Genomic DNA, 72089 nt, shown 5'->3' on the forward strand with positions numbered 1-72089 from the left:
GTGTATGTATTTGCTTACTGTGATTTTGTTGTGTGTCTTGTGTTGGCTATTGCCTTGTAAAAAAAAAAAAAAAAAATATATATATATATATATAATTGGAAAAAAATGGTTTCTGTAATCTGCCGCAAAAGAAAAGAAGAAGATGAAGAAATTGTTTCCCAGCAATCTGTTGCAATTCGTCGTTTGGCCTCTAGATGACCAACAAGACAAGCTTGCCAGCTGACTAGAGGCAGCAAGTGCAGATAGCTCTAAGCTAAGATTAGCTAGCAAAACATTAACCCCCAACTTGGGGCTTTGATCAGTCAGTAGTTTGCTAGCTAGATTGAGGCTGGCGTTACTGGCCAAACATGCAGAAATATGAAAAGCTTGAAAAAATCGGAGAGGGTAAGTTGCATTATGCTTTTTTAGCAAAGTTGATGTTAGCCTAGCTTGCTACTAGTTAGCATTCGTGTACTTGCAGGGTTAATTAACGTTAGATTGTGAGCCTGGTGCTTGCGTTAACTAATTTTGTAGTTAACCCTATATGGTGTAATATGTACAGGTAACACACATACTGATATATGTCGTTGATAACATGTGTCAGACGATTTCTGTCTGTGAGCTTTGACGATACTTGCTAGTTTACAGCCATTAGCGTTGCCATGCCATTCATCACTAACGTTAACTGTGATTTCTCTATTCCGAAGGTACTTATGGAACTGTTTTCAAGGCTAAAAACAGAGAAACCCACGAAATTGTGGCTTTGAAAAGGGTTAGGTTGGACGACGACGACGAGGTATGTGGTAACAACAAAATAAGAGAGCTAACGTTAAGTGTATTTCAGCTAACAGTGTTTGCTAGCTGGTGATGTTAGCAGGCTAGTGCTAATCACAGAGTGTCAATATGATTCTTTCAGGGGGTGCCAAGTTCTGCCCTGAGAGAAATATGTCTCCTGAAAGAACTGAAGCATAAAAACATTGTCAGGTCAGTCTTTTTTTTTTTTTACCCAAACTGAATATAGCTTGCATGTTGGTTCGGTTGTTCACGTTAACGTACTCATGTGCTAATGCCAACGATAGTTTAACTGTTGATCAAATATATTAAAATGCCAAGCTGCCTCGATCTAAGCTAACAGCGATCAGCTAACGTTTGGCTGTTTTGTTTTCCCCAGGCTACATGATGTTTTGCACAGTGACAAGAAGTTAACCTTGGTTTTTGAATATTGTGACCAGGTGAGATAAACTGATGCTTACAGATGTACTATAAGTGGACGTAGATGCTGATAATTATTTCCCCCTTCTTTAATTGATGAGGAATATGTTATTTGTCTGAATGAGGCTAACTTGTGTGTCTTATCAACTACAGGATTTGAAGAAGTATTTTGACAGTTGCAATGGGGATCTAGATCCTGAAACTGTGAAGGTGAGAGATTGGCATCCTGGACAATCCATATCCAGAGGTTAACCAATCCAGAGGTTAATCAAGACCTACATGCTTGCTAAATGGCCATAAACTGCTTGTTTTTTACAAAGAGAAAGTTGTAGCCTCCCATTGTCAACAATATTTCAACGATATTCATCGAAATGTGGAATGAATTGCTTAATTATTATTTTTTGTCTCTAAACTTGGTCTTCCACTCTCATGTGCAGTCATTCATGTACCAGCTGTTGAAGGGCCTTGCTTTCTGTCACAGTCGAAATGTTCTTCATAGAGACCTGAAGCCACAGAATCTCCTCATCAACAGAGTGAGTATATTTCATTTGGACCATAGAATTTGAATTGATAGAACTATCATTCCCATTCAAATCTACACTCTTAGATGGCCATTTAGCTGGTACACTTACTTACTTAATGGTTGCTGTAGAATGTCTGATAGTGTTGCCATGGAAATTGGTGCTGATTTGGTGCATGAGATTCAGAAAGCTGATGTGTTACCATGGCAACCTCATCATTAGGATGCACGAACATTTCTGAGTCTCATGTACAGTATGGAAGCCATGTTGGGTGTACCAATGGAAATTACCACGATACACCAGGAAGTGCCCTTTCTATACATTCAAGTACTGTGCTTTGGACTTTGACAGTTAGGCTAGTACGCTAGTAAGCAGATCATTTATCTTAACAAGCTATTGTTGAGCAGCAGGGCAATCTTCATTCTTTCTATGTGGCTCATGTCTTGTCAATTCACAACTTGAATTCAGTAACAGATTGTGTGAAACGTATTGTTGAATCTGATGCACTGAAGAGGCTATAGTTTATTAGTGTGTGTTAATATGTTGGAAGATTTGATCACTGATGTCTGTATCTACAGAATGGGGAGTTGAAGCTGGCTGACTTCGGGTTGGCTCGAGCCTTTGGGATTCCAGTGAGGTGTTACTCAGCAGAGGTAGGTTACACATTGTTAATACAGCAGGTGCTAACATGTAATTCCTCACAACTAAAAACTTCTTACTTCTGTTAAATTATTCTGATTATATTTGCTCAGTTTCTGGTGCGTGATGGATCCAATGAAAAATCGAGCCAGATTGATTTCTGTAGTTGAGGTTGTAGTTTTCAGTAGGTTCAACTAGAGCCTGATGATGAAGGATTTTGGATCTGGGTCTGTCAGGGGCCCTGTCACTACAACCCCAGCACTAGAAAAAAAAGTTATAAATATATATTGTTATAAAGTGGTCAAATTAATATTTCAGCATCAAAAACAAATGGACCCGCAAACTTGATCTAAGGGCTGTCATAAAAACATTTGCAGAGGCAAATGCAACGCTACACTGTCATATGGGCTATTAGGTTCAGGCAGTAGGTTGTAAAGGAAAACAAGACTAAAAGCGGATTTCAGTCCATTTGTTTTCAATTAGACAAGTTTTACTGCAGCTCATTTGTGTGCAAAAATCTGCCTGGGTAAAAATGACTGTTATGACATGTGGCATGCTACAGTAGCCTATTGTTTTGTTACTAGGCTGTCTTTGATGTACAGTATAGGCTAATTTGAATTATTTTTTTGTATTTTTGAAAAACCACCAATGTTGATCAAACGTGTTATTATTGGCAATAAATAAGTTGTTATAAGCTGCTGTATCTACATGATCAACTGTTGTCAGTGTTCATGTATTCACATTGAGACTGAAAAGAAATGGAACCCAGACCGATATATTGGCTCTGACTGAAAAGAGCAGGTAAATGTCATATTCAGACGAAAATAGACTAGATGAGACGTAACTTTATTGGCATTGGGCTGGGTGACACTTGCCAGCATACTCTAGAGCCAGGCTATTGTAGTAGAGTGAATGGCCTTGCATTATGATAGGCTGCTGTCCTGCCATAATGCACTAATTGCTTTGGCTCACTCAGTGCTCCTGTGGTTTCCTTTTTAAGTAAGACTAGGATAAGGATATTTAACTATTCCAGCAAGGAACACCATACCCAGAAAAACCTCCATTCAGATAGGCTATTAAATGACACACGTTTTATTTGGGGGATTATAGTTTGATTGAGTAATCAATGGCGCCAAATAGACTGTGTCTATGACTTTCATTGCATTCAGCTTGTTTATTTCTTTTGGCTTTATAGCTGAATTATCATTAAGCTACTCAATTAATGATGGAAGGGAATAGAGCGAACGCCACTGTGTAGTTGAAGTGGTGTTTCATTTTATTGTCGCTGTGTGCCAATGGAGGAGTGGCAGGCAAGTCTCTGATAGGTTCAGCAGGTTTGGTTGGCTGACCCAAGGGCCCTGCCTGTCAATCTCACGAGGGGGCCACATGACCCGCCGTTACACCAGTGGTTTGAAAATGTAATAAACACAAAGCTAGAGGGAAGGCAGAGTTTGAAGCATTAATAATTTGAAATAAGGTCATTTAAAAGGTCATTTCAGAAGATGTTTTATCCTGGGACATGACATTTGCACTATTTCAGCAAGAAGAAATGAATGATTCTTCAGAGTTACTTGGATACGTCCAGCAAACACGTGCACAATGATTGAAGTTGTTTGCTTCAATTTGAAATGATTTAGCCATCAGTTAACAGCTTGTTCTGATGACAACACAGGGATTTTAAACAAGCAGTCAGAGTCATTGTTTGACAAACCTGTAATGTTAAAGGATAATTCCAGTTATTATGAACCTGGGCCTTATTTTCCTAGTTTTTGCCATTATGACTATTGATTGTGTTCAAAAGTTTGTCAGTTACTTCACTGGAGAGCTTTACATTCCTCCACTTTGCCAGTAGCGCTGCTGTCCAATACACACTCAAGGGCCAAAGCAAGCACCAACAGCTGAACCCAAAAAGCGATTAATACATGTCTTTTCAACACAATAGCACTCACACTGCAGTAGAACCTGCCTACAGCCAATTTTCCATGGCCTGAAATGTGCTTACATTGCGGCATTAGATATGTTATTTTAGTTACTTAGCAAGAATAAGAATATTGCACAAAACCGTCAGCCAGCAAAGTAAACAAGGAAGTGTGTTGGCAACGTTAAAATGTATCAATAAACTATTATAACTGAAATGTTGTGATAATTGTTCAATCACAATTATTTAAAGATGTGTAGTGTGGGTGTTGTTGTATTAAAAGCACGTAACATGTTCTTTTAATGCATAAGTGTCATCAATTACATCACTGTAGAGCTTTATGTATCTTCAGTTCACTTTTGAACACAATCAATTGTCATGATGACAAAAGCTAGGAAAATAACACCCAGATTGAAAATAACCAGAATTGTCATTTAAACTCATTCAAATCCATAGGAATTCATCCTCTAGGACATGTTTTAAAACCTCAGAATGTATCATGTAAAAGGCCATTTAGTTGTATTCTACATTTGTGTCACAAAACTAGTGATACACCTGGTGCAACAACAACTGAAATCAACTTGAAACTGAACTTGAAATGCTGGGTGCAAGTTGCTCTGTAGGTTGAGCCAGACGGACCTCAAGTCCTTTCAGGCCTTTGACATTCTTTACACTCATTAGCCATGTAATCAGATTAGGAGCAGGTTACTATAGAAAGTAGGCTAATGGTAGCCTCAATAGCGAATGAGGGAGGGAAACATAGACTCAAGACTACTACTTTAAAGTGACATAAGAAACACAAACGTGTCATAAAACACACACACCCATATTACTGTACTACATACAATGTGATTAGAGTAATAAATTGGTAAAGCAAGTGACGGCACTCATCTCTTTTGGACCTTGTAAATTAAAACAATTGACATTGACAATGGTCATGCTCATGCTCAGTATTGGTGTACCATCACTGGTATGCTTCTTTGAAGGATGTGTAACACTGACATTTTCAAGTTAGTACACACATTAGTATTCACATGTGTGCTATTCCCTGTAGTGGAAATAGCACACGTGTGCGATGTGCAAATGCAACTTTCTTAATTTTTTTAGTTTTTTTTTCTGTAGAAATAAATGGTGAAGAGTGAATAGTCGTATTACTCTCTTGAACTTTTTCTAATGAATTCAGCTTTTTAACTTTTCAGGCTGAACCAAAAGCACTTCCAGCTGCTTTCAGCTAGCCCACACATTCTCTCTGGGAGATGTTCTTTTTTTTTTTTTTAGTTAGGTCTGGCATTTCACTTCACCAGGCATATTTATCATATAACCCAGAAAAAGTTCTGTGTTCCACTGACAAAGTTCCACTGACAAAGAAACAGTTTGTTAAAATTGTGAGTCATGATGGAAACCAGATGGTAGATTGAAGTTTATTAATGGTGACAATGCTACCAACCTGTTTCTTCATGAAATCGGTGTCAGTTCAAAAAGTTTTTCACACTATAAGACAAGTGTCTGTTAAAATAAGACTAAGATCAAAAAAGCCACCCCTAGAGTGTCTATGTAATAGTAAAAGCCTGAAGGATTGGTAACACCACCAAGTTCGCTGTGACATTTGGTGTGGTTAGATCTAATTTCTCCACTGTATCTCTGTGCTCTTATGATCTGTGTCTAGGTGGTGACATTGTGGTACAGGCCTCCAGATGTGCTCTTTGGTGCTAAACTTTACTCTACCTCAATTGACATGTGGTCCGCTGGATGCATATTTGCAGGTTTGTCTTTGACTGTCGACACAAATGGGGATACATGTTAGTCTATAGGTTTTCTTACTTTGTTCTGTTATCTAATATGACTTTGGTTAAAACTAGTACTAATTTTAAAAAATGGCTGATTATACATTTACAGTTCTAAAAATATCTAAGGTGTGAATCATTTATCATTTTGATCACATGTACTGTTCAGAGCTGGCTAATGCTGGAAGGCCCTTATTCCCTGGGAATGATGTGGATGACCAGTTGAAGAGAATCTTCAGATATCCTTTTGTCATCACTTGTATGTTTTGGCAAGATGAGTCTCCTGCTTATCTGGTATGTGACATCTAATTCAGATCATAGAGGTAGGTTGAGGCTAAATTATAAGAGTTGTAAACACTGTTCAGTTACAAAAGTTTTTCTTTAACTGTGTGGTACATTGTTGGGTACTCCAACTGAAGAACAGTGGCAAACAATGACAAAACTTCCAGATTACAAGGTAAACCATTCATGTCATTTATTTTCTAAAGCCTACAGTGGGGGAAGGGTCTTGGGTAAGCAGTTTGCAATCTATTTAAACCAGTTCTTTAACCGAACTACTGTTCTCTGTCCCTTTCCTCTCTGCCTGCAGCCATATCCCATGTATCCAGCCACCACCTCACTGGTGAATGTGGTCCCCAAACTAAGTAGCACAGGACGGGATCTACTGCAGGTAATTTGGCTTTGAGCTTGCCTACCTTTTTAATTTTTCAGAAAGTTGGGTCTGCAGTACTATAACAGTGTGTGTGTGTAATTGTGTTTGTGCACAAGATAGCTATAGCTCGATAACTACAGCAGCAGTAGCTCAACAATAGTTGCCAGCAGACAGGTTTTCCTGCAAAACATCTCTGTACACTAAAAGGTTTCCTTTGTTCTTACCCAGAACCTGTTGAAATGTAATCCTGTCCAGAGGATCTCTGCAGAGGAGGCCTTGCAGCACCCCTACTTTGCCGATTTCTGCCCACCATAGATGCTAAATTTCCTCTCACTGAACCTCAGCCGCCAGAATCAATCATCCTTCACTCTGTTGGGTCATTAGGACCAGTCCCTACAAGGCAAATCCCTTACTGGTTTTAAAATACTTCCCTGCATTTCATCTTGTTGTGCCTCCTTGTGGAACAAAGTCCTAGTGGCTCTGCAAGATTTTAGGTTCTTTTTGGTTGCAAGCCTGTCTGTCTGTTCTTGGTCTATTTTGATTTATATATTTTTGATCTTCCTATTTGATAGCACTAATGTGGGAGCATGCAATATGTTGCATTAAATACATTTATACCTGTGGAAATTCTCACCCAACAGCCCCTCTGTTTCATAAGAATGAATTTCACTTTGATAAAAAAAAATCAGATTTTAATAGGGCTGCAACTAACGATTATTTTCATTGTCGATTAATCTGTCGATTATTTTCTCGATTAATCGATTAGTAGTTTGGTCTATAAAATGTCAGAAAATGGTGAAAAATGTTGATCAGTGTTTCCCAAAGCCCAAGATGACGTCCTCAAATGTCTTGTTTTGTCCACAACCCAAAGATATTCAGTTTACTGTCATAGAGGAGTAAAGAAACCAGAAAATATTCACATTTAAGAAGCTGGAATCAGAGAAATTTTACTTATTTTTCTTAAAACGTTACTCAAACCGATTAATCGATTATCAAAATAGTTGCCGATTAATTTAATAGTTGACAACTAATTGATTAATCGTTGCAGCTCTAGATTTTAACATTGATACCCTCATTTATAAACGGTCGATCTGGAATCTGTAGGGATGTCACTTAGTTGAATTCATTTGAAAGCCTTGTCTACTAACAAACTGCTAGCACATATGTTTTACAGTGATACAACCTTGATAATGGATGTTTTTGTCCCCATGGTCACATTTTTTGCAAAGTAGTTTTGCCAATTTGCTGTCATCTATAAAAGTCTGTGTTTGTGATGACTGCAGATTCTTGGGCAGGTAATGTTAGGGGAAATGCTGTACCAAAGTGTTATGTCACTTTAAGTAACACAAGCAATTGTGTCAGTTGAAAATTGTGAAAAAGCTTATTTGGTTTATTACTGAACCCTTCTAGACTTCAGAAAAGGCTACAGACAGACTTGTATTTCTCATGTTTTGCATACATACAGCTCTTTCCCACTACCTAATATAAGATTGTATAATAGCATGGGAAGCTAATTTATATATTTTTTTTGTTATTTCTCAGGCTTTTTTTTCCCATTTTGTATTTTGTGCACTTTGTAACTGACAGTTTTATTTTACATAATTTAGTTATCCATTATATCAGATATGTTGAACACAAAGCCAGGTTATAGCCAGGTTATCAATGAATGGGCCAATATAGATGTAATGACCAGTGGACCATTAGTGACAGAATGCATTTTTTTTTTCATTGTTTTTTTGACACAATCTTTTATCATTATGTCTTTTAGCTTTTCTAAGATGCTTATTAGCTTTTGTAATAGTTAATTGAAAAAATCCACTGATGACCTGTATTATGTAATGATTGTTTTGCACCACTGGCTGTGTCCATTTTGGTTACTTATTTTAACATGATAAACGGCTTGCAATTTCTGCAGTGTTACTTTACTCCAGATTGTTACAGTACTACTTATCCCATAAAAGCCTACATAATGAGTTGTCTTTGAAGTAGTTATCTAAATAGGGAAAGGATTTATTTTCATTTTGCTGATGTAAGACAAGATAATGGAATGCATGTATTTATTAATAATTGAATGTCTGCTTATTTTTGCATTTAGTCTTTTTTAAATACAGCACAACTTTTCATTTGGTACAGAAGCTCTCCTTTGAATGATGAAATTTGACACTCGGCTCTATGGCATTTACAAGGCTATTTTTAGTATTCATAATGCTTGAAGGTTGTGTGTGGATGAAGCTTTGATTTTATTGGAAACAACAAACCATAGGGGCATTTGCTCTTAGTATTTCGTTATCATTGTGGAGACAAAATATTTCAGCGCTCATTTCAGACAAACTGCTGTAGAGTTACTTTATACAACTTCAATTTTAATTTTGAATGAAGAGTGGATTTTGCACTTTGCTAGTATCTTTGGTTTCATTGTTAGAACTTGGGTCATGTATTTAGACTGTCAGTGGTCTTTGTGTAAATTTCAGCCATTATGGCTCAGTATTCAATAAAGTAGACATAAATATACTGGTTTACTTTTCTCTGAAAATAATTTACAGTTTGCTCATGCATAGTCACTTAGACCATTTCAACATTTTGGAAGTAGACTCTCTGCCGACTCATGAATTTCATTATCAATTCAACACTGAAGTCAGGACCGTGTGGCCATTATGTATTAAATACTGACCAATGAATCCAATAGACTGGATCTCGCCCTGTTCTTGACTTTGTTCATTCTTATTCAGCTGTAGTTCACACCAGAGTCTGTCAGGTTTGATTTACTAACTGGGTGTCGTCCGTACTTGGCTGGCCTGCAGTTTGGTCTGTCAGTGATTTGTTTTGAAAAGCTCATGATTTAAGACTGAGTACGTTACACATAGTTAAGAGTGTATTAACTATTTAATGTACACTTCAGAGTTGAAATCACAAATCTACAATATAATGCACACATAGTATGTAGAGCCAGATGAAGCAAGTCCAGTTCCCCAGATGTTTGTGCATGCAGTCTTTTCATGAAATATACATAACATGTTACCTGTAAGAACCAGTCTTACAGGCGTAATGCATTTGTTTCAGTTCAAGCCACATTATGCTTATTTTATCCATAAAAAAATGTTAGAAACATATTGCAGTTCTTCACACCCACATAATAGCTTTCCATTATTGAGTATTGCACAATCCCAAGCCTGGTTTGAGGATTTTCTTGGTTATTAAGATATAATACATTATACCACAGGGCATGTCAGGGCGTGTCATTTTGATTCATCTGGCTCCAAACTACATTTGGACAATACAAAGTGAATAACATGGCTAATAATACATTAAGAGACCAGAGATACTAGGAATACACAATGGTCATGCAAGGAAGAAAACGGGTGATGTGCCGGACATTATTATGCATCAAGCTGTCAGAATAAAATAGTTAAAATCTATTGGTTGACAGAAATATATAGAATACCGTCATCTACTTGGCCGTAACTATGGAGTAAAATATCAATTTAAAACTACTTAATAAGCACAAACAGTTCAGTATTTGATGTTGCCAGTTCAGATACACTCTGCTGTTCTTTGACTGGTAGTAAGGCAGGGGGTGGGGAGGGAGAGGTAAAGGCCCGGGGCGTTTCATAGATCCTACAGTCACAGTTGTAAATGCTAGGTCAGCAGGTTTCATGACCAGCAGTTTTTATGCTTTTTAACCGACAATAAGACACACTATCAAAATCATGGAAATGCAACATCATTAGTATAGCATCACTGCGTAACATGAATTGGCGCCCATGTCTTTATGTATTTATTTATTTTGCTGATGAACAATTAATTTTGTGATAATATTGTACAACTATAATAATATCATACATCTATGTTGTAATTTGCAGCTGTTCAGTCTACATCCATTCCAGCTGTTGGATAAGCCATGAATTGAAAAAGGGAATCCCAAATCAAATTGTTATAGATGTCAGTCAAATTGGTAACAGTAGTATCTGAATCAATGCATTTATTGCTCATGACACAACACCAATTCACCTTTTTTTTTTTTTTTTTTTTTCAAATACCCCTGAAAGGTTAAAAAAAAAAAAATCCATTTGGATAAAGTCTCTTCGTGAGGTGGTATCTGGCTCCTCATGGAGTATGTTCTTATTCCTGATAATGCTGGAACAGTGCACAGTGTGTACACCGTGTGCAGTTAAACTACAGCCAATAAGGTAGTCACAATCATAGACATCCAGTCATTGGCTTTGGAGTGATGGCTGATCTCCAAGGGTTTGTGCTTCACATCAACAGTCATCTAATACACAGACAACAGAGTAATAAAGCTACAGTGTTACGAACACCACTTACGTGATTGGCATTATATTGGAAAGTTTCACATAAAAAACCTCTGCAGACTGTTCTCTGAATTGTACTCTCAACAAATTATTATAGTGAAGATATGTAAGATGTACCTACGAGTACATAACTGTAGTGTCAAGGAATTAAATAACACATATTACGGAACGAGTGAACATTAACCAGAGAGGAAGTAGACTGACACGAAGATAAGAAGAAAAGTTGTGTACGTGAGGAAGATGGTTAAATATAGAGTTTATTATACTTGATCATTTATACATCACAAACTGTGTTATTTGTGGCTGATTACATGTACTGGAATAACAATAGGATACAATGATGCAATTGTACAATGCATTTCTGTTATAAATCAACTGAATCGAATGGGGCTGGGGGTTTAGTTTTGAGGCAATTCTCCTGTATCGGACAAATTCTATTCAATTGTCGGTCATGTAAATCACTGGAAACTGGAAGACACTTATGGTCCACTCAGATAGAAACACATTCAAGGCCTAAACTTGGACTTGTTCAAGTGTCATTGGTAAATTAACGGTCCCTTTCCACATTCAATGTCCAAGTGCCCTCTGGTGCAAGAACAGACATGAAGAAACACCTTTTGTATATCTATATATATATTTGACAAATGTCTCACATGAGCAATATAGAATTTCTTCATGGCATTTGATCGCGGGTATTTACAAATTTCTGTCAAGTTTAGGAATGTCACCAACAAACTTTTATACTCCACTAATGTTCAATAGAGAATAGATTACTATCACAGGGGATTGTGCTGATGAACACCTTTAAGACATGGTCATGGAAAAACCATAGCGGAGCATCATTAAGAAAGGCAAAAGGAAGCCTGATTATTTCTGTTCTAATGAATTCACCCATTAAACAGAATAAAGGGCCAACTTTTACAGCAGGCTAAATGCTCTTCTTTTTTGTGACAGTCAGTATGTCTAATATAGCAACACCATCCCAGAAAATGGGAAACATTAATGAAAATCGAAATGTCAGCTATATAAAGATATAAAGATACAATCAACTGTTTTTTTTGCCCCTTGACTCTCTTTTTGAACCTAATGTAAAAATTGGTTATTAAGTAAAGAAAAACATCCAATGAAGCACTTTCTGTTTTTCCCGATATCCACGGGGAAATCAAAATTAATTTCTTGCACATATACAAACAATCTCAATTTCCTCTTTTATCTCAATATATAAACTGACTTTCCAGCATCTCTCATTGAAAGACATATTCAAAAGGTCTTAGCGACTGGATGTGTACAGTCTTCGAATTAATGAGACAATTAAAAGCCTCACAGTAGCAAAGGCAGCGATGAAAGCTAGTCTTATCACTCATCAAGTGTTTTGACTCAGGTACAGTGAGCAAGTCTTTTGACCAGTGATCAACTTATAGGAACTGAGCAGATTTCACAAACGCTCTCCAAGTCTAACACAACACTGTTTAGATGCCTGGAGACAACTTCCCCATTTACACTGATAATAGACCGCAATGCTACACATGCCAGTCCACAGCTATTGTTTTTGATTGATATACAGCATAACTATTACAACAATATTATGTAACTGATCTTAGCAGAGTTCAGAATCCCTTTTTTTTTTGGACACATTTATCTTTACTGATTTTAAAATACTCTAAAGTCATTGGATTGAACAAAAAAAAAAAAAAAGAAAAATCCACAAAATGAGACATGAAAAAATTAAAGTTGATGCCTTGACATGGCAGTTAAACCTGAGTTCTGTTTTGGAAGTGGTCTTTTTCTGATGATAGTATTCTATTTCTATTCAGGCATTGATAAAGTCTACTATACGTTTGAGTATACACTCACCTTTTTCTGTAATACATAAATTATTTCACAGTTTGCTGTCAATCCCCAGATGTCCCACCCACCCCACCCCTACTTTATGTTGTCAACAAGCAAATTCCTCAAAGTTGCCTAGAGTCGGGTGACGAGGTAACATGTTCGGCGTGAATCCGAGACTGTCCGAGTGACTCCGGAGGGTGTCACAGGTGCTCTGCAAAACAAGGGAAGGGAAGGAGGGAAGACGAGTTCAACCATATTAAGGGAGGTGTGATGAGGGAGGCGATGATGAAGGAGAGGCATGAACCACAGGTAAAATGAGAGGGACAATCATAGAGGGACATGGGAAAAATATATATATATGGCCAAGACAGGATGAGAACAGAATACAAAACATAAAAGTAATTTAATTATGAGGTTGAGCATTTTTAACGTGTAAGACACATGGTTAGAGCATATCATCATTGAGGACAATGGATGACAGAGAAATATATGTGATACCAGTGGGCAAATGATGAGGTAATGGTTACAATGGGTTTGGGTGTTCAAAGGGCAGCCACATCAGATACGTTTCACAGGTAGTGAAGAGAGAGTGTAAAGAAAATAGGGGAAAGATGGGGTAAGATGAATGAAAGGAGGGAGAACAAGAGAAAGAAAACATCGTTTTAGTCCTGTTTTATACTCGTATGTTAAAGTTTGAGTTATGGAAGTTGAAACATCCACATATATCATATCTGTGTGTGTGCACAGGTGGTTGCTCAGTTGATATTGCTGATAGGTGGATAAAAAAAAGTGGTGCAACCACAGGTAGTCACATTGGTGTAATGGTTATTCCAGCAGACAAAGAACCATTTATATCTTGTGCAAACTCATTGCATGCAGACCTGTGATAACATCACAAAGTAATGCATCTAGTGATGTTATTTGGCACAGCCTCTAATGCAATGCCTCTAAATGGACCTCTGTGCTGCAGGAAAACAAATAGATCTTATGTGGTTCAGCTTTTTGTTCAACAATTCAATAAATATAAAATCTGTTTTCACAGGAGTACTGAGCTTTACCCTATGGGAGAGAAAGCATCATTATTCGATGAAAAGATGGAAGCAAGTTTTGTGTAGTGCTGACAGTCAAATCTTTATGCACTTGGAGAATCCAACCAACTCAATTCTGCTGTTAAGCCAATAAACACAGAAACACACCACCCTAACCTATCCTGGGATGGTGGTAGACGCTGACTTTAAAATGCTCGCTACATTTGGCTAAGAATTCTTTAAATCACCCCACTTTTAGTTGCTTGCGTGTCGTCTACAAAAGCCAACGAAATCAGCTTAGAGCATGTGTAACCATTGAGGAAATGATGTATGAGATGGTCTCCAGAATGTATGAAAAAGAGGGACAGCATGGGAGGGAGCATCTATTATCAATGGGGTTTGCTACCTGGGGGCATGATTAGGCGTGACACCAGGGCTGGTTGGGTTCTCTGGAAACTCCTGGAATAGACATGATGAAAAGAAAGATGGGTGAGGGTGACTGAAATGAAAATAAAACACAATGCAATGCTATTAGTTCACCTTATAAGGGAATAATGTAAGTGCCTCTGAGATAGTTTGTTTTCCCCAAAAGCATAAAAAATACTGAAGGATGTTGAATGTTGAATATTAGATTTGAGGGTTGTTTTTGCTTGTTTTTTTTATAAGCAGGGATTGTGAAAGACAATGCTTATTCGTATTACTGTCATCCGAAAATGTTGACAATCACGGAAGAGAATTAAAGTGAAGCTTCTGTAATGATAAAGACATATTGTCAAAAAAAAAAAATCTCTAACACATTACTGTGCATTAGTTAATTGTTGGGTTGTTTGAGTGGAGATGTGAATGGACCAGTTGGAAAAGAGTTACTGAATATGAGAGTAAGAAGGGAGTATAGAAGATGGTTCATTGTAAGCAGGTGATCATATGACATGAATGGAGAATCATTCATACTGTATCACACTACATAAGCTCTCTGCCCCTTGGAAAAGCATGGCACAAAACTTCAGGCCACTCAATATATGCTTCATCTACTGTCAATATCTTCACCTCTGTGCTCAATTTGTACATGCTGATCCTCACAAAACCCAGAGTGACTGAAACATTTCCTTCTGAACTGCAAACCAATTGATATGTTGGCTCAGGTTTACATATCTTCACTTCTACGAGGGAAAATAAACAGCTTCTTTCAACCTTTTCTTCCACATCAGCTCATAAACAAAATTCTGAACCTGAAGCAACCATGCATGCGAGTATACAATCCTCATGCAGAGACAAACCCATGGCTTTTTCAGTGACTTGAAAGAAACACCACTTTGTACGCTCTCTTGTTGTTAGCAATGAAAAAGACTTGGGCTTGTTTGACACATAACAAAGGAATGGAGCTTGCAATTCCAAGATTTTGTTGAGAAGGCCGGATGCAAACTAGTTCATGTACTCAGGGACAAAAGGAATGTCTGCACTTTTCAAGAATCTGCTTAAATGCTTTTGATTACATAACAGCACCAGCCAGAAGGAAACAAATGTGTTTTAACAGTCTTGGCTTTTGTTAGGGCTTCCACCCCCTGCAGTGATGCAGGAAGAGGGATTGGAGGTTTTAGATTATTACTTGGACTGGAGAAAGGACCAGCGGTCCCCATGTGCCACTGATGGAATTGGCTTAAGTGGCCATTACTATTTCCGTTTTGAACATAAGTTGTATTTGCAGTGAAAGGAAGCTTCATGGGCATCCAATTTTCTTATTTATTGTTAGAGAAATTAGATTAGATGTTCAGTATGTTTTCAGTGAAACCATTTTTACTTTATTTTAAGCGTTAGCAACATTTGTTGATTACTGATACTTTTAAGTAGATGAATTTATGCTCTAGATAATTTCTAAACTGTGCTGTATCGAGCTTACATAACAGCCTGTTGGGCATCAGAGTTGCCGCTGGATATAGTGTATAAAACTGATGGACTAGAATATATTATGTGCTTCAGGGCAAACAGAAACTTCTTACATTACTCTAATCTCCAAGTAAAAAAAAAAAGTGTTATATTGCCCTGAAAGCTGTGGAAACATGTTGATGTTGATGATGAAATGTTCATAAAGACAAGTCTCTGCATCTCTCAATTCCTTTCTGCTTATGGTCTATTTTGGTGCCCATTTATTCTCCCAATTTCAATCTATCAACCAGGAAGTAGCTCTCGCATATAGTGTACTATCAAATAATTAAGGATTGGGCCAGGCTTTGCAAAACCCATTCGTAGTTTCCACTAATCACACTGCAAGGCATAAAGTGGCAAAACCCAATTCTTGTGTACAATAACAGCTTTTCCTGTTCGGAGTGAACTGTAATTACACGATAAAGGGAGACTTTCTTCTTACAACACCAAGAAAAAAGGATCACGGATCAATCATCTTTTGCAAAACTACAAGTATGTTGTGTGTATATTGAAATGTCCATGGGTATTCTATTGTGTGGGGTAAATAAAGACAGAGATAATGGTCATAGCCTCTGAACATAAGAGATGATCAAAGGTTAACAGAGAACAGATCAATTCAATTCTACTGGTCCATACACGGAGGTTTCAAGTGCAGTCAGGCAGTAAACCCCTTGCTAAACTACAAGAAAAAAGACAATTTAGCTTTGCAAAGACAGGCTTGTTGGGAAAGCCATTTACAAAGCGAGTTTTCCTGAGACCTGAAGAGCTGTCGTAGGGTCGTTCCTTGGAAATACTTATCTGCATTCCATATGTGAAATTAACGAATTTTGTAAACATAGGGAATATTTTGTGCTACTGTCATTTAATATATAAATGCCATATGTAAATATAGAGCACTAACTGCCACTGAACATGCTATATGTAAATATAGAGTATGTGCATGGTATTGAATGTATTGATTATGTATTCATGTGAATTGAGTAATGCTTATTTATTATTATTGATTATGTTATCTAGAACAATTTATCATTTCTGCATGGGGGATGGAAACTAATCAAGGCGTGTGGATGCATGTTGGATTCCTTCTGTCTAGTGCTGTACAGTAAAAGCATTTCAACTCAAACTGAGAGCAGACATTTTTTTGTTGTTGCTGTTCTCGATTCATCTGATACATCACAGTCACTTCAACCCAAAGCATTCTGAGAGACTAAAATTACCAGATTGTCGCTCTGACAACGCCGTGGCCGCTTCTTGCGTATGAAGTAACCCAAAACCTTATCCTTAAACACCTAAATGTAAAAACATCAGATTAACATTACTTACAGATGTAATACATATTGGTGAATTACATTAAGGTCAGACATACAGTACAAAAGTATTCAAGTGCTGTCTGTGATACAATTCACTTGGCATATCCAAACAAATCAATTATCTGTAAAGCCTTAGACTTAACCTTTTGCTACAAAGGGACAAGAATAAATACACTCAATTAGTGCTTAGTAGGTTAAATTTTAATTAGTTGAGAGCCACTACTTTACCTCATACAGGTAGTCGAATATTTCCAGTATTGTTAAAACACTGGCTCCAATAAACAGCCCCATCTGACCTCCAATGTCACCTAGAAAAGGAGAGATTAACAGATATGGGCAGGTACAGTAATAGAACAATGGTGCATGAAACATTCCTCACACTGTCACTTTCACTTCAGCATTTTTTGGAGTAATCTTTGACAAAAGCTGTCCGTCCAGGCCCAGCGTTTCGTCAGACTCAACCAAGTGCCCTTGCAAGTGCATCAGATTATGAAAATGCATTCAGCCTGTTTCACAGGTTCAAAGAGGTAACCTCAAAAAATATTATCAGCAGGCATGAGCGCACAATGTGAGGTGTGCAGTAAATCCTGCTGAGAGTGTTGGTACTGAGGTCAACCGCATTTTTCTATAATGAACCTTACACTTCGTGAGTCTTACCGAGAAGCCCTGCAATTTCATATGCCTTCTTCTGCTCAATCTTCTCATAATTCAAAGCCTCAAAGAAGATGTCCAAGACCAATATATTTTCTCTGGGGAGAACACAGACAAGAGCGCACCCAACAGAATTTATTGCTCATTACATGATATAATATGAAATGATACCACACAACATTTCGTATGTAACTGTCTCTCATTATTGTTACATTGAAGGTGAACGATGGAGACCAAGGTCCTGCTATGCTACATCCATCCGTCAAAAGAAAACGAAAAAGATTGTGAGCCCATTATCTGAGTCACTGACTGCTACCGAATAATACTCACCCGATATATTGCTCAGTTTTGTTGAATTTCTTAGCCAGATATTTAGCAGATGCCTTACTGGGGATCCTAACCATGGACAGCTCCTTGCCATAGCGGGTCATGTTGCAGGGGGTCTCACAGACACAGTAATCGTTGTCTTTCTCTACCAAAAAGTCTGTGGATGATCAGAGTCATTCAAATGTTGTGATCACTGACAGAAAACAAACAAACCTGCATACAGAGGCTCCCAGTGTTTGCAAAATAAATAAATAAATAAATGAAAGCAAATATATGTGCACACAACAGAAAACTACATTTGCTGCCATCGTTCACTTTCTATGAAAGCAAATAATGACTGAAGCTATAACGCAGAGGGAAAGAGGTCTATGGGATTCATTTGATATCAATGAGGCATAGAAATATCACAAATCCTCCTGATGGAATTTTTAAACAATAATAATTTTACTTTATTATTTTTTCTCCGCACTGTCTGAGAGATTACACCAATTTCAAGTTAAGCATTATGAAAGTATTATGAAAAGGATGAAACTTATTAGTCCCAAGGCACTGACTGCCACTGAACACTTTTGGTTGACTGTAATTCAAACCAGAATTTAAAGCAGTTCCTTAATTCCATATCTTATACTCTGAATAATGTGTGTGCTGATTATTGAGGACATCAATTTTCTTTAGTCAGTGTGCAGTACAATGCAGTGGCTCACCTAAAGCTGGGTCAGCACAGTCTTTGTACTGCTCAGGTGTGCAAACTGTTGAGGTCCCTGTTCCATATAACACAGAAGAGAAGATAATCACAAATCAACAACATCTGAACAAAAGTCTTTGCTGTTTTCCTTCATCTCATGTGACGACACTATACAGTGGTCAAGTCAGCCTGAATTTATACCGGGCATGTGAACCATCCTGCAGTTGCAGTTCTCCACCAGGTAACGTGTCTCACAGTCAATGCGGCAGGCTGTGATGCTGTATGTGGAGAAGAATTCAGAGTCTATGGGAGTAGACTTGCAATCTCCCCAAGGCGGAGGGAGGTACTGAAGCTGAAAAAGAAAACACATGTTTTCCCTGAGTATCAGCACGTAGGATTACGGTCAATAACACACAATTCAAGCCCAAGCCCAGCATAGTACAGCAGAAGTACGTCAAAGAGGACCACAAGCAGACAAAACCCAACATAAATGTGTCCAACACAATAAAATACAAAAACAATTAAATGAAAATGTGTTTCGAGACACTATTGGCACAAAATGTCCAAACAGATTAACAATATTGCTTGTAAACGTGGCTCATGTATAGCAGCAAGCACACATCATGCAGAACATTACTGATGCAGGTCTAGTCCTGAGGAGGAAGCAGAGTACCATGGGAAATGGAGACAGGCTTAATAGAATCTGTAAAATATGTAGATTCAGACAGGACACCACAATCAATGGACAAATTTTCAAAAGCGGCCCTGAGAATGGAACTCAGAACAGTACATAGTTTATAGTTTTCAGATGAATGAATTCATTAACTGTGTTGCCTTTAACAGACATTATACAGAGCATAACATCCTATTTTAAGGTAAAAAATACTAGTGATCTCATTTACAAACAATTCTGTAGAAGCTTACTGAAGCGTTTTTTGATGGGTTTATTGTTAACTATTTTGATTTTCTAAGTTTATTGTAAAACCACCCTGACTGCATAGCACTATTAATTTAACAGAATGAAGTGAAGATATAGTCTATGGTCTGTTTCCAGTCTCATTAGAGATAAACTCTCATTAAAAGGTGAAGTGCAGGTCATTACTTTTATGCGTATCTCAGGGAATTCTAAATGAATCCACTAATGAGGAATATTTAATGCCTGCATTTTAAACTTTACATTCATACTTAGCATTCTTAGACCCATGGTGCTCTTCTTAAAACTGCACTTTCAAGCAATGTGCCCAATGCATGTGCCGTCTTTTTAGAGTTCTCTTTAAGACTTTAAAGGAACTTCTATGTTGGTTCATTGGTCACATTGACTTCTAACCACCAACAAGACTTTCAGTCCCCTTTGAAAGCCTTGTTTACAGCAATTTATGGTAATGAATGCTTACTATTCATGACAAAAACAAACCAATTATTTATGAAGGCCACCATTGCTTGGGCATTTGAGCATATAGTTAATAACTGTTGAGGGAGCTACCCCACAATCAATGCCAAAGGCCTGTGCACAACAAACTTCACAAACGAATGTGCTGCTATTGTCACATGGAGGTTCACTGTAATTCCCAATCATCTCCACCAACTCTATGCAGGCTGACTCTAACAATCTAATGAGCATTTAGCCAATATAAAGTGACAGAGATAGAGCGCAATTCAGTGAAGCAGTGGACTTAAAATGGCAAACATGATTAAGCCTTTATTGAACTCCATTGTCAGCCCACAGACTCTCATAACTAGAGTTACGTTGGAGATAAAACCCTAGTGTAATAAATGCTATACTTCAAACTGATGCCAGAGGCCTCATGGGTAATAAAACCTAATGAATCACATAGTCTGGTCCCACTAGATGACATTAACCAGCGGTCCAGTAGATCGTTGTAACGGTATGGAACATGAAAAACCAAAACAAACAAAAAAACGTTAAAAGAACTGCATGGCAGTGAAAGGGTAAAGCCAAACCACAGCTTTGATGAAGAGACAGACTTAGCTGAATGGGTTAGCTGGAATGAAACGCATCGGCTGCTCTTCCATGGCAACTATTAGACAGTGAGGACAATGATGACTAGGAAGGGATATCAGTTGAGAAATGTAGTTGCTTCAGCCACACGGAGGGGACAGATGGATCCATTCCTAGGGGACCAGGGGATGGAAGTGTGGAATTTGAAGGAGGGTGTGTGGCTATTTAACAATACAGTATCTTGTGGCATGCAGCAAGCCCAGACAGATATATATACGCTACCCTCTGCTCTTGGGTGGAAACGAACGTTTGGAAGCCGGGGGCGACCCCGAAGCCCAGCTCATGGAGGAAAGGAGGCTCTGACTGAGAATGAAGCTGTACCTTTATTCCGGCCTCATAGGACGTTTCATCTAGGTGAGGGGTGAGGGAACACAGCCCACATTGTTATCAATAAAGAGTGGCAACAGCAAGGCAAGGGATACATCTGTCACAGTGGTCAACCCCTCTGAGCAGACAGACAACCTGTTTTCATTATAACAAAACCCACAACAGCTAGGACTCCCAGTGGCATGAGGGACTGACGACTCATATGCAACACTGGTTCACCGGTGGGTCGTCATTCAGCCGATCCCCTATTACTTCTATTCAAGCTTGAGTGAGATGCTGATGAAGATACAGTACAGTTCCAGCCAACACACAATTCTAGTCCGGAGTTTGGTGGTGAAGCCCCGGTGTCGTCCCTCTGGGTTTATAAGTCATTACAACTGTAGGGGATTGAGAACTGTATCACTGTATTCATTTGAGATTGACTAAAATTAATGGTTGCCAGACTTAAGTGACAGTCTAATTAATTCAGCTCATCTTTTAGGTCGTAAACATGTCTTTTAGCTGTCACTGATGTGGGTCCTCATGTCTGGATTATAAATGACAATCAATGCACTTTGCTTCCTAGAAGTAACTTCATGATAATGATTAATAGACCAACTTCACTTCCTCGCAAATGGCTGAAGTAATGATACACTTGGAACGTTTTACTACATTCACAGTCAGAGAGAGAGAACATTGCATATTTCAAAAGTGCTTCACAAAATAAAAAAAATGTCATCTTTGTGGTGTCCAATTGTCTGTTTTAAGAGGTCAGTGCTCTGCCTCCATCATCCCATGTTAGTCTGCTGAATCGAGAGTGAAAGATTGTTTTTCTCATGCTGAAGAATTGGCGAAGACTGTTAATTTTGGGGAGCAAAATCATTTAAATGTATTAGGCGAGGCTATAATTACTAAGGTAATGAATTTGATTAACTGTAGGAATGCACATTCAATGATTACGGATACGATTCAACTTCACAAGGACTGATTAGGTGGTAGAAATGATAATGAGCCTGCAGCTCAGCAATACACTACAAGGATCTCTGAGAGGTAATCATTTCATAAAACTTATTCCTTTGTCACACCAGCAGCTGTTTTCTTGGGTTTCTTAATGATGGTCTGTTCATCAAAGGATGTTTCCCCATTCTGTCATTGTTTCCACTTGGATATCAAAGTCTGCTGGCTGCTGTTTAGTTTGTATGCTATTCTAGTGTATATTGTAAACATACAACACAAGCATACAAGTTGAAGAATTAGTTGTCTTGGCAACAACACATCACAGATTTATGGTTCCATTAGATTTGGATAGAAAATCAATGTAAGCTCAATGTTATGACCTTGCACACTGCCTTTTCAATGAATTCAGGCTTAACTGTAGTTATTATGTGTTTCTCCTTCACTGATTACAGTGAAAGGACAAATTAGGACTAAGAGATCTATCCACAGCTAATTCTCTACATTCAACAAGACAGACACCGGCCTGTCTAGTCCCGCGCTAAAAAGATTATTTCAAGTTGTCCCATAATCATAGTGCATTAGTGCATTTTCAAATATGTTTTCAAAAAGCCGGTGCTTTACTCCAAATGGCTGTGGATACTGCATCTAATCTAATGATGCATACTAGAAGTGTTATTAGGGAAACAGAAGGCTATTATGATGACAGATAGGCCAGACTTCTGTGAATGGTTCAGCCTGACATCAAAAACATCCATCTTAATGCATGATGGCCATTTCAATACTTTCCCACAACATCTCCTGATAAATCCAGGGGAAGTATTCAGTTCAGTGTACCATATTTGTGCAAGTATCTATAGTTTGTTATTTATAGTGAGACAAATTAGACTTTAAAGCAGTGTAATTTTGGCTAAATGCCGCTACCAGTAGACCATTTTAGCAATACCTCAGTGAGGAAGATAATTCACAAAGCTTAATGGTCTTTTAATTATTTCCTACACAGTCTTAATTATGGGACTTAGAATTCTCTTTTCAAATAACTTTTAATGAGAGGTTTATTTTTTTTTTTTATCGCTCAGAATGAATGGTTTTACATCTCCAGTGATAAGACTGTTGACCAAGGCTGGGCTGTGTGAATTCTGTGAGTCCTCCTAATGATATTCCTCTGCCTACTGTTAGCATGCACCACTAGAGACAATTTTCACGGCATTCAAAGTGACAGTATGCTAATTTTCCGCCGGCTAAAAGTAGTGATGGCTCAAAATGAGAAGGAAACACACTCTGAGCTGCCAGATATATTCTGCATGCTGTCTAGTCTTAGGTTGCTTTGGCTCTGATAAGCATAAGTCTTAGAAAATGCATACTTTGTACTTCCAATCATTTTTTGGCCTTCCTCTATCAATATGCTCAGTCTACCTTAAATCCACTGTTTCATTCAAGGTACCCAGAATCATTGGATGTTTCTGTTCAGATTTAACACCCTGATTGCACATTTCATGCACAAGGCAGATCACCAGGACTGATTTTGCTCCAGTGTCTGAGACACAGGGGTAATGGGCGCTGGGAGGGATTTGGGGATAAACACAGAATGAAGCAGAGCAAAACGTCGAGGTTGGAGGGAGGAGGCTGAACGTTAGGTACCAGTTGCTGCTGACATGACACAAAAGTTTGAAAACCAGGGGCCACACCAAATCCCAGTTGGTCAATGAAGGGCGGCTCGTCCTGGCTGTGGATCTGAACCTTGATGCCTGCTTCATAGGAGGTCTCATCTGTGGATACAGCACGCCACACAATGTAACAACAGGTACGGTCGCCTACAGAAACCCGCTTTTTTTGCTCTTTATCCTTCCAGAGGCAGTGTTGCTAAGTTGTATTGTGATGCAGTGTGCTCCTAAGCCCCATGCTGAAAGACAATATTGGAGAAGTGCTCAAACGTTAGTGTTTTGGAGCGATATTAAACAGCTTTACAACCAAAGATTTATTACATATACTTTATGAATTCATTGTTGTCATTGTATTGTTGTCCACAATAAATTGGAGACAGTATATCAATGAATGCAATCATTGAATGCGATTTATTAGACCTGACGTTATTTATCAACCTAGGGAGACAAACAAAGATAATATGATATTAAACATACTTTAGTATTTCTGTGTGTCTTTTCGAATAAACTGGTGTACTTGCTGCAGAGATGAAGCATTACAGCGAATGATACAACCTGGGAAACCTTGAGGCTTTGTCATCTTTATGAAAGTGATACATCCACATGTTATAGTTGGCCAAGGACTAGAAGTTATAATATTAGACCATAAATATGGGAATGATGCTAAAATATGCACTGACCTGTCTCTCCCCAAACGGGCAGGTATTCGTCCTGCTGAATATCCAACATGATCTCCAAGCCGTTCCCTGTGCCACCTTTCAATGTGGTCAACAATGGGTTGCCATCTAATCCCGAGTTGAAGGTGTAGCATTTCCCGTAGCGAGTGTAAATCTGCAAAAGAGCACAGAGAAAATGTTTTAAATGAAAAGTCAAGTACATTTGTTGCGATGTGATAAATAATGGATCACTACAAGATGTATTGCTTCCCAGCTTGTAATTGTACTGGACAGGTATTCATTGTAGAGTTTTTGTGATTATTTGAGAAATGCAGTACTGGTTTAAAAAAGAACCTGGCTCTGATTTGGGGAATTAATGAGCATTCCTCAGCAGCAACTATCAATCTTCACCCAATTTCACTCAGAATCTCTCTTGAGTAATTAAGTGTGAATGTACAATTTTGCCAACATTAAATACATCTGAGGTTGAAGCTCCCTGGACACGGAAACAAACTCTAAATTGGGTTTGTAAAAGACAATTATGTGTCTTGATTTACATACAGTACTTCTTAAGAGAACAAACCTGTGACAGTAAAGCTCAGTGGTACTTAACTTTTGATGTGCAATAGCTACAGTATAGCTACAGTACAGTTTTCTCGCACCATATATCTAGCTGGTTTAACTAATCCAATTGGCTAGAGTTATTTATTTTCCGCTCATGCTTCAGTTCTCACGGGTTACAGATTGATGCTTCATACATTTTTCAATTTTCTGGATTTTCTCTATAATTGGAATGTTTTCCATCCTCCTTGCCAAAAGAGTAGAAATGAGGGTCTATCTGATTAGAAACGTTGACATTTTAAGCCCCAACTCAGGCTACAATTTGGAGAAAGGCTAAGAAAGCTTTAAATTGTGAATGCAGCTTGAAGGGTTGGGTAAATTCAAGATAAGTCTGTCAATTCAAGATAAGACTATCAGACTGTGGAATTGATTGGTTATGCAATACTCTGAGGAACTAGGCTATCTATATTCTTCTGCAATTCACCAATACATAAAAAGCTGCAGTGGCAAGTATCATTAGACACAGCTGCCATATTATTTTAAAACAATTGCAAAGTGTGCTAACACACACACACACACACACACACACACACGCACACACAAATGAGCTCAGCATATTACACACAGTACATACATACAGTAAGATCTGCTTGTCTTAGTAAACAACTAGACTTTCTAAATGTGGTGAGTCACCACTGTACAGGAAAATCATGTCATCACATTACTGCTGTAAAATGCAGAAACTGATTTGCTACCTTGAGCCACACCTCAAGCTATTAAAGATCATCGTTGTCCAAAAAGCCTTACTTGGCAATTTTCGATAACTGCTCATATAGCACATTGACACAAATTTGTGGCTGCTGAAATGAGGTTTTCGCCGGCTTACATTATTATAAACTAGCTCAATAATCTGTCTTTGCTGCTTAACACATTTTTACAACTTAGTAACACCAGAAAGGAAAGGAATTTCATCTCATGGTAAATTTTCAGTGTGTAATGTTGTGAGGTTTGTGGTAATGTTGTGATGGCTGATGGAAAAACCTCCATCGTGTGTAAAAGCCGATCTCCAGAGATCAGAGTCAGTGTTCCACGTCCAGACTCGGACAGACTTACATGCAGCTCAGACAGACATGACAGAGCTTCACTTCCCTCCTCCTGCTGGCTATAATGAGGTCTGAAGTGAGGCACCACCTAACTGGTAACTGCTTCTTAAAGTTTTAAATTAGAGTATTGAAAATAAGACAGCTTAATTCAATCTTTTGGAAACCACACCATGAGTTATTTTCAGTGCCACCGAAATAATGTACTCAGTCTGCACGGGTACTTGATTTATTTTGTCAGGGCATCAAATGGCTGCTTCTCAATGCAAATGTTCCCCATTTAGCCTGAATATTTCAGATGAAAGTAAAAAATTCTGTTTTGTATTAAAACTATCAATTTTATAGATGGATTACCATCTTGCATTGTGGGGCTATGATTTATGTTGACTTGGTATTTCATTCATGCAAACAATGTTATCCACTTTTTCCATGCAATATTCAGCAGCTACTTACTCAATGATGAATGGGCTTAATAGACTAATATATGATTTTGTTTAAATGGGAAAGTCAACCACATTTTTGGAGAGTGAAAATAAGAAATAGATGAGATATCTATACTCTATATAGCCTCCAGATGTTTAATTAGGGATGCTAAAATTTTAATTTGCACTGATTTACGATGTCTGAATTATTAATGCTCTATTTTTCTCTTCTCTGATGTTGTCACAGGTTAGAGAGAGAAAAAAGACACAGCAACTGGCAACTTTGAATAAGGAAAACTTGACAGGGTGAATAGAGGTGAATGAGAAACCACTCAAAAGCTGTATAGTAGTCATTGAAGTCATTGAAGATGACATGACAATGATTTTACACCACATCATGAGAGCAACTAACAATTTATTTGTTTCCTTGAGTGACTTGTGCAAGACATCAAGATTAATAAGGGAAAACCTGTCATGTTGGAGAAGCACAAAAACAAGACAGGCTTGTTTGCAGCTTTGAAACATCAGCACCTTAAAACTTGTTCAGAAAATGCCTGCTAGAAGGAGCATCGTCAAATCCTTACATGAATTATTAATATACCTTGTAAACAACATTCATATCAACACCTCACCAAGCACCATCTTTCTTTCTGTACATACTGTGCTGAAGTTTTTGTAGGTGCAGTTTTCCCCGCGGAACCTGCACTCCAGCAGCATGTCCTCCAGCTGGTGCCCCAGCCGGCCCATCATCTCTGTGGTGTTGACACGGTAATCAGGGGGCAGGGCATAGTTGTTGAAGTCCAGCAGATTTAGGAGACCCTGCTTGTGACTGTCCTTCAGGATGGCCAGGCTCCTCTCCATCACTGTGTGATTAGGATACATCAGGTCCATCCAGTAGCCGCTGTGATACAGGTCGTCTTTGGTCAGAGTCGAGACACGAAACACGTTTTTGTTGCAGAAAGTAACGGCCGGGAACGACATGTTGTGAGCCCAGACCATGTAGATCTTGGTGACGGCCGGGAAGGACATCAGGTACAGGATGCGGTTCCAGGACCAAGTGACCAGCAGACCGACACAAATGAAGAAGGCCAGGATCCAGATGAGTCTCTGGGGTCTGGTCTTGTCCGGAGAGAAGACAAACTTCAAACCATGGATCTTTGTCTTCCTCATGAAAGCCACTGTGATCTCCTTCCATGACGGCTTGAGCGTGCTGGACTCGGTGCTTTGGAGAGTCGTCTCCTGGGCATCGTTCTGTTTCTGTGGCCCAAGGGTGATGGATTCGGATGTGGGTGCAGTTACCATAATTACTTTTGTCCAGACAGGTGCTTCTTACCAAATGCAGTCTCTTAGCAGTCAATCCTTGACTTCTTTACATACAGTGGCTTCCTCTGAATGCATGCTTTCAGGTTTTTCAGTATTACAAATTCCAGGAAACAGCGCTTCAAGTCCTAATGTACAGCTGTCCCACTGTTCAGGCTTGGAAAAGCTTTGCCGTGAAGATATAAACAAAGGAACTGTGCTCCTTGGGGAGGTAAAACTGATTTACATAATGATTCCTTTATGAGGAAAAAAGCTGAATCACTCCATTAACAAAAACCATCAAGCGTAACCATCGCCAGTCCTTCATCAATAGATAAATGGACGTGATAATTGCAGATGTAAGCGACGGCTTCAGTCCCTGAGGCAATCAGTTACTTTGAAAATCCGGAGAGGCTTACCCCTGTTGCTCAGATCTTTCACTCTTCCATCTTCCTCCCCAGTGCCAGACAATACTTGCAGATTTCGGTGGTTTCTCTTTTTCTGCAGTAGCTGCCCAGAACCCAACTCCTCCCTTTCTCACAGATTGAAGAGATGCTTTTTAGTCTGTTGACTTGCAGGCTGCAGAAAGGAATATAAAGCTAGTTGCCCCCCACTCTCTCTCTACAGTCGAATGGAGAATGAGGTGGAGCCAGTGGATGAAATTGTTTTCCTCCGGTGATGGAGTAGACCTCCAATGGTACAGATGAGAGGCGGGGAGATGGTTATTCCCACCTCATTCACCAAAATATCAATCAAAGTGGAAACAATGCTCATAAAGGAATGCTGCCACAAAAAATGACAAAGCCTTGTTAATACTGTGCTGATAAATCTGCAGCTTGCTCAGGGATCAATATAACTAGATAATTGATAACCGAGTGGAGCCAGCTACCTGCGGTGAAATACAGCAAGGGAAATTTCCCTTCAAAAATTTCAATAAACATCTGTTATAGCACATTTTGTAGCTCTTCTTTTGTGGCAGTTTCGAATGTAATTTCACAAATGCAGTACAATAAGGACTGACATGTTGCTGCATGCGGTAGATGTGTAACTAACTGACATGATGGTGAGGTGCTTTGCTCTATTTATTTGATCACACAAAGACTTTGATCATACAGAAAGCTTCCTCTTTGACATTTCATACTGAGACTATTTTTCATTATCTTACTTGGAATCGGCTCAGTCTTTTACATGGGTATTGGGTCGGTAACTTAATCACAGCTGTGGTAATATATGGTTGCAAATAACAGATTTCGAAAAGTGAAAAATGGCAAAAATATTACATTCCTGTGTGTACTTGGAGGAGAGGGTATACTTTGCTAGACTAGATGACATGAATTGGTCTAAAATAAAATGATTCTACCTAGCTCAAGTATAACAGAAATGGGTAAAGATGCCTCATGGGTGATGCTGGATCTCACCGACACAAGTGATCCAGAAATGTCAAAAGATGTGCCCAAGATGCCATCGCTGATATCTGTAACAGCCAAGACTAATTCTTTAATCCATGTATTTCAGTGCCCCCCATCTCATCCAAAAAAAGCTATAGTCATGAATATTAAGCAGACGTGATAAAAATCTCTTCTTTAGAAGTGAGAGAGTGGGTGGAAAGTAGGTTTATAATAAATATTTGCAAGCTATAACTGCATAAATTATTTGAGCCATCAGTTAAATCATCAGTTTCAATAAGTTTTGTGGTGCACTTTGATGCTGTTCTTAATTACAATCATATGTTGTCCAGTTGTGGAAAGCATACTTTGTCTTTCCTCAGACGTCTGCTGTTGTCAGACAGCCGTCAAGCCTGCTTTAAAAGTGTCAAAAAGTCACCATGGATTTGTCTATGGTACAACTGTGCTATTACAATACCACTATACTTAAATACTTTTACTTACTTACCTAGGCCTATGTAAGATGGATTTTTCTTCGGCTGTAGGTGTTGTTTTTGTCACACCACTATTTGCCTAATAGGTTTTCCCTTCACCAAAACCATTTCATGGAAGTTTAATGGAAAAAATGTGTGTATACAAGGACAGTTACTCTAATAATCTAATATATTGTCATTATTACCAAGACAGTACAATCAGTATGAAACAGTAATATTTTGGTAATTACATGGTAACTCTGTCAGGACCAGGATACGCCATTTAGCACCAGAAGATAACTGTATAAAATTGTTGGATGTTGCTTCACTAAACAGGCATAATGGTCAAATTGTAGACTTATAGTGGCCATGGACTGTCAGCTGATGCACTTGTCCAGTAAACGAACATACTGTTGGCTATCCAACTAAGGCATAAATCTAATTAAATAAAGCATTATTTTGAAACACTTTACTTTATCTCCACCTAACTGAATTATGGCCAAAATTACTCGTCATTTCACAACAAAGAGAGAGTGGCACTATATAGTTTAAAGCTGTGTTAATAACATTCTGATAACATTAATGAATATTTGAATACTGGAAACTAAAGAGAGCAGCTCCAACATTATGGTAATAGTTATTTCCCCTTTGTGTGCTTTCAGCGTTTTATAGCAACAAAACAACTAAATTAATTGCCTGGATCCAGCCCCTTGTATAGCTACTGTATGTCATGTCTGCACCGCACCTATTTTATTCAGGCTTCTAGGCACTACAGGGGTCTGGCATTGCTTTCCTCTGAAGTTCATGTTCAAACCATTTCATTGGTGCGCTTAGAAACAACGGGATATTGTTCAACAGCAAAGATTTTCTTATTCTTTAGGAAAATATCCAGCCACATTGAACAATACCCTCCATTTTGGCATCGCTAAAACCTGCACCAGGGAAAACTACTTCCGTTTCAGACACAATAACAAAACAAAGCAAAGCAAAACACTAATGCTGGATGAGCACCAGGCAACTAAATTACTTCAGCAATACCACCTTATAAGAGTTACAGCTGACTGCCAGGTTCTCCACTTATTGATCATCTGCATTGATTCCCTCTGTTCTCAATTTCTTTGGAAACATGTCAATACATATAAGGCACATTTAGCTGGTAAGTTAATTGCTTAAGCTCATTTGTCCTACACAGGCCTTAGGGAGCAGCGTTCGGTGGCCGGCGGCTCTGCTTGGTCCTAGAATCGTCCCTCGTCAGCAGTTCGAACCAAAGTGCAATTTACTGATTCCATTATTCCCAGCACCAGAGGTTACATAGGCAATGCATGACAATCATCATTACTCTTTTCAGCATGTGCTTTCTCCTTTGACAGAGGCTCTCCATTCATGCTCCTGCCTCAATTCCAGCCAGTTACTGTGTGCTGCATTTAAGCACTAGTCTGTTGTCAAGCACCCACTATTCACAGCTTAGTCTTACCCATCACTTAATTGGATTTTTATTCATCCATTGATAGGGCTTGAGCTGAGTCAGCTTCTTTTTGTAATTTGATGAACAGTACAACATTGTGTGTATTACTTGCTTGACAGACACAAGTGAGTGATGTGCTGTTTGCATGGTCCTCTGAGTTAACAAGGCTAACTTTTAAGGACACCAATTGAAGATTTATTGAAATGTCTTTCCTAGGAAATGGTTCTTTCACCAGCAACAATGATGCGCTGAGGTAAATCTGAATGAGAGAGACGTGATTGATTTTGATTGTTTTTCTCCACATTTCATGCTGCATTTTCCCTGTAACTGTATTATTAAGATGGATCTAAAAATGTAATGGGAAAGACAGCATGTCATAAAAAGGTCAGAATGTTTACAATCTTTTCCCATTTATATGAAATACAACAAAGATTTCACATCTATGGTAGCGTCCAATAGGTTTTCCAATCACATTTCTGCATTGCAGTGCATGTTATAGAACTTCTTTTAGTGTAGTTCTAGGACAGTGTAGGGTAACTCGAAACTTTTTATTTTTTTGGTGAAATCATTTCATCGAATCATTAATTTCATTGAAGTATCCCCTCAAAGCCAGTGTTGGAATTACTCAGGAATATTAACGGCTCTGGGCAAAAGTTAATGACTTTTCTTAGCTATAAAATTGCTACCCTGCTTATTGAAAATGCATTTCTGCTGCCAACACATTTCCATTGTTATCTTCCTCAGGATGCAAACACATTTCTGCTTTGTCTCAGTACTCAAGCATGTAATTAGAAGATCATGTGTAATAAAATTTACCAAGACGAAATGAACAGCTGATTGCTGTTTGATGCCACAAAAACTTGAAATATTTGAATTAGTACATGTATTTTTCTGATTTTTAGATTTCCGTCCGGGCTTCAAGATTGGCTCAATGGTTCCTGAGGCTGTCAGGAAGCGGCACGATCCTTCCTCTTTCATGTCAAAGCCGAGTTGAACCCCAGAGGTCTCATTAGAGGAGGAGCAGAGTTTTGACTGTGTGGAGAAAAGAGCTCCTTCAAGGGCCAGTGAGAACGCTCCCTACCCAATAAATCTCTGGCAGCAATTAGACTCACCTCAGAAACACACACAGACAGGGGGAAGATGGAGATGAAAAAGAATCAAACCTATATCCGACATTAATGTCCAACGGCTGTTTGCGTAGTTAGAAAGCTTCCTTTTTGAGGCTCTGTATATTACATTGACAGAAATGTCTTTACAGCAGCACATCACAGTTATTTATTGTATAAACTTATAAAAAATGTCAGAGAGAAAATCCATAAAGCTCTGTTATATTTAAAACTTGAATAAATAATTAAACCTATTATCCTCAATATTACGGAAACATTCCACAAATATTACATTGTGTTTTAAAATAAGATACACATCAGAAGGAGACAGCGCAGGCAAAACATTTGCAATCGACCCTGTCATTCTGGCAGATAGGCAACTTCTTTAGCAGAGGGAGACATCTTGTGGCCTGCTTTTAAATGAAACTAACCTCTCACGGCCTTGAAATGCAGCACTCCCACTCTGTATGCTGCACAAGTAATGCAAGGGAAGCAAGAATAGATTTTCCGCTAAGAGGGATTCATGCTGTGAAATAACTCATATAAAATGCATCAAAAGGGGAGAATATTGGCTTGTTCTTTTTGACAAAAAAAATAAAAAATAAAACAAAACCCACGGCTGTTTTTTTGAAGATGGTGTATTGATAGAGTGCATATACAGTTTATTGGTATACTCCTTAATGTTTTGTGTTCTCAGGTTGCCATGTATTTCACATAAAATGCAGCATGTTTTGCAGGTATAGGGAAGGACGGGCTTAGCGTGACTTATTTCAAATCAAATTGTAAACATCTCTGACAAAGCACATGTGTATCCCCCCTGGCAGACCCGATGGAGAGCACAGGCAGTCTGTATCAATAAATAACAGATGCTGTTGGCTACACCTGCCCTCTTGTTCCACTGCAGGCAGAATCCATCTAAAAAAACATGAGTGCGCTGTCACTCAAGCGTTCGGTCTGCAGCCCACAGTCACACTTTGATAAACTCACTCCTCAAATGTCCTCCCCACTGCTACCTATTGCGAGGATAATATGTTTTTTTTTAGCATGTTCTCATCTTGTTTGCTCAGCTGGAGGAATTTGGTATCCATTCCTGAAACCATTTTGCTCATTTGTCCAAAAATGAAGCAAGGTAAGCACTTGCCAGAGGCCCAAAAATGCCCTGCAGTAACAGTATTCAGTCAGGAAATTTTACTGCATCAGGTGAAAGTATGGATTCAAGTCGTGCCCCTAAACATCAGCGAGGCTTTTCAAAACCCTGAAAGACGGAATTATAATTCTGCTTAGCATTCACAACCACAGACTGTCTTGCCTTCCGACATAAAGACACTTCATTACTAAATCAAATCTAAATGTAAAGGATTTTAAACACTTGAAAGTGCATTACATCATCAATCAAAATGATGAAAACGGAAGTTTTAAAAAATGATTTGAACTTTGTGTCACGTCTGGCTTCCCCAGTGCAATGACGTGTGGCGTCGGGGGAATTCTCAATTTACTTGAAAGAAGATATACAATACTGTAGGAGGTGCAAGGCGTGGCTCTTATTGGCTAAGAGAGCAGGATATAGATCCCAGAGGCCATTAGCGGAAACCAAAGCTTAATATTGACATCACAGGTAACTCTAGATCAAAGGACATTTGATATCAAACCATGGGTCAGTTTGGCCCAATCATAACCTCACAAAACATGAGGCTTTCACATATAAGCACTATTCTGCTTTTAACAAGGTATAACAAGCTTATGGTGGGATATCAGACCGTGCCAGAAAACAGGGAATCTATGATGACATCGCATAATGCTGCTGTTTTGGACAGACCCCTACTTGTGTCCGGTGTCCCAACCTAACAAGCTAATTAACTTAAGAGGTTCTGTCAACTGGCACCTCCAGTGTCTGCCTCTGGTACTATCTGCTCCCCGATGTGCGAGTCAGCAAAAAGCAGCTCCATACAGTGCCATGAATTCCTTCACTATTCCTCTTCAGCGCTATTGATCTGACTGCCAATATTGTACTTACAGTAACTGTGGCTCCCAGGCTGGCCATTCCTGACATTGAGTAATGGAGCAAACGCATTAGGTATTTGCTATCTGGCCTGTCATCTACTCTCACTGCCTTGGATTTGTTTATTTCATTGTTTGCCCTATAGAGATTTATTTTATCTCTCCTCTCTTCACGCTCTAGGCAGCATTCTAATTCTGCGCTCCTTCACACATCTCTTCCCTTCATCTCTCTTAATGCTTCCAGTTGTGCATCTCGGTGCTGGCCGGGCTCCAAAGGCAGGCTGAATCACAATGATGGTGTCAGTCGTCAGTCGAGTCCCAGTCCCACCTCAATCTAGCCTCTTTTTCCTCTGCCTCCCTCTTTCCCTCTGTTTTTATCTCGTCCTCTCCCCTTCCGCTTGCTTCCGCTATGCTTTAGCTCTCTCCCTCCCTACCCTCCCTTGACTCTCTCTTTTCACCCACTCTCCATATCTCCCTTGTACTACTCTCTCTTCTTTTTCTTTTTCTTATCTCCCACGCTGCCTCCCTTTTTTGCCTCTGTATCCCATCTCTACTGAGTCTGCAGCCTAAAGAGTCATTCTTTTGGAACAGGTGTGACACTCTCATTCCTGACCTCTGTTTCCTTTACCAACTCTCAACTTTCTCCAAAGCCAGCTCTAGCCTCAAAGCAGCAATCCAGACTATATTGAAATGGGTCTATAACAGCACATCATATTTTGGTTTGGCAAGTTTTTTGCGCACAGAACAAACCCCCTCCCCTGCCACAGATAGAGCATAATTTGACATTCAAAAGCTCCCTCTTTGGTTTCCACATAGCCATCTAAAGAGACAAGTTGATACCCCAACAGGAACTTCAATCACAACACACAATATCAACTGCAGAAGGATAAATGTGTTAGTATCAACTCTCTGCAGTGGTGCTGGCACACTGAAGCACTGAGCTGTTGATCGATAGCAATGATATTACGCCAACTTCAGCATGCATCCTGCATATAGTATCCACTGACAGGTGATTTATTTGGTCAGGACCAATCTTGCAGTTTTAATCCAGAGCAGTGAGTTGGGCTGTGCTGGATGCTTACGCTTTTGAGAATTAATGAGGTAATCAATCACACACCAGTGCAGACACTATGCAATGCAACGAGTGGGAGGCATGAGATTCACTTTGATAATCAAATAAAGCCTCCACTAAGAAATGTCCTTGGCTGATCTATAACAGTGCTGTTGAAGTCTGAAAACACAGGCAACATTTTTTTTCTTCAGTCTAATATTGAGTGACATACAGTGTCTGACATACTTTTTACATATTTCGGTGAGGAAATGGACTCGTTTCATACAGATGAAGGCTTGCGGCACAAAAATCCTTTGGTGTAATCTCAACAAAGCTTATTACCGCAGTTCACTCGCAGATTGATACAGGGGCATTCAAGGCTATGTTCCTGTATTTATAGCACTGGGTAAAACATTTCCAGCATCTACCATCTGCCAGCCTTTTAATATCTGAGACTCGTTCTCCTCCAGTGAATTACAGCATCCCCCCCCAAAAATACTTCATTACTTTATGCAGGGGGAATAATTGCACTTGGGGCCCTGATATTTCCTCTCCAAGATTTTTCAATATCAGTGCACCCATATCCAGCTCATTAGTTGAAACATCTGGTCTTTCCTGTCACTGTAGTCATGCTGAGTTTCTTCAGCCCGCACACACACACGCACACAGTCATTAAGGACAACTAAATATCATTAGTAAGATTTAAACTATTATACAGGTATATTACATTCCTAATTAGAGCAAACATAACAGTATTCTGAGGGTTTAGAAATAAACAAAATAATGAGATAACAAACATCCTCCTGATTCCAGGGACAGCACTGTTATTTTAAAACATTTAACACTACAAAATAAAAATATATCAGGGTAGACATTTGAACGATTTTCTGCATAGATTTTTCTCAGATATTTTCCAAACGCAGAAAGCTAATTATCAGTTGATGTCTAGACCTTGCATGAGTCAGCTTGTGGTGTTGTTGCCGGAGTATATAATGGGTAATCTGAATTCCATCACATCTTATCTCCTGTGAGAGGACCTGCCTGCGAGCCTCCCACAGTAAGATCAACAGGCCGAGGAGGGGAATTCAGGCAGCTCCATGAATCTTTAATTAGTCCCCTCTATACTTAGGCCCTCTGAGCTTCTCCAATTTCTGACATTTAGCTGAAACTTGCCCTTTGTTCATGAGGATGTGATACGCCAAGGTCAGCTGACTGTCCTCAGCAGCATCAAAATCTGTCTCTTCCTTTATCGGCTTACGTATGCCATTTTGTTTTTGGAATTATACAGTAAAACGTAAGCAGTGTGGGGGATAGCACGTTACGACAGATCCGATGTATCAATTTCATGCACAGTTCTGATGAAGTGCTGATCCTATACTGAAAAATTATCAATGGTTATTTTCATATTTCTTAAGCAAAGTAATTTCGGCAACAATTTAGATCCATAAGGATATTCGTTTTGGTATTTGAACATCATTTTTCAATTTAAGCCTTTGTTTTTCACACAAAGGAATTGTATGGCCATTGTGGAACTACTGAGTAATTATTATGAGTCATTTGCCTCTCTGTTTCACTTCTGCCAGTTCTCAAAGAAATTGTGCAGCATGACAAGCCCATCTTGGTGCTGGGCTTTCATCACTCAAATCAATGGCCCATTTCATCGAAATACAATCCTTCCCCTGTCTCTGCAGTAGGACGATTAAGTTCCATTCAAATTCTGCTGACATGATTTTTATCTCTTTGGTAGGGACCTGCAAGTGGAGAAAAAACCCGGGCCCCGACAAAAATGAAAGCCCAAGAATTGAGAAAAATGACCTTTCCTCTGTAAAAATGACAATGTTTTGTTTTGGCGAGATTATGAATACACAACAACACCCCTGTGTTTTTGATGTTATGAGATGGCAACAAAGAGAGGATTTGGTTGCTACAAATTCAGCTTTTGCGAGGATGACAATGTTTCTGTAGTATTTACAAAGAATATCAGTAATGTGCTACAATCTCTACTGGCCTTGAAAACAGCATATGTTTCCTTCATAATGCATGATGCATGATGTCAGCAGAGATTTGGTTTGGACCATATGGCACCTCAGTAGTTTACATTTGACTGAGGACACTTTTTAGGAAGTAACTATTATTTCTCCTGCAAGGAAACCTATTACTATTACAATGACTATTAATAGTTGTCAAAAAAAATGACAGAGTTGGACACAGTATAGTATTGGCATCACCCCATAGGGACAGAAATTACCTTGCTGCTATTGGCACTGGCTCATGTAAGTAGAGATAAAGGCATTTCCTTATTAGTATTCCTCAGAAATCTCTCCTGACTTACTCCTCCATACCTGTTGTTCCCTCCAGAGCTACTTAATCCTTTCATAAACATGCCATTAATGATTTAAAAAATGGAGGATTATGGCAACCATTATTGAGGAAACAATTAAGAAATGACAACATAATTTGAACGGAAGTAGCATCTCTTCCCCTAAGGATATCAGATTATCTTGGACGAGTATGTCTCATCATGACAATGCACATTTTACAAAAAGAACTGCTCTGTTTCAACAGATCTCCGCTGAAATGTCTCCTGGCATTCATAAACATAAATTGACTCATACTTCATATTACCATATGGGCAGACTGAAATGAGGAAAGCGCTCAAACTGTAGCATATAACGTCCATTAGACACTCACAGTCTTGTTGGTGTTCTTGCCAAAGGCTTTGGCATATCTTCAAAACCTTTTCTTAAGTTGGCCCAATAAATTCATCCTATTTTTCCCCCCAAAATTAAGAATTTGAAGCATAATATTTGAGATATTTTTCACATTTTTATTGTCAAAAATGCCATTTGTCCAGTTCAGATACTATGAAATAGTTACGATTATGAAACTGGTTCACTTTGTAATTGTGTAGGGTCACACCTCACCAGCTTTTACCAGTTTTTACTAAGATGAATCTACTGTAGTTCACACTGATCTCACCAGAGCCACAGAAGGAGCCATACTCACGGTGGTGAAGTTCTCTGGACCGCAATCCTTGCCTCTGTATTTGCAATCAAGCAACATCTCATCTATGTTGTGGCTGGTCCTCTGCACAAACTCCAGCATGTTGAAGATCTTGCTGGGGAAAAACTTGGTGTTATCTGTGGGCTGTCCTAAAGCTGCCATGAAGTCGTCAAAGTCCCCTTGCTCCACACCCAGCAGCCCAGCCATCCAGAAGATGTCATTCCTTCGGACCTGGGACTTTCGATACATGTTGTAGTTGCAGAGGGTGATGGCCGGGAAGAACATGTTGGGACTGTCCAGCTCATCCAGGAGGGTGACATGGGGATACTGGTAGTACTCAATCACACGGCCCGCCACTTGGTAGAGGAAGATGGAGAGGGAGCTGCTGAATGCAGCGGCCCAAAGCAACCGTCGGATAGTCACTCCGCCGGGCAGGAAGATGTGGCTTAGGCCATGGAGGGTGCAGTTGCCCCCGAACACCGTGATGTCCGACGGCGGACGTGGCTTTTCCTCCTCTGGGGCTCCCATTCGGTCTGATCACGCAGCAAGAGTTTAAAGTAAGCACTGTGTTTGCTGGAGGACTTGCTGAATACTGATGCTAGCAGAGAGGTTCACCTAAGCTAAATGGACAAGGGAGGATGAAGGAGAAAGGGTCTAGTTTCCCCCACACCCGAGGGAGAGGAAGGGGTTGGCTATCCGGAGCTGGGAAGTAGAGACAGACTACTAAATCAACCAATCCTCAATGAGATCTTAAAGGGCACATTGAAGCCAAGAGATTGGGTTTCGTTGGGATGTGAGACCTGGTCCCACAGTGCGCAGGATGGAGGGTTGGATCAGACAGACATACACCAGAGAAGCAACGATGAAAACTGAACTATATTCAATTCAGTGACCTCTAATGTACACGAATCATTTTTCTTTCTTTAACCTTTAATTTATACAGGGAAGGTTTGTTGAACACACATCACGGTTGTTGTGTGAAAACCTCATAACTCCAATTTTGAGGATTTTCATGTTTACCTTCAATTCCTTCGATTCCATGCTACTCTGCAGGTTGAGAAAATACTATGATCCTTGGTCTTATGAAACCCTTTCAAAATTGATTATTGATTATTGATTATCATGTGCTCATCATGTGCTTCCATGTGAGGGTTTATGACTGTCATACACAGAAAAGATGCTATTGTTCCTTAGACACACTGATACAACATCCGTACAAATACGACAGTGTTAGGATCATGAGACGATGCTTTGTCTAGGGGGGGTAGGCTTGCAGGTCCTTGTCCTAGGAGATATAAGCCTGGTTAGTCTAACCCTCATTAGAGAACTGCACCATTCCCTTTGCTATGATGTACTTCTCTCCATGCATGTATCATTAAAGAAACCACTAAATCAACGGACGGCGAACGTGTCTTTATTATAACATTATTCATCAATTGGTGTCACAAACAGGATCCCAACAGGAGTCTAGAGGATCTCTGGTGAGTAGTTTCTCCGCTCTGACGGGATCCCCAAACCTGTATTGAGAATTGAAGGATTTCTTGAAGTTTATAATTGTAATTGTTTAGCTGATCTGTGTATTGTTCTAAAGGAACATTTACAAGTCCCATAGGGGCTGTGGGGCCTGCCTATGCGGTGGGGTAAGACCACTGGAAAGAATCTATGCTCCTTCTAAAACTCCTTCATGATCTCATCTAAATTGATTTCCTTTTGAAAGGATAAATTGAGGGAGTCACTCTCAGAAAGGTTATAGCGCTATACACACATACTGAAACTCCATAAGGGGGGTCTCTAAGCTTCCGGTGACTCCGGGAGATCTTTTAGGTAGTGATTATCTTTGAATAGGTAAGGCACACTTAATCATATACTGGTTGATCAGAAGTGTCACCAGTGTGAGAGTGACTACTCAATATCAGGCAACGCCACTTGATTCTATGTTTTCTTTGGGGGGTAAAAATACAGTTGTAACTGTTTTAATGCTTATGGTCTGACTATATGGAGAATTAACCTTTCATTTTTCCTTGTAGAGAAGCGGAGCTGCATTAACCCTAACTGAAAGATTCTTTGTTTCAATACAGGAAAGGAATCCGTAATATTGTGTATGCTATATTGTGTAAGATATAATCTGGCATAGGGGACCATCATATTTTTTCTCCTGTTTGAAATTGCTTTGGAAACAAGCCAATGACGCGGACGTGAATCCGGTCCTCAGGAGGTACGAATATAGTCCTAAACGTCCTTCTTTGACCCTGCAGGCTTCCTTGCTTCCATGGATATGTGAGTACTGATGACATAATATACATGGGTATTAATAACAGTAAAATGTTGGAGGAGGGAAAGAGGAAAGTAAAGGTGAAGAAAGATAAAAAAAAAAAGGTCAAAGGATGTAAATGATAAAAGTAATGAAAAAGAACAGAGTTTAAAACCCCCTCCAGGAACAACTGCTGATGTAATGTATATGGGGCCTGGGCTGCGTTACCAGTACCTCAGGAATGGAAAAAAATGACAGAAAACAGGAACGTGGGACAAAAATATTCTGTCGGGTGTAAAAACTAAGTTGGATGAGGCTTCTTTTGACAAAAAGACACAAAGTTATTATGACAAAGTGTGGGACTGTTGGTCCACGCAGCGCCATAACAACCAACACAACCAACACAACCAACACAACCAATCCAAAACTAACTCAAAAAGAAGTAAAAACTAAGCCAGCTAAATTACAAATGGCAAAGAATGTAGCATCAGAGAAGACAGATGCTGAACATTTAACATGATTCTGTTGGAGTGCAGGACTGACAAAACAGGAGATATATAAAATTGAACATTTCCATCCAGGAAACTTACAAAAACAGACAATGATGGTTTTTGGTACATCGACAAAAAGAGAAATTAACCCTGATGTTAACAAATTAATTAAAAAGTTGACATCTGCGGCATGTACAATACAGCTAAAGTTCTGATAAATCTAACTCGCACTCCAGAGCCACTTACATTGGCTGGAATGTATCCTATATATGTCCTGTAGTAACACCACAAGGGAAAATCGATTTCCCAGACATTGATGATGATATTCTCACACTTGCTGCCACAGTTCAGACACAACAAAGGCTACAATTGAGAGCAGAGCAGCCACAGCAGCTGCCAGATAGTGAACTGGGTGCAGTGGGAGGGAGGCAGGACGAACGGATAGTACCAGTAAAAGATAAACAGGAAGAAATTGAGAGTAAGGAGAGTGTGGAGAGCGCCAGGCCAGAGCAAAGCACCTCTATGACATTAAGAAACGCTAAAGTTTGCTCCCCCTCAGCTGCCAGTGTGCAGTCTGTAGGGATATCAGGGATTCCACAGTGAGCCATTGTCAAGTAACACTTCTATTCGGGGCCTGCGGGGGGCCATAGATGATGAACATTCCTTTTTGATTTCCACCCAGTTTCCTTGATGGGTAGGGATATTTTATGTAAATTGCATGCTACCATGTTTTTTTCTCCAGAAGGAGTCCGTTTGTTAATTCCAGAAAAGAGAAGTTATCAATGCACTAAATTACTGGCTTGTGTTCAGGTTGTGACAACTTTGTATAATTGATCTATACCAGCAGATGTGTTTTCAAATAAGAGTCTGTTTTCTATTGCAACTATACAGGCTATATCTAAACTAAACCAATCTCTTGGTGTCTCTTGTGTGTGACAGTACAATATTTCACCTCAGGCGTTGGAAGGTATACGCCCAGTAATTAAATCTTTGTTACAACAGAATGTCATAGTGCCAACTTCTGGCCGTTGTAACACATCTATGATGCCAATTCCACAGCCTACTGGACCAGATTCATGGAGATTTGTACAGGACCTGAGAGATATAATGCATGTGTTGTTCCCACAGCTCCTATAGTCCCAGATGTTTCATCAATTTTGACTTGTGTTCCGCCTTCTTTTCAATTCCATTACATCCAGATTCACAATATCTATTTGCGTTTACTTATGATGTTCAGCAATACACGTGGACCAGGTTACCACAGGGCTACACTGAGAGTCCTACTGTGTATGCAGCAGCTGTCAGACATGATCTGAAAGACTTGAAATTGCCAGGCGGCACTACATTGATACGGTACGCTGATGATCTGTTGATAGCCTCTCCATCTCACTCAGCCTGCACAACAGACTCTTTTGTACTTTTGACAACACTGGCTGAGAAAGGACATGTATGTTGAATGAACTCCAGTTTTGTCTTCCCAAGGTTGACTATTTGGGCCATGTTCTCTGTACCAGACAGCGTCTACTCTCTCCATCCAGAGTTGCTGCACTCTCTTCCCTGACAAAACCTTGCCCAAAGAAAGAACTGAGTTCTTTTCCAGGCATGTGTAACTATTGCAGGCAGTGGATCTTCATTTACCGCTCCATGGATGCTGTGCTGAGACCTGCAGCGACTAAACACACAGCTCCCAGTGTTGACATCCGACATAGATGCTGCCTTTGTGGCCCTAAAGACTGCACTGGAAGCTGCTCCAGGTTTGGGCATCCCTGACTACACATTGCCTCTTCACCTCTTTGTGGCAGAGAGAGAGGGGTTTGCAACCGGTATCCTGGCACAACAATATGGTAATGGCAAACGCCTGATTGCATACTATTCAGCTCAACTCCCTGCTGTGATTCGTGGTCATCCTGGTTATCTATGGTCTACTGCTGCCACTACATTAATGATTGACAAAAGCACTCCCATTGTGCTAGATTCAAAATGCACTGTCTATGTACCTCATGCAGTACAAATTCTCCTCCAGAAGGCGGCCACACAACACTTCACGGCTTCATATTGTGCACGCTGTTCACAATATGAAGCCGTTATTTTAGGTCATGCTAATGCCCATGCTAATGTGTTGTTAATCCAGCTACCCTTCCACCTCCATCAGACTCTACTGATAATGATATTACACCCCATAATTGTGAACAGGTTGCTGAGTCTGCTACAACACAACGTCCAGATTTGCAACAAACACCGTTGATCAACCCTGATTTAATTCTTTATACAGATGGCTGTTCATCACGCTTTTTCTGATACTACAGAGCAGGCTATGCAGTAGCGACAAATTTTGATGTGCTAGAATCTGCAGCACTACCCCCTGGAACATCTGCTCAGATGACAGAAGTATTTGCACTGACTAGGGCATGTATTTTAGCTACGAATAAATCCGCTACCATTTATACAGAATCCATATATGCTTTTGGTATAGTTCATGATAATTTTGGGATGTTATGGAAACACAGCGGTTTCATCACTTTATTAGGTGGTCCATTAAGACATCATGTTCTGGTTGACAATCTATTACAAGCTGTCCTTTTACCATCTCAATTGGCTGTTGTGAAATGTGAAGCTCACACTGGTGGTTCAGATCCTGTGTCCCTAGGTAACGCTTGTGCAGATGAAGCCGCCAAACAGGCCGCGCTTCATCCTACTCTGGTGGTTCCCCAATGTCCTCAAGTGCGACCTACGCTTCTACCAGCACCATCCCTTAATGATGTCATTGTGGCGCAGTCCAATGCTGATGAAGTGGAACAGGCTGTTTGGCGTAAGAAAGGTTGCTACCCCTCGGAGTCTGGCCTGTGGCTCCACCCTGACGGTCATATAATTTTCCCAAGTTCTCTCCTACCTGCTTTAGTCCGTTTAAAGTCCCACTGAAACGGAAGTTAGAGCGTCTTTAGCTTCTGTACTGTAACATATTTCCCAGTGAAACGGAATATTTGAGCGGTGTACAGTTACAAGAGGAATTTAAATCAAATCTTTCGCATTTGATTGGACCGCTAAACAGTGGGCGGGGCTTAGAGTTTAGTGCGATATGGAGCTACAGAGAGAAACTGAGCTACAGAGGACTGTTGGCTCCACACACACCTCCCCACCTGTTGTTAGATCAGGAGGAGGACAAGGGAGAGATGAATGAATTAGACCTCAGCTACATTGTTTTGGAAATGAAAACAAAGTTTTTGCCCACTGATATCCAAACACACATCTCTTCCTAGCTCTCTCCATATTGCTCTCTCAGCTACGACCCAGAAACGGTGAAGTGCGGTTTTATATGACCGGTGTGGCTAGCTAGAGGTTGAAGAATGATTGATGGGTGGATGTCATGATATTATTGGTTGAAATTGGTTGGTTCATGCTTATGTAAGCACACGGCATATTTTGTTTTACAGGAAGAAAACATGATTAGATTTTGATATAAGAATACAAAGAAATGGATTTTTTGTATTTTTTTTGGCATATATTGTTAAATAGGTGCACAATATGACCGGGGATGTGATCTAAAAGGGTTAAAAATGCATTTTTCATTTCATCTCGACTTTAACCCATGGCCCATCACATGTAGGATCGGGGGGGATGAATCATGTAATTCAAACACAGTGGTTCGCCCCTGGAGTGACCATACTAGCAGATTTTTGTGCTAGATGTATAACATGTCAACAACACAATGCAGGGCAACCAAAAGCAGTAACAAAACAAAGACGCTACCAGTACCGTCAGGGTCATTTGTAAATATGCAAATAAACTATGTAAATATGCCTAATGCATAGGGATATAAATATATCCTTGTGTGTGTTGATATGTTTTCCAGATGGATAGAGGCAATGCCCTCTAGAAAATGTGATGCCAAGTCAGTAGTTAAGCTACTAGTACAACAAATCATTCCTGGGTTTGGCATCCCGAAGTCCTTGAACAGTGATAGAAGAACTCACTTCACTCACGCTGTTATTAAACAGTTGTGTAAAGTTATAAAATGATTCATCAGTTGCCAAGCTAAAAACAAGACTCTCTTTCTTAGTCCCTGAAAATGTGACATTTTGGAGTTGCAAGGTTTTCACCCGACAGCAGTGACATGCTCTTTTTCAGCAATGTCCTGCTTCACATTTAGTTACAGTTACACACACAAAAGCAGAAGCTGCGCTGTGCAACGGCAATCTTTGACTTTTGGCTACTAAACAACTTCATTGGAAGAATGGTTAAAGGGATCGGGAACACTAAAACATGTTTTTTGAGATGCTAACTGATATTTATGTGTTGTTTGAGACAGAAGACAATGGTGTAAGTGCATATGTTAACATACGCTAACATCAACAATTAACAATTCTCTATTTTCCAGGGTAAAAAATAAAAAAATCAAAAGTATGTGAATGTCACTGGATGTTTCCATGTGATTTGATAGATAAATGTGGCCAATATCAGATTCCAGTGTGAACTGGTCACGGTCCTGAACTGACCCGCATGCGCAAAAGAACAATAACAAAGACGTCACACGCAGCACGCTGTCGTACCGAAGTAAACATGGAGACCACTGAAGTCAGCGTTTTTCATTTATAAGTTGATGTGCACTGGAAGCCAGTGAATTCGTAAGCAGATGATAATGAGGACGAGGATGAGGAGAAAGAGAGAATTTTTTATTATGGCTTTTTGTGGAGCAATGGCTGCTACAGGTGTGTGTGGATGTGGAGTCGGAGCCAGGAGTGGTGGGATCGTGACGTGAATGGCTTCACTGAAACAGATTTCACCCAAAATTTCACCCCAAATACTTATGAGGTCTAACACCTCACTGTCCCTCCACTGACTACCTCCATCGCAGCTGTCTTCCATGTTTGTATTCACCGAGTGACTCCCACCAGCGCAGAATTGTGACGAACGTCGATCTAGAGTGACGTAAAAGTCGCATGAATTCCGATATGACTGTTCAGACTGAGGTCACATTGCAAAAAATCAGACCTGTATCTGATTTAGGACCACATATGAAAGTGGCCCAAATCAGAATTGAAAAGATCAGATTCCATGTGATTTGTGCTGTTCACACTGTTATGACAAAAAAACAGATCTGAGTCCCATATGAGCAAAAAGTGTCTTGCTCAATGGCACCTTAATGGAAGTTAAAGGGGAGGGGGAGAGTGTTACTCATTCACTTTCCCCACCAAGTTTATCCCAGCTGATGACAGGATTCAAACTGGCAACCTCGCTTTTCTAGTTCCACATTCCCCTGAAGATTTGTGGATTTGTGGTAATTACTGCACGTAATATACTACATTGTCAATAATTCACACTAGATGGCAGCTGAGAGTCAAGAGTAAGCATGACAACATCTACATCTCTATAAATTCAACACCTTCTTTAAATCCATTCAAATAATCAAAACAACTCCTGTCTCTTCACAATTCTGGTCAACTGCAGGGAGCTGATCTCTTAAGTTTGCAGCATGCGTTCCATCATCTTCTGCTGCAGCCTCCCTATCTTGCGTTTTGTAACAACATACAGTAAATTATTAATATGTTTTCCTGCATACATTTCAACTCATGCAGAGGTGTATATTTGCTGAATGGAGGCCCCGCAGTAATACTAGTCTATCCTGATAAGCATTTGTCTCAACTGAAATTGATTTGTTCAGAGCAGCATTAGTTTTAAATCTCATTTAAACTGTCTCCATAGTGTCTCCTCCAGGCAACAGAATGGCTACTGCACTACATGCTCATTCTACAAAAAACAACAAAACTTTAAAATCAAAAACGAAGTTTCAAACATTTTAATCTGAGCAATTTAATCATAATGATTTAAACTTAATCTCAGATTATTACTATTATAACTACTAAGTTTAACATGTTACTAGAAATACAGTATCTAAGTAATATAGTTTGTATTCTGGCCTGAATTAATGATAAACATAGATAGTTTCTATCCTTTTTTAAGACCTAACCTATATTATTGAGCTTTTAACTCCCTATGAAAAGAATGTAAATTTAGATATGCATGCAAACCTCTACTGTCTATTCCAAACTCTAGATTAAAGGCAAAATGTGATCAGGGATTTGCAATCAGAAACCTTTAGAGCTTGTATTGATTTTCCTGAGCTGTGGATTTCTGATATTTGATGCAGTTTCCCACCTCTTGAGTGGGCCTAAACGGAGCAAAACAGTGACCATTCAGCTTTGATGAGGTGCATTGCAGTTTCTGATCTGTTTAGCAGCCATTTACAAGCCAATGCTGTCACTTAGCTTCCCTAAAGTAGAGATATTATGTGTCTTGACCTTAACAGAACCGGCACTGTCACTGGATTTGTCATCATTGTGTGTCTGCACTCAACAGTGAAGTGGCCCTCACTCCATCACTCAAATCATGCCAGCCAGACAAGGATTGTACATGAAGGGTGGCTCAAGTGAGAGCAGGCTTAATTTGATAGTTACTACTTGTCTTGCTGTTTGACAGGCTTGTAATGTCTGCATTTGGCAAAGAAACTAAAGCACAAGTTTGATGAACACAAATTGGTAGGCAAAAACATCAGTTACAGCACAAAGTCAGCCATGTGGCCATCTAACTGAAAAGCTAACGTTCGAGTTGGCTTTACAGATAATGTTCAATAGAAATGCAAAGAACAGAGATGGCCTCTCCCGCTGCAAATACGCCCAACACAACGCGATTGGGAGAAAAGTCATTTAGAGGATATCAGGTCTAACAGCCAGAGAGCAAAGGCACATCAAAGCTACAGAAGCTGAGATATAGAGCAAGAATGTGCAGTGTCAAACATTCACTTATTTTATACATCATTTGCAAAAGCATTAAGTAGCTCTCTTTGTTCAAGTACCACCAGCAAGTACATTCACTCAGGGAGGAATGATCTACACTATGCTCACCATAAATTGAGCACTGGTATCCTGCAAATATTATCTGTGCAGTTTTCTGTCACCCATGGGTAACATACAGTAATCTTTTCTTCAAGTGAAGTACTGAGTATGTGGTCAAAGCACATTTCTGTAATTAATGGGTGCACCCTGAGTGAAGTGCAAGTCGTTGGGATCCTCAATCAATAGAGTATGGAGTTTTTCCAGATGCTTAAGTTAAGGCACAGTGGTTAATACCCTGCCTTAAAAAATCAGCAATTCAGTACATCAGGTCTTTTTTGTGGCCTGAAAACACTTTCTGGTTCCCTCTACAGTGAGAAGAAGCCGGGGCTGCATTCACACGTGTCAAGATTACTGATATCTTCAGAGCCTAAGTGCTCCTTCTCATCAGCCACTTTGTATCCTGGCTATGCGAGGAAAATGTCAGAGTTAGTCTGCTGGATCTGACAGAGCACATGTTGCGGGTAGCTACAAGAATGCCATTTTCATAATACTGAAAGGTCATTTAAATACTGAGTGTGGAGGAAAAGGTTCCAACCTGTCCCTCTATCCCTCAAATTCTAATTACCTCCTCACCTGTTTTGCAGACCAATTTGCATCTGGCCAGCTGCCCCGCCATCCAATGTTAGGATTAGTGGAAAAAGTGTTCCTGAGAGGAGTATTTTCCAATTTTCTTTTGTGACACTCCACTGATCCCCAAAGGAGAAGTTCTCTTTTTTCGCTTGGCCCCCTCCACAGGGAGGTCAGAGGTCAGCCGCAGATCAGCATCCCTGCAGCTGGGAGGGATTCAGCGTCTTGCTCAAGGACACTTCACACCCGCATGGGCATGGAGCAACAGTCTCCCTACTCACCACCCTTCCTAATTTCTTTCACTACATGCCGAGAATTTCTCTCATGCATTTCCAAAGTCAAAACACAGAAACGGAGCCAACTTTGAAAGTGCTGAACTGACATAATGATATAATGACACATTTCACATCAATAAGGCTTATTGAGATAATGATGAACAAGCATGAAAATAAACTCATTAAAAGAAAACCTAGGGCTAGAGCAAGATGCTGAACTTCATGTCAAGAAGTTTTAAACCCCAGGATTTTCCCTGCCTTTAAAACTCTGAAGTGTTGAACTTTAAGGCTCACCTACGTGCTTTTTCAACCACCCAAAGATGATAAATACTAAACAGATCCTGTTTCTGTTCCGCACAAGGCGACTGGATGAGCTCCAACAGCGTTCTTTTCTTGCTTGGGGCTTGCGCACTGTTTCTAATAAATTTTTGTTTGCTCCAACAGGTTGTTATATGCATTACTTCCATAAACAATAAACTCCTCAAAAACACTCAAAGTCATAGTCATACTCATAGTCAAATCCTTGAAAACTAACAAAACATCTCTTTTGACCAAACATTTAAAAACAGTCCATACGTCTGTCCAATTACAAGTTCTTGACAAAGTTCTTCTTGATAGTTTAATAAATTTACCTTTACATCTTTCTTTTCCTACTTACACTTCTTCCTTTCAAAATCATTACCGTTAGTGGCATTGGCCAAGTGAGCCACCAGGACGCCCCTAACACATTTTATATGCCAGCACAGGAACTGCTATCATTCCACTATTCCACTTTCACTTGGTAAGAGCAAATTTTCAGCAACTCTAAATGCCTGTAATCACAGTCTGTTGAAAGGCCTCTCAGATTGCAGTGAGTGTAGCCTGCAGCTTGCTTCTCTAGAGGCAAGTAGGAAATGGGCAACAGATAATGAAGAGATTCAATATTTCGGCATTGACCCTAACACATGAGAATCCTTGATAAATAAGATATAGCAGCGGGCGTACGCGGTGGAAAGATACAGCAGTGGTGTATGGGTTCGCTTTAGAGGGAGCATCTTACATCTCTGCGCTTCATAGTAATGACAGAATCCCCTCCCTAGCTTGATGTAATGCCTAAATCCATGCTGGGAGTTATTCATCAGGCACAAGCAGAGGACGTCATACAGCTGCCAAAGTAATCACACTGAGTACAAAAGGCAGAAAAGCTTCACTGTGGGCACTTCAAATGTCCTTTTCAAAAATTAATTTCTGTCCATCTAAGACGCCAATTAGCTATAAGTACAGTTAAGGGGAATGAAAGGTGACTTTTTCCCCATCCATTTAAGAAAGCCTTTTGGAAAAAAGAAAAATACTCTTGAGAAGAAAATCTTATCTCAAACAGCGTTCACATATCATCAGTGCCCTGCAGACTGCAGAAACCTTGACTCTCCAAAGAGTGAACTTTTCAGAAATTTATAAAAATGGTGTAACTGATGTTACTGGTTTGGCTGGGGTCTTGGGGAAAGTTTTTGAAGCACTTTCTCCACATGACAGCATCAGCTCAACAAAAGCGGAAACTGAAGATACAAGACTGTCTATATTTTAATCATATGAGTTTGGATAATTCAGTCTTGATTTACGAATGTCAAATATGAACAACTCTCCCAAAACTAGAAACAAGCGGGCCAAGGCTGTAATCTGTGATGTCATCAGGACAAAACGTAAAGTGTGAAACCTTAAGTCCAAACTAAAACTCTTAAAACCTTAAAATACATCTTAAAAACCGAATTCATATATGCTGTTCTTATAAGACCTTTTTCTCCCGAGCTATGATCCAGAGAATACTCTACTCTGTGAATCTGCTTTATTGACTATTATATGCTGACTTGGTGGAATTTGTGTTATATGGTCTGGTTTGAGCTTTTTCCACCTAAATCGCCACCGTTTCCAAGTAAGTGCTGGTAGCTGTGAACCAGAGTGTGTGTGTGTGTATCCCCAGGAAATTACAGTGTCAGTGACCAGAGCCATAGTAGTGTCACAGTGTCCACAAGGGAAGAGTTTCAGGAAGTGCCGCTTGATGACATCACAGATAAGAGTCTGCTGCCTTGTCTCTAGCTTTAAGATGGATTTGAACAACATATGTGAATCCTACATCCAGGCCAGTTTTTTGTTGCCTTGTGCACTACATAAAGGATAATGCACAGTGAAAATCAACAACTCGACAGGGTGAATCAAGACCCATGTGCTTGATTCACCTTCAAGGCTTATTTTGCAACCAGCTCCCTGTATATTTTCCGGCTTGTTACACATCTACTTACCAAAGACATTGGTCATTTAAAACAAAACATTGATTTCAAATGATTTTATTACAAAGTAATTTTCAAGGTTCTGGCAAAAAAAATAGTTCAGGAGGACTGCAACCATAGAAACATTTGTAGCGAGCATCCATGGGCTACACTGTAACCAAAGCAACGTAAACAAATCTGGTAAACAAATCCCATAAGGCTGCCGCTAAGCCAAATGTTTTTATCTGCAGTAACCAATAACGCCTTTTTTGGCACAAGGTGTTAATTTGAATAGAACTCAACAAAAAGACCAGACTTCTTGGCTGCAATGATATGATTAGATATAACAGCGGTCTGTTATTCAGAAATAGCAGACGTCAGACTGTGTTCATTGGCCAATCAGAATTGAGCATTCAACAACGCTGTGTTAAAGGTATATGACCCGATATTTTCTATTTTCTTTTACTTGTTTCATGTAGGCTGTATGAATTAGAAGTGTCATTATGGCACCCCAGGGTTAGTCTAATCCACTGCTAGTCTAATCCATACATTAAATGTACCTTGTCGGTTGGCAGCTCCAAATGGCAGCAAAAGCAAAAAAGAAATCATGTGACGTAACATTAGTAAACTGCATACATCACACTCATGTTTACCAACCCGGCCGGTCTGTGATCATTTTAAACAAAAGGATATCAAAGGGATGAGAGGAGCAAAAGATCAGATAAGATATGTTATTTGGGAGACAGTTTATATTTCACTCCAGACTTTAATTTGGGCAAATAACAGGTCTAAAAGGAGTGTATATAAGAGAGTGGGGATGGGACTCTTCTCTTCTCTCCTCTATTGCAGCCCCACCTTGTCATTTAGGCTAATAAGAAGGTTTGTATTTTTACATAGCAATCTTGCCTAGAGTAGCTTTAAAGCATTCTCCATTGTCTAAAAAGAGTGGAGTATTCTTGCTGCTTGTAGATCATGATAAATCCACAAGGAAAAGTGTTTATTTGATGTTGATTGATTGAATCCATCAGAGCATTTATCATGTCATCACAGTTGAGAACGGTTTGATCCCTTTAGTCGATATGCATTGCTTTAGAAGCATGAGGTCATTATTATAGAGACTACAGTATTTAGGCAGTCTTATTATGGCTTTCCTGCTTGCCCTGACTTTGCCATCCTGTACTCAGCGAGTTAACTAGATTAGCAATGACAGCTGAAAGGAGCCACTGGATAGTTCTTGTCAATAAGGAATCACCACTTCCTCATCTCATTTGTGCCCGGGTGCAAAGTTTGCATGAAGAGCATAAGCTTGATTCTGCCGCATGCCCATGACTATTAATCATAGTGTCTATGAATTGCTTCTGACCCATTAATAGTCAGTATGAAGGTTGATTGTTTTGATGGCTGTCTGATTGATGGTTGGAAAATGAAGCAGAGGAGGAAGATGGAATAAGTGCGAGGGGGAAGGGGTGTGTGAGCAGCACATTGAAACCAATTACCTTCTTTCAGGCAACTTTAGTGGAGACAAAATAAATGAGCACATAAGTCGGCTTGGGAATCAATGGCATTAAAGTCGGTATTCTTACTGATTGCAAGAATCTTTCCCTTTTACATCTAATCCTTTGGTGTGGTAGAGAACTGTCATCGGGCTACAGGCTTGAGTTAACTAATTAGGCTATCTTCAGCCTGTAATGGCTGTGTAAAAAGCATGAGGAATTCAATTAAAGTGGGCAAGTCAACATTCTCTCAGCTACAACCTGTGACATTAATCCATGGGAGCAGCCTGACGCGCCTCATTCCCCTTATTCCCTTGGGATTAACTGAATCAGTCTTTCTGATGGTTACCCAAGCTAACATCCACTACAGAAGGGAGGACACTAGGGCTTATACATAAAGATTTGTTAGACTACAGTGAACTTTTTTTTTTTTATATTAATCAATAGCTCCCATGAAAAATCTTTCGGAAACTGTACAAATTGGTCATTGTTTTGATAAAGATCAGCTATCGAGCCAGACCTTCTCCCTCTGCATCTCGGCTCGGTTATTAGCTTGACTGTTACACCGCTTTTCTCGCTTTCAACGCTCTCGGCGATGTGTACAGTACCTGTCAATAAAGCGCTGTACACTGTAAAGAGCAACTTTTCATTTCAGGTGTTCCCACGCTATCTTCAGGAAAAAAATAAATAAATTTGGCAGCTCCTAGGGGCCACATGATTTTCGTTGGGAAGGCTTACGCACCAGGGCCTGCTGTGTTAGGTGTATGTGTGTGTGTGTGTGTGTGTGTGTGTGTGTGTGTGTGTGTGTGTGTGTGTGTGTGTGTGTGTGTGTGTTCTTAGGGCAGAGCCGTTTTTGTCCGGGCACTTTAGCAGACAGTGAGGTGAGAAGCTTCCACTATCCTTTTCAGCTGCCTCCTTAACAAGCTCTCCTGTGTGCCTGTGAGCTATCTGCTACGCATCTTTCACCGTGCATCCACCAAGCGCTCACTACTGACACAGTCCCCACAAACTGTCTTTACCCCCAGGTAGCACCGTCCTCCAGAACCCATTCCTGCTTCTTCAACACAGAGAGATTCTAACATTCAAACAGCTGAATTACCAGTGTGTCTCTATTTGTGAATTAGATGCTGATAGATCCCGGAGCTATGATGCTAAATGCTTGTTGATATATCTTGAAGACATGCATTAAAAGGATTTGCAGCTTGACATTTCTTAAATTCAGCTATGTGGTTTGAGTCAAGAATTATGGCAGAGAAATGAAATGTCAGTCACACAGTTGAATAAAAAATGTATTTAAAAAAAAAATCATTTTGTACCAACACTTCAATTAATAGAGGCTGGCAGCAGGTGGCAATGTTTATTTAGCCAAGGATGTGGAATTGTGGAAAAGTGCTTTTGTCTCTGAGAGGGTGATGATGAATGGAAAAGACACTGTGGGTTCACTTGAAGAGATTCCTGTAATGACTAATTAATGAGTATAACACATTTTCATTTGACTTTAAAAACAGTCAGTCAGATGTAGCATGGACTCTAATTTGCCTTGAATTTGACTTTTCTAATTGCTAACAAAATGTACTAGATACACTCTGGCAGATTGATGCACAAAACAGAATGACACACACCTACAGCTGTGGTGTTACTTCCCTGTGAAACTGTGAATATCTTATGAATGATCTTAAGATGTAGGAGAGGAAGACAATAATGACATTCCTAATACCAATTTATATACAAAACAAAACACATGCACGCATGCACACATACACACACACACACACACACACACACTCACACAAACACACACACACACACACACACACATACATTGTTCTGGAACAAATACCAAAGTATTCCATCATAGTGCAACTACCGAGCCACAAATCATTCTGTTAGCGTAGACAAACAAGCTATCTATCTATCCTAGCCCAGGATCTGCTCATGTCAGCAGAGACAAGCGTCTAGATTAGGCCTCAGTGGAGAAGCCTTACTTGTGAAGTCTGTGTTTTGTGAAATTCGACATTTTCATTCTCATGCAAGTTATATCCAGACACTTCATATCCAATATGATTAAAGTCACCAAATCCAAACAAAGTATATGATTGTGTAACGAAACACTCATAAATGACTTTTAGGTTAATTTCGAAGCCTTTGAGAAATCAGATTTGCTTGATTTTATGAAACCTTTTTCTGCATATTTGTGCCAAAAACATAATATTGTGCCAAAGTGCCCGTAAGTAGTTAGAATAGTGGTTGCAAAAGAGCACTCATGGATTCCTGACACCTAGGAATTTCAATTTAATTTGAGTTCACTCGTCTGAGAGATTACAGTGGGTCTGCCTGCCTGTGAGAGGCGCTGGTACATGGAAGTGGAAAAGGGCTAGGCTTTCCACCTATTACTCTCAAGCCTCCATGACCAATAGCATACAGGAAGGCAAACAAGCCTGTCCACCCATGACAAATGCTCTTGGAGGAATCTAGCGGGTGATAGGAAAGTCAGCGCTATGTGCTGGCCTTTGTCTTTATGAACATAGTCTATAATTTGAAAGGTCTATCATTTGCACATCTCCTAAAGAGTGAAAAAGAGAAAACAGACTAGCGGTGGGACATCAGGGTCCTGAAGGGAAGTATGTTAGCTCCATCAATTCAATTCTACATCAATATACTGCTGTAATCGTGGCAGTTAACAGACATTTGTGCACAGAATGACTGCCTTCTATATATAGACCCCTTTATACACAAAACAGATGCCAAATATGCCATAAAGTATAGCAAATCTGTTCATTCCAGTGATCAGTTGGTCTTCTGATCCGTTTGTCTTCTTACACAGATTATGCAATGGGGTTCTGTTATCTAGCAGTCTGTTGTCAGGATGTCAGAGAAGAGACACAGGATTAGGTCTATTTCAATACAGACTGGTCCTATGATGGGAACGTTCTGATGGATGGGAGGGGATGGCTTGGGTTTCAGGGCTGCAGCTTTTTAATTTGTGAAGGATCATTAGTTGGAGAAGGCTCTTGCTTGTAGCTCTGGGGGTGGGGAATCGAATAGATGCAGCACAAAGAGGTACCTCCTCATCCATCTAGCTGCTGCTGCAAAACACAGCTGGTAAAGAGAACGTATTATTCATGCATCACAATGCAATGGGAAACAAGCACTGTAGACTGCAGATTGCACGTGGTGGATCTTAGCATAAAAACGACCCTTCCTTGTGAATTATGTGGATTTTAAAATGCACAGGAATACCAAGTGAGCTTGAGTCGAGCACTGTATATCCTGGACTTGTCATCCAATCCCCCACCTACACACACAGCAACGTGTGTGGGCATGGAGTGTCAGGCTGGGGTCTCACTTACTGCCGCAGTCACTATGTAAAGTAGATGCATATGCAAACAGTGTACACAACTGATTTAGATGTGCCCACGGGGTAAAAATAGATGTTTGCTAATGTCTGCTTTCCTCCAATTCTAACTATTTGTATTGAATTTTGGCATTAACAATGGTTTTATTGGGATATCATTTCACCACAATGTTTACTCTTAAATTCTTTCAATACAGTGATGTTAAATTTCAGACCCGATTCTCATATTATACAGCACTGAATGTTAATGGTTAGTATACATTCTGTGATTTTGTCATCTACTGCTCTCCTTGCCTTAGTAACAAATACTTAATAAATAATTTACTTTTCACACCCCTAAGTGGTGTTTTCTATGGTTAAGTAGGGGTTAAATGAGCATATTCCTTATGCCTCCTCTGTTTTGGAGAATAAATGCTCTGAGTCAGTAGATGTGGCTTTTATCCTCAAACCCACTCATAGGATGGCTTTTGATTTCCCCCAAATCAATAGAAAGGAAACAATACAATCGAGTGCCCGAGGCAAACCACTCATTCTATTGAACACATGTCTACATTGTGATTGCTCTGCGAGATAGAATATAATCATAGCATAGCCAGACTCTTTTTTTTTTTTTTTAAAGAAAGACTGTCACTGCAAAGGAATAAATGAGAAGGATAAAAAATACTTCAAGGGTTTCATTCAAAAATATATATCGATTTTGATAAAATAAAAAGGTATATGATGATCAGTGTTAAAACATACAACTGATTACACCATCTACAATAACACCATTTTATGAACAAATGTCTTCACTTATCTTCACTTATCACTTATCTAATGACTTCAATATTCATATTAAGTTTTACTTTCATGCCAGAAATCACATATCCTGCTTTTCAACTGGTGGATATCTCATTTTGGCATGAAACTCAATTGGTAAAAGTGTCAATTCAGTGGCTACACTGGCACCTAAAAATTTGAAATTGGCTGGTTTCTGGCATTAAAGACAGTTTTCTAAATGACTGGTGCCCATTCTTTATAAAATATCATTCATTCCGCTTATGCTGTTCTGTTTTTCTGCAAATGATGTACAGATGTGGACCAAATGTGAAGCATATTTGTGCATAACTGCACTCATTTAAATCTCCCTTCAAAAAGAAAGGCTGATGAGGCTGTTAACTGATTAATGTATGCATGAGCCTTTTCTTGTTATTAGGTGAAAGGGAGATAGGCACCCATGTCATGCAGTCTTGCCATCCAACCATCAGTATAAAGGCTTGGTTATAAAACCCAGTGGGCTATTTATAGAAACATGGCGATGGGCAGGTTGGTGATTTAAAGCAGCATAGTGCAGGGACCCTTGGAGAAGATTTACTAGGGTTGTTTCCAAAGGATTTTCTCTGCAGAGAGGAAAGGGAAGGGTTTTGCTGCGTCAGTCAAATTAGATGTAAATTGAAAATATGATGGCGAGGAATAAAGGTACTAAAGAGAACGGATGTATGGGTGAGTGATATTCTTAGATGCTTCTGGCTCCCACAGCCACTTTTTTTTTACAGAGAGATGAGGCTACACATCATGAGAGACAATTAAGCTTAAAAGAGAAAAGTGCCTAAGCAGTTGCAGCATGAGGACTTTGTTTTTGTAACACTGAAACCATGTATGAGCAGCAGTAAATGTGTGATTTACATGCACAAAATCACATCAACATGGTGATATAAGCTGTGCATCCAGAATCCTGCTGTTACTTCAACCCACTAAGCCGACTTCTGTTCAGAACTTACTCAATCTCAAAAGCCATTGAGAAGATATTAAGTGTTGAATGTTATTGTTTTTCATACAATAGAATAACAATTTTAAGTCTATTCAGGAATTATTCAGCCTATAACCTACTAATTCTTACAACAACAAGCTAAATTAGTTCTTCATGGAGAGGAACAATCCCCCTTGCTGATAACCCTTCCAATGCTAAGTGATTATGCAAAATTCATGATTCATTAAATTGACATTCGACAATTTGCACTGCTCTTTGTCTTTGTCGCCACCGTTTCCATAAACTGACAGTTCTCACCTTTTCATTTCCTTAACTTATCAAGTTGAAGCTATTCTCTTTCATTTCCCCAGGCATCCGGATAATGAGCATCTAATCTTGTCATCATTAGCTTCATGTCTGCTAACAGTATGATCATGCCTACCTGGAAATGCAAGAATTGTATTATCCTGTTAGATGCTGGTTAGAACTGTGTTATAATTACATGACTTTAATAGGACCAAGTCTCACAAGACCAAGAATCAACTTCCAGTTGTTGATTAAATTTCTGATAGCGGGTATCTATCTCTGTACATGACTTCTGTCAAGTTGAGCCCTGTGACTCCCACTTGCCCAGCATGCCTCTTTCACACTGGAAAATATTTCCCTGGATGGTGGTTCATGCAGAATATTTGTGTGGATACAGGAAATTTTAAATGAAGTTTGCACTGTTGCTGTGGCAGTCTGTGACTAGAGAGAGAGAGCGATTACTGTATTAGAGGATCACTGCACAGCTAACCATCGTCTTGGATTTTCCTATTCCCATAATAACTATCAACTGCACTCAAGCATTAAGACCAAAGCCAAAGCTACAATGTACGAGCCAAATCCAAAAATATACATACCAAATATACCTCAGTTGTTCGATTGTATAAACAAGGATCAGCTAGTTGACTGCCACAGCACTGGCTGTGATAATTCTAATTACAGTCAATGCTGTCAAGAATGAAAAGGTCATTACAACAGTCGACACTGAAGGATTAGTTTAGGAAAGACCCAAGGACACTCGCTTAATCCATAGGATGTGAATTTCTGATGCAAATCCACTTGCTATAGTAGATTACATTTTATATAAACCAACAAGAATCAATTGCTAATATGAAATAAATCCATCTCTATAGGGCTGTAGCGATGCGTGAAGCCTCAATAATAATTTTGATTTTGTTTATAGTTTAGAAGCATACGGACAGATTCTTCATTTCAGGGAACAAAAGGAAAAAAATAAAACTATTTAAATCAGGCATTATCCTTCGGGGATGGGACTAAAAATGTCTGTTTTCTGTCATCAGCAAAACCATCTTTGAGAAATCACTTAATAATGAGTACCAGAGGAGCTGCTGTATCCTAAGGTTTGATCTTGGTAGAACTGCAATAATTTGGCCTTTGTACAGCTAATAAACCCACAAACGCACACACAATTTGAATGCATATCAGTACATGTCTATATGTATGCAGCAAAATACTATGCATGGCATTGCTGTTATTTAAACCTCATTACAGTCATTATTTCAGCACCACTAGTGAAATTGTTTTTTGAGCTCCTCCTAATTATGAGGCAGGTCTCGTCGCGTCTTGTCGGCTCTCTCAGCATTCATGATTGAAGGTTCAGGAAAGAATAGAAGCACATTTTCTGATACAACCTAATGTGGCGCTTCCATTTATTCCCAGGCATTGAGGCAGAGCAGCGGTTTAATCAGCTCTAGTGTAATTAAATGCTGAAATTTAACATTTACAGTCATGCAAAAAACATATTTCATTTTTAACTCCTTTGGCCAGGATGGAACAAGCAGAGATTTGAGGTGTGTCTGCAGGAGAGAAAGGCCTTGCTTCAGCGGAGCAGGAGTCTTAAGCCAGGAAGTTCTTTTGCTTTCAATCTTTGCCGCAGATATAAACGTATTGAACAGCAACACACTCTCTAATTTAAATGCAAAGCTCCTAACAAGCGATTTAATGTACAATAAGAACTTAATTACTAATGGATGGCAATTTTTCCTCCATTCTTATCAGAGAAATAAATGTCTAAAAGAAGCAACTGCGGCAAGTGATCAGATGTCTCAGTATTTGCATGTCCACACCTGAGGTCTACTGATAATAGAGCAGATTAATAGCCAATCGACTGTGTTCTAATGTGTTTTCTGGGTTGATGACGGCTCAGTCATATGCAGCAGAGTGTAAGGTAGTCTCTCTCAAAAGCTGCTGAACAGAGACCAAGTCTGTTGATCAGATGTTTTGAATTACGCTATGCTGAGGAAAGAAATGTCTGTGAGGAGGAGGATGACTCAATGCGTCTTCCCGTGTAATGAAGCTAACGCCCAAATACGGGCCTTGACATGCAAATGAGGGTGTCACGAACATTCTGTGCCGCTGTAAATTTGTATTCTTTGCTATACCGGGGCGGATTCGCCACCGTTTTGTTTTTTTTTGGAAGCAAACTTAATCTACTTCCCACTCTGGAGTCAAGCATCCTGCATCAAGGTATAGTGCAAGTGCCATCTTCTGTTGCTGCACCACTCTGTCACATGTAATGGAATAGAAAGGATAAAACTTAAATACATCCTTTACCTTATATTCAGGTAACTTGGTGTCTTTCGGCTTAAATGGGCTGGAGCATGTGTCAGAATACCAAAATCTTCCTTCTTGGAGAGGAGGAAGGATGAACTATGTTACTGTTTTCTTTAGCCTCAGGACAGTTGCGTTTGTATTAGTTACAGTAACATTCACTGCTCAATGTCACAGCAAGGAGCAAGAAAAAAGATTATGCGATGTCACACTGATGTACAGCTCAATAAAGAATGAGGCAGTAGAATGAATAGAAAAGGTGAGTAACTAGGATGATTTCCTAGAGTTCTGGGCGCATTTTCTGGTTAGAACTGATAGCCCTGCTATAGCATAAAGCTCATTTGAATGCAAATTCAAACAAACATCGGCCAAGTCTTCAAAGTCAACCTCCCATTCACTGCCAAAGGAGCAGTTCCACATAGCATAACAGATTAGAGTGTTGTTTTCCCAGTTTAGAGAGAGTTGTTCACGGTCACAATACTGATTGAACTGTCTAGCGGGGCTCTAAGTAAACATTTTTCTTCTAAAAGAAGTACACGTACTACAAAGTTGAGAAATCCTCGAGCATAGGAAAGAAATCTAGGAACATGATTTGTGAAAATAATTGAACATAACCATCCTACTTTGAATCTCAAGTTGAACATGTCCCTTTTCAGTATTCTAGGTTGCACAAATATATTTTTAGGATCATATGCTACTGAAATAGTAGAAAGTGTAGAGCTCTGCCTAAGCCATTAGGACATGCAGGGAAGAGTTTCCCTTTAACATGTGTTTTAAAACGGCCCCTTATAACTTAATGTCACAGGTCAGAACCACCCTCCAGTATTATAAGAGGAGGTGTGGTTTGATCTATAGACTGTGAACTGCACAATCCAGTTAACATGTTGACCTGCCATTGAAAAACCTATGGGGTACAGACCTAATTTATGGATAGGGAGGTTCCAGTTATGATCAGGTACCAGTTAAGGTCAGGGTGACTATTTCTGCTTTAACTGAGTCTGTGCAAGAAAACTCAGGAGAGAGAGTGGCAGTTTGACAGTTGTATTCAGTCTGCAGGTTGGGAGCCAAGGAACTCAAAATCTGGAGTTTTATGGTGTTGAATATTCATGAGTATAAAGTATAATAAAGCTATTGGTCGAAAAGTAGAAGGTCATATGAACAAGACTGAACAACCAATGATAATTATAGTTCTAGCACTTTAAGGAGATGCATAATAAGAGGTGATCACCTTCTTCTAGAAGACAACCAGTTATTATTTCGTCAAGGCCACTTGGTCAATGTTATCTATGAAATATGAGCACATTCCAGGCTCAGTTCTGTGAGAAATACACAAGATGTTACTTTAGAGTTTAATCTTATAATGGTGAAGTAGATTCAGTATTCTTGAGTTTTAGGCACTTACGGTGTGAATATGGGTCAAAGGTTACAGATTAAATGAGCATATAAGAATGTTGCTTAGGTACTTTTCCATTTCTCCCACAACAAGTCTAACATTGTGTATAGTATGCAGCTAGAAAGAGGTCAGAAAGGCATGAAATGACCTGTCCCTATGGAGGCATCTCTACATCAGTGTACAGCAGGTACTTCTGTGTCTCAGTGCACGATAGCAACCCGCTTGTTATTGGCTCCAGAGAGACTGTACAGCTGGCCTGCGCTACCAACATGCTCAGATCACAGCAAAGCTGGTACTGTGTTGTGCATTACAATCACACAACAGCAATAATCACACTCCGATCTCACATCAATCAACATGTCAAAGCCATGTATACAGTAATGACCATGGCTGCAGAGGAGATTGACGTCTGTGTTATTTGCCCTCCCCCACTATAAGTCTCGTAAATGTACATCTAAATTCTAGTAGGGTGTAGCGAGAGAATAAAGAATACCTGGACTGGAAAACCACTCAGTATAAGACCTGCCATTTCCCTAAAGCCAAGCCACCAAAACAACCCCCTCAAGTCATAATGAGGAGGAAAAATGTGGTGGAGAAACAACTGCTAAGCCACTGTGTGAGCGGAGAACAAGGGCCAGCTGCTCACTAGATCAGCTTCAGCAGGGGTATCTCACTCCATCACCACCGCATCAGTGAACACATCACATAGACGGAGAGAGGCCGCATCAATCAAACACCACACCACAGGGATCCCAGGCTTTCAGCCCCTTGGGGGAAACTTTGGAGACAGTGTGAAATGCAACAAAATATCAACAAATGAGCCTTGGGTTAGAGCAGATTTTGAGTATAGCAACAATGAAACAAAGGAATCCCTGCTGATACCAATGGGTGCAGAGCACACAGTCCACTTCCTTACCATGCTTAATCACAACTAGGTGACAGTCTGATGGAGAATAAAACTGCAAACAATGTTGAAATATCAAATGCAGTGAGGATGGGGATCCATAGGAAGATAGAAGGTAAGACAGTGCAGCAGCAGCGGAGTCCTGGTTCACTTCCAGCAGGCTTCAGTGCAGTGGAAGAACGGAGATGATTCGTATGGATCTGTCTGGAAACATTTCTGCTAAACAGAGATAACAGATACAGCCGCCTGTTCTTTCAGCACTGGGAATAAAAATGCGGGGTCAGTTTTTACGACAGGATGCGGCAATCTTGAACCTCTGAACTCCACAATGTCAAATTAAGCCGGGTGCATGCTACAGGAATGTCAAAAACCTAAAGGGCTCTGCTCCTCTCACATTAATCGACCTTCTTGCCTGTAGTTTCTTGTCTCGCCGATGCTGTGGTGTGGCACAACATATGATGGGGGGAGTCACACATTAAAAGATTCTTCACGTATTTGATCGTGAAGGAACGCAAAACTAAACAAATGTGTAATGTGGGTTCGTTTTTCACCTGATTGTGTTAAAATGGAGCTTGGAAAGGAAAAGCAGCTCACAGCACTTATTGTGTATTCGCTCATTTACACCGAAAAAAAAAAAAAAAGAGGACTAGATGGCGAATTGAGAGAATAGAATGGCTGGGGAGACGCGGGCGTCAGACGAGGGTGTCTGTTCTGCAGAGAGCTGGAGGCAAATTATAAAGCCCAATTATGAAGTCCAATCAAAGTAGCTGGCTAGACTGTGCATTGTTTGATGTTCATATTGCTGCTGAGCATGCTCTCATTGGCATTCTCAAAACTTGTCTTGCAGATTTTGTGCTGACAAAATCACACATTTTGTGCTGACAAAATCTGACAAGAACATGTTTGAAAATCTCCAAATGTCGGCGACGGCTCAGAGACTGGGTGAGACTTCCCCAACCCAGTCAAACTTAACAAGCTTTGGTGACGGCCGCGCGCACCGAGTCGGCTCCAACTCGGTGAGCTTGTTTCAGATATCAAAAATTTGTCTTACACAGCTAAATCGGGCCTGAAGTCGTCTAGTGTTCGTCCAGCTTTAGAATACAAATGACAAACAGGTTTGCAGCCAAATGATAAAATGATTGCCAAGCAGACTGAGAGGCCAATCCCTTCTTATTAGGTACAAGGGGAGTCAGCTGGAGCCTAGCACTGCATGAGAACCGTTTACACAAAGAAAACAACCACAGCTGATATTGTGTGTTGTCAGTTAAATATTTTAATATGTAGCCAAAACTGCACACATGGGCTGCCATTCAAACAAACTCTGAAAAAGCAAGAGAAATAGCAATGCACCTCATACATGATGTCACTGATTCCCAAAACACTATAATTATAGTACCACTGTTATTATGCTACCAAAAGCAAATCATGACCCCTCTCAGAGCATAAATGCCCATTCTCCACATCTGAGCTCAAACCATCGACCTGAGCTCAATTTTGACACATTCAGGAATCAAAGAAGTGATGCACACACTCTTTACCCTCTCCCCATGCACACACACACGCACACATGGACACACACACACACACACATACCTCTAACACAGCCACATAAAATAATTAAAGATACTGGAAGTAAAGGCCTGAGCGCTACATTATTTCTCTCTACTATTTTGCTAAGACCAGCAGAGCTTCCTTTTAACTCCAAGGAAGGAAGAAAGTGAAGGTTCAAAAGACTCTCTGATCCAGACTTAAAAGACAGGTTGGATTTTAATATAAATGCTCAGGACGTGATGTGGTTGCTATTAGAGTGTGTATGTGTGTGTGTGTGTGTGTGTGTGTGTGTGTGTGCGTGCAGTGGGGCAGTGGGTGCGTGTGTGTGTAGGTGAGTGCATGCATGGGAATGTGTGTGAGTGTTTGTGTGTGTGTGTGTGTACATGCACATGTATTTCCTCTTGCAGGTCTTGTCTTGAAGATACAGCCTGGGAGTGTGACCTTTCAACATCTTATAGTCCAAAGCTCCAAACAGGCAAAAGATCATGAAAATTGTGATAGAGATCATTTCTCTCTCTGTCCCTCTCATGCTCCCCTGACTTTTCTGCTTGGCCATTTTTCCCATGTCTATAATGGAATTAGTTAACCTCTTGCACTGTGAAACTTTTCTGTTGAAAACTTTACCTTCTCATCAAGATTATAATGAAGTGAGTGATAATTAATTAATGTTGCCCTTCCTGTGTTAATTCTTTGCATTTGGCTTTGAATCAAGCTCACGAACAAAGGTAAATGCGATTGGGTGAAATTTGGCAGTAGTGACCTATTCCTATCAAAACAGATGCATTTCCTAAATGGATAATAAAAATAAACATGATCTAATTGCTAAAACAGCATCCATTAAGCAGATAAAAAACATTATATGTAGCCTGTGTACAAAATTTTCCACGGTGTATCTCAGCAGCAGCATTGTGTGTAAATTGCCAGTGGTTGTAACCCATGCTCTAATAATGCCTCGGTGAAACCTGTATGCATTAATAATGAGCTCCCTCCACCTCCCGCTCCTCCCTACGAGCAAAGGGGATTGTTGTTCATTTAGTTAGTGAGGATAAACAAACCTCTGTTAGACTATACACCTGACCTTTTAAACTGTCGCTCTCCCTCACCCAACATAGACTGATATTTTCAGCCACTGGGAAACCTTTAGCCAAGACAAAAGTGGCGTTAAAAGATTCAACACAAGTGTTTTAATACCTGTGTTGTTTGCAGAGGCTCAGTCAATATTCCACTTGGCTTTATCTAAACTTGCTGAATGCCTGGGGCTGATTTATGGTCCTATTTTATCTACCGAAAGCAATTCAAGCCACCCCAAGTTGCACCAAATCTGGACTCAAGGACATTCTGGCAACAAGCCCTGGAGGCGAAATTACTGCAAATCTTCCCTGAGTTCCCTCTGTAAATTCTGTCTACAAGTAACAGCTGTCAGTAGGTGAAATAATCCCTCACACAGCCATCAAAGCCGGCCCTCCCCTAATAGTTCACCCCATGCACATAAACATGTGCATTCACACAATCTCTCTCTCCCTCTCTATCTCTCTCTGTCAGTCTGGTGCTATGAAGATGAAACTAATAAAAAAATACACAATAAAAAGTATTACAGTTTTTAAACATTTGCAATTTTTTTTTTTTTTTACAGCAGGGCGATGTTTGTGCCTGGGCTCTACAAGACAAAAAAAAAAAATCTGTATCTCCATGGTCTACTATGCTGCAGCTGGTTACATTAGAGTAAAATCCAAAAATCCAAAGCTGCCCTCTCAGCAGTTTTGTCAGAGTCAGCCTTGTCCTGAGGTGAGAGGAATAGTAAGATGGTGGCAACAAAATTGGCTGCCACAGGAGAGGGCAATTTCCTGATGTCTTTCAAACCACCGGTGAAGAAAAAAAACCCATATATAATATCATGAAGACATCTGAAGAATGTTCTTCGAAAGAAATTACACACAGGTTGCCATACTGGCTGGTATGCCTGTGTACTCCCTCGAACCCTTTCAAAATTTTCTGTGTTCTCGCACGAATGTACAAGTAGTGATCGCACTTTAGAAGTTAATCTACTTTGGTTGCATAAAAAAATGTTCTCAAGTAAAAAGGCAGAATAAGCCTTTGAGTTAGAAACATGTGTAGAGGTAAAACAGCTTTCCCTTTTATTCACTGAATTTAAAAGGTGTAAACAGAGCAGTACAGACAGCCCATGAGAAAAGGTATTATAATTGAGCTTAAGAAACGTATTTGAGCTGGAATTATGGGGGAACTAATTTCAACAAACAGCTCAGGTGTAATTCCAATATGAAATGCCTAATCACAGTTCTATATCATTGGTTCTATATCATTGGTGTTGAGGTCCACAGACCTCAACACCAATGTCACACCTGAAGCACTCACTGTAGCACACAACCTTGAACACCTCCTCAACACATGCTTCACTCTCCTTACATCCAGCCGCAGATACAGATCCTTGATCTGTAAAATAAAAAAAAAACTCACTTCTGCAGGAGCTTTGTGGCCTCTGCCATCACGGCTCTTGACAAACTGCCTCAACAACATCTTGGACTGCTTTTGGTAAGATTGTTTTGCTCATCTCTAGTGCCAATACCATCTCTAGTGCCAATATGTCTATACTGTATGTCTGTGTGCTGTGAACTGTCAGTGTCTTGTATTACTCTTACTATTCTTCAGAGTTTCCATGTACAAGGCTGTAAAAATGCATCTTCTCTTGGAGAACAAAAAGTATGTATGTATTTCTGTATCGATCTATCTATCTAACTATCTATCTATCTATCTATCTATCCACCTATCCATCCATATCAAAGCCTTGACAGCTGTCCCACTACTATGTGTAATCATGCGTTACAACTTCATCTTGTACATCAGCAAAAATGTAACCAGTTTGACTTTGTATACTATTTTCTCTCGCAGCAATTAACTGTGTGTCCTGCCAGGCTAACTGCTTATAAAAGCTATAAACTCCACAGTTAAGGAATGCTGACAAAGAAAAAACAAATACATTTTTATCATAGTTACAACAAGATACATCCAGTTAAACATGTTTAGTTTTGAGGTGTAGTATTTATTCATCTGGAGTGTGCACACCAAGTATTCCAGCTGGGATAAAGCGAACAGCTCATCATCAATCTATAAAAGGTGAAGCGGTCAGTCTAGTTGCCTGCCAAAAAAGCTGGTAGGAAAGAAAGCCCAAACAATCAACTATGCTATATTGTAAGCTGAGTAATATACTTGACAACAGGCCTAATGCCCAATAGATTAGATCAGCATGCAAAATTATGACACAATTGCACACCTTAGTTGTTTGCAAGCGGTTTCAGGTCCTTGAAGGCATCATTTCAACAATCCTGGGGGTTGCAACAACAACAATCAACAACAGCTTAACTCTGTATCATACCAGGTAGACTCCCACACACTGAAAAACTTCAAAACCTATCAAGAGAATAAATAAATCTGGTATGTCTATTGTATTTAGCTATGCTATCAAATAACTACAGAACGCTTTGAAAATCTGTGAAATCTTCAACTCCGTATAAGCAGTGAGGAAAGATTTATTGATGGAGAATCGGTCCCAAAGGAGTGAGCTCCCCGACTCCTATACTTGAGATTCAGTGTTTGACTCTCAATTAGCAATTCAGGGAGTCAACAATGTTTTCTGTAATAGAGTTAACTTTTTGATCCAATTTTAATGTAAATCTGTGGCAGACGTGAAAATATTTGATTATAGACTACACTACATCTATACACTAGATATCTCGATAACAAGGCATTTGGGGAGTAAAATCCCTTTGCTCATCAATCAACAACTGAGCCAACGGCAACAGCTCTGTTTTTGTGTCCACTTTGAATGGTTCGATCCCTTTCAAATCCCATGCAACCCTCAGCTTGTGCAATGCAATGCCTGAATCTGACGACATTCATATGGTTACAGTGTCAGTGGAAATACAGCATTCACAGAGGCAGAGTTGCTCTGAAGGCAGTAATTATCTCATTGGCTGAGTTAAACCTCAATGGGCAGAGCCAAAGAGCCACAGTTATTCTGTCAAACTTGAATGGCAAAAAGGAACTGTGGTCAACATATAAATGGGAAATCAGTGATTCTTTTTCTCATTCATTCATTATGGCTAGATTGCATTTTCAGTTAGCAGCAAGAGCACTAGGTTTCATATTATTAGCTTCCTCCCCTCGCCTTCTTCACCGGGCTTCAGTCTAACATTACTTAGCCAGAAAAACAGATTATTTCTGCCTCCAGAGCAACTCTTCCTCTGAGAAATGTCTGCAGAACTAAAACTCCAATCTGTGGAAAATACAAAGAACATTTTGATGATGAGTACTTCTGCCCCAAGTCAATGTGTACAATCACTGCAGTATTCTCATATTATTCAAGCCATATGTTCATAATTGTACAATCATCAAGAGATCATCTTATCCAGCTGCCAACAAATGCCCATGAAATAGCATAGACAGATCCTCACTCAAACACAGTTTGAGCTCTTAACAATGAGGTTATATAGAAAAAGGGCAGGAGGAACCTTCCTGAAATCAAAACAGAAGCCTCCTGAGACAGTAAGGTCACTGATGGAAAGTGCCTCTCACTACCCCTGTAAACAGAGCGGACCCTCGGGTCAGCTTGACTGTACGGATGCAATCATTAGTGCATCTACAGCACTGACACGGCCCACCATAAATACCATCAGTGCATCACAGCCGGGCGGAGTGTATATATAAAACGCATGAAGCGCAGTAACAGAAAGATTCTGCTGTCTTAGGTTTCTCATAACCCATGCGACCCCTCAACACACACACACACACACACACACACACACACACACACAAACATACAGTGGTGCTGCTATTGCCATTGTTCCCAGTGTAATCACTAATGCTTGGGTTGTCTGAGAGTCTCTACTCTTCTATTCCCTTTTGCTATCTAGGCTATTTTTATTCTGTTCATAATTCCACCTACAGAAGCCCAGGTAATTACTGATGTTCAACACCAGTCCACACTGCAATATAGCAGGAGACTTGGAGGGAAAGCTCCAGCAGCACTATGCACTGTGTCTGTTTGTGCTTCAGTCTGGAACAAAGGGACAATGCAGCTGCCTCATCATCCGTTCACTCATGTTGTTTTCTGTCTGACGATGTTCAGGGACAATGACGGCACAAGGATCCAATGAGGTGCGCTGTGGAATAATGCACTAGGCTATATGGCTGATCTTTGACTTCAGAAAATATGACAGAGGCTTAGAGTACATTGTTCGGATTTAGTTGGTTATTGATTTTTATGACAATGCATTTTGGATGCAGTACACAATGTGTTATGTTTGCCATTTGAGTACATTAGGGGTAAAAATAGAACTAGTATTAATAGAATAGTACTCTTTAAACTGTATGAGAAAATGGCATGCCTACAAATGCACCCTGTGATCATTTTATAGGATATAGCCAGAAAATAAATAAAAAAAGAGTACAGTCCAATAGCATTTGCATTCCTGAATACTTTGATTTGGTTTGTTTGGAATGTTGAGTTGAGTACATTAAGACATTTATTAGGCACCGGCTGCCCCATTAATCAAGTAAGTGTGTTTTCGGTGCTCAGATCCAGCTGTAGCTGGCTGATAGCTGATAGTGGTGGCTCCATGATGGATTGTGTGTATACTGTGTTCCCAGAGCAAGGAGCGGTGCTCCCCAGGCCGGGCCAGCCCCAGTGGCACACAGCCATGAGAAATTAGCTGAGTGTGCCCCACATTTTTCTGCCGTGACATGAATCTGCAGATCCACTCCCCTAAACATAACACACAGTCTGGGCCTGGAGGAGAAGCGTGCGGTGTGACTCATCATTCCTTCTCGTAACGAAGCTTGGCAGCGTTATTCTATGGAGTAGGATGCATTTCCTCATTCGGCTGCTCGGCCAATATCTGGCTAAGAGAAAATGTCCTACATAAGACCAGGCACTAACCTAGAACTAATGTGTCATCAAAGACAAAAAAACACATAGTTACTCTTTGAAACCGAAAGGGTTTCCTCTACAGCATTATTTCAACCACCACCGTTAATGCTGGCTGTTTATGATGACGTGATTTCAATGAGTGCGGATGGGAAATTCAATTAATTAATTACAACTTAAATTAATAATGTAGTACTGACATTTTCTAAATGCATTCACAACAGGTTCAATTACTAATTTGGGTTTAAATGAGATTCTCTGTGAATAAGTTGATTGTTGATAATCATCAGCAACAAATGGCAAGACAGGAGTTTGTGCTTCGGCCCCTGACAGCAGCCTTGTCACCTCTAAGCATACGGCTAATGTGTTGTATTCTCACCAAAGACAGCAGGGCAAATTACAAACACTAATAAACGCCATGCTTTTAACATGCTGCAGAGGAAGGCGACCTGCTCTGGGCAACGGCTGTTGGATTTAGGCAAATGTTATGGCCGTTTAAATATCACACATAATTTGTATTCACCATTCGCACAACCCTAAAGAGACACAAAAAATGGTACAAGGAAGGGAGCAGGGAATTTGCTTGCAAGGCTTTGGTGCTTGACGTTTGCTGAATCAATGAGATAAACATAAGGGCTCTGAATGTCAGAGTTTACATCTACAAGATTGAGGACTTAAATTTGGTCACTGGCGACTGCTCTTAGGGAAAATTCCATTTAAAAAGGTCAGGCTCAACACTCCTCATGCTGAATAACTAAATGTCTGGGTCCCTCCTGCTCTGGCCTCCCATATCAAAAAGCATCCAATTGACTTAAATACCTTTACCCTTCCTTCATAAAAATACCCAGGTTTGGAGAACATGGAAGCAGGCACCACAAAGTCTTGCAATATCAATACAAAGTTCCCCTGTTACGCTGTAATTATATATTCCTTTAAATGAATGAACCCAGGATCCTAGAATTATGGAATACACTATTGATTAAAAAGGCTGACTGGTCCTTAAGTGCATCGCACTCCGTCAATGACTTCCTTAATGGCCAACGCATTTGGTGGTGATGGTATGCACAGACAACAATCAATTAATTTTCTGCTCATTAAATCCGGTAATTCAATCATATACAAAGGAGATTAGCTAAAGACTTGGCATCGCTGTGGGCTTATCCATACGAGTCTTTGCCAGGGTCAGTGTTGGGGTCCGATGGTGGGAGTACAGCTTCATGAGGAAGCCGGCTACCTTATGGATGGGTCGCTGGGTAGGATGGGACTTGCAACAGAAGACCAGGTGGCAGTGCAGTAGGAGGCTCTTGGCAGGAGGTGGCTTTGTGAGACTGGAGGGGAGGAGAATGTTATCTTGCTGGCTGAGGGAGCCGTTTCTCACCCCCTGGTACAAGCCGAGCACCCTTCTGCCAAAGCATGCCTGTAGCGTGTGGGACTTTCACCAAGTCTGGAAGGGACAAGCTGAACTTCAGAATGATGAAGTTCAGTATCATGATCTTGGGGCTTCAACAAGTTCCATTTTTAGCCGACTATGAATGTAACGATATTTAAATTAATAATTAGTTGAAATTTTATATATATGTACATTTCCGTTGTGCTGGTGAGTCAGCCCATGCCCTGTTCATAACAGCTTTTACATCTTCTACAGTTGCTGTTTTAAACACCTGGGAGTGGGTGGGCCTTTCCTGGGAAAGATCCTCTGACACACAGGATGTGATTACGTCACCAGAAGCAGCAACTGCGGTTTGTTTGGAATATATAGAGGAAGAACTTGATAGTTGGTATGAGCAGTGATAGCCACCGTGGCTGAACCGACAAAGAAAAGAGTGCCGCCTACAGAAACTCAAAATCCATCAACACACAGAAAGGAAAAGACGTCACAGCACTGGACACACTTTGATTGCCAAGTGATCTCTGGGAAATTCAGTGCAAAAACACCACAGTAACGACATCGCCATAATCAAACGATGACTGCGCAGTTACCACTGTAACATATCGACTTACTTATTGTTTATTTGTGGTATTAAGTCAGCATTAATCCTCCTAAAATATTTTATCTTTGCTCTATAAATGCAGACTTTCATTCTCAGGAAAGCATTCCAACACAATCTAATATTATTATGTCTCAGCACTGTACAATGTGAAGTTTTCATGTCGACCC

At 39.8% G+C, this 72089-nt stretch overlaps 2 protein-coding genes across 3 annotated transcripts; one reads left to right on the top strand and one right to left on the bottom strand.

Moving 5' to 3' along the window:
* The first annotated feature begins 215 nt into the window (after positions 1–215).
* Positions 216–9371, top strand: cdk5 (cyclin dependent kinase 5). Of its 2 annotated transcripts, XM_071521411.1 has the most exons (12): positions 216–384; positions 687–775; positions 896–963; positions 1151–1211; positions 1345–1401; positions 1629–1724; positions 2291–2365; positions 5936–6032; positions 6223–6292; positions 6450–6510; positions 6643–6723; positions 6934–9371. In XM_071521411.1, exons 1-12 carry the CDS (start codon positions 348–350, stop codon positions 7018–7020), a joined length of 879 nt encoding a protein of 292 aa, XP_071377512.1. In that variant the 5' UTR covers positions 216–347; the 3' UTR covers positions 7021–9371. The 2 variants fall into 2 exon arrangements, with proteins under 2 accessions (XP_071377512.1, XP_071377513.1); XM_071521412.1 differs by lacking the exon at positions 1629–1724.
* A 3606-nt stretch (positions 9372–12977) lies between these two features.
* asic1c (acid-sensing (proton-gated) ion channel 1c) lies at positions 12978–27754 on the bottom strand. Its single transcript, XM_071521419.1, has 11 exons — positions 27113–27754; positions 24394–24544; positions 23691–23818; positions 18971–19121; positions 18789–18845; positions 18088–18241; positions 17764–17855; positions 17335–17414; positions 17014–17085; positions 14280–14332; positions 12978–13056 (listed from the first exon to the last, which is right to left on the bottom strand). The coding sequence occupies exons 1-11, from the start codon at positions 27752–27754 to the stop codon at positions 12978–12980; spliced, it is 1659 nt and encodes a 552-aa protein (XP_071377520.1).
* Positions 27755–72089: the final 44335 nt, after the last annotated feature.

This window comes from Centroberyx affinis, unplaced genomic scaffold (assembly GCF_046629955.1).
Source record: "Centroberyx affinis isolate AG114_WGS23_722 - 3 ecotype Tasmania unplaced genomic scaffold, CSIRO-AGI_Caff_v1 ptg000888l_1, whole genome shotgun sequence".
Taxonomy (NCBI): domain Eukaryota; kingdom Metazoa; phylum Chordata; class Actinopteri; order Beryciformes; family Berycidae; genus Centroberyx; species Centroberyx affinis.

Coding starts and splice junctions, on each gene's coding strand:
- cdk5 (XM_071521411.1), top strand. CDS start 348: ATGCAGAAATATGAAAAGCTTGAAAAAATCGGAGAGG. Junction 385..686: donor GCTTGAAAAAATCGGAGAGG/GTAAGTTGCATT, acceptor TCTATTCCGAAG/GTACTTATGGAACTGTTTTC. Junction 2,366..5,935: donor TGAGGTGTTACTCAGCAGAG/GTAGGTTACACA, acceptor ATCTGTGTCTAG/GTGGTGACATTGTGGTACAG.
- asic1c (XM_071521419.1), bottom strand. CDS start 27,754: ATGGTAACTGCACCCACATCCGAATCCATCACCCTTGGGCCACAGAAA. Junction 14,333..17,013: donor GTTGTCAGAGCGACAATCTG/GTAATTTTAGTC, acceptor TGTCTATTCCAG/GAGTTTCCAGAGAACCCAAC. Junction 13,057..14,279: donor ACGCCTAATCATGCCCCCAG/GTAGCAAACCCC, acceptor CTTGTTTTGCAG/AGCACCTGTGACACCCTCCG.